Source organism: Sander vitreus, chromosome 1 (genome assembly GCF_031162955.1).
Source record: "Sander vitreus isolate 19-12246 chromosome 1, sanVit1, whole genome shotgun sequence".
In the NCBI taxonomy this organism is placed as follows: Eukaryota; Metazoa; Chordata; class Actinopteri; order Perciformes; family Percidae; genus Sander; species Sander vitreus.
Window position 1 is genome coordinate 12,785,013 of NC_135855.1, and position 58,351 is coordinate 12,843,363.

General features: G+C 38.8%; 2 protein-coding genes across 4 annotated transcripts; both read left to right on the top strand.

Annotated features, from left to right (window-relative positions):
- Positions 1-20,024: 20,024 nt before the first annotated feature.
- Positions 20,025-30,937, top strand: LOC144529536 (RNA-binding protein, mRNA-processing factor 2a). 2 transcript variants are annotated; one of them, XM_078268697.1, is made up of 8 exons: positions 20,025-20,434; positions 23,301-23,378; positions 24,726-24,764; positions 25,045-25,107; positions 26,071-26,221; positions 27,209-27,372; positions 28,890-28,962; positions 29,904-30,937. In XM_078268697.1, the coding sequence occupies exons 1-7, from the start codon at positions 20,171-20,173 to the stop codon at positions 28,953-28,955; spliced, it is 825 nt and encodes a 274-aa protein (XP_078124823.1). In that variant the 5' UTR covers positions 20,025-20,170; the 3' UTR covers positions 28,956-28,962; positions 29,904-30,937. The 2 variants fall into 2 exon arrangements, with proteins under 2 accessions (XP_078124823.1, XP_078124907.1); XM_078268781.1 differs by having other exon boundaries at positions 27,209-27,357.
- Positions 30,938-38,497: 7,560 nt separating this feature from the next.
- cpeb1b (cytoplasmic polyadenylation element binding protein 1b) lies at positions 38,498-50,573 on the top strand. 2 transcript variants are annotated; one of them, XM_078268907.1, is made up of 11 exons: positions 38,498-38,779; positions 39,002-39,223; positions 40,656-40,885; positions 41,753-42,005; positions 42,124-42,237; positions 44,669-44,773; positions 45,330-45,466; positions 46,588-46,786; positions 47,089-47,183; positions 48,128-48,208; positions 49,129-50,573. In XM_078268907.1, the coding sequence occupies exons 1-11, from the start codon at positions 38,749-38,751 to the stop codon at positions 49,237-49,239; spliced, it is 1,578 nt and encodes a 525-aa protein (XP_078125033.1). In that variant the 5' UTR covers positions 38,498-38,748; the 3' UTR covers positions 49,240-50,573. The 2 variants fall into 2 exon arrangements, with proteins under 2 accessions (XP_078125033.1, XP_078125113.1); XM_078268987.1 differs by having other exon boundaries at positions 44,669-44,758.
- Positions 50,574-58,351: the final 7,778 nt, after the last annotated feature.

The following is a 58,351-nucleotide window of genomic DNA, read 5'->3' on the forward strand; positions in this document are numbered from 1 at the left end:
CTCAGATAGTCTCAGCAGGTGTTCAGCGTCTCTCTTAAATATCTTTCTTCTCCTCATGACCTCAGTCACCTTGACCTGCCTGACTGCAGCTGGCCACGCAGTTACCTTCAATGGGCCTTTTGTTTCTTTTTGTCAACTCCACTGAAACAATACACTGATTTATTAAATATGCTTTACTTTGATCATCCCTGATATACTAGACACACATGCTCTGACACATCATTTCATATTTAGACGTTCAAAGATATCTTAGGGAGAATGTTTAATCTGCCAAAGTAACTCTAGTAGAGAACAAGCGAGAAGAGCAACCAAAAACGCTCCTTTTTCAACCAGAAAACACTGTCAACATCAGTGCAGGCTTGACTTGAAATGAGATTCTCTCGTTAGTCCTCTTAAATTACTCTGAACATTTTTTTTTTTAAATATGCAGAGCATGTGTCTGTTCTTTATCTGCTCTGTGTCGAGGTGTAGGTCCTGTATACATGTGGGCAGTCAGCTATACACGATGCTGACGTCAGTCACCATGTTTCAGAAAAGTTTCGAGAGAAAAAGTTGGGGAAGTTTTACGTCCATTGTCTCAACTGGAACATCTTCCATTGCCGCCTTTAGATAAAACTCCCCTAGAAACTCAGTCTGTTACATTTTTGATAAGAGATGAGCCTTAAAAACAGCGGGCGGCATCTAAATTATGCAACCGTTCGCATCCTCTTAGGGGAAAAAGAGTTGGGCTGAGTTGTCGAAGGGAACAAGCCATGACAGGCCTGTGCATGGAGGGGTGGTGACCATGCATTATGAATGGTGCTAAGTACACCTCAGCTGGAGGAGCTGAGTGGAGGCGATGGGATAGAGCCAACCTATTGGCCGCCCGCGGGTAATGCACTTCACTTTACCCCCCAAAAAACATTCTCTCTCCTTCAGTTCCCCCATTACTGCCCCTGCCTTTCAACACAGCACCTGCCACGGCCCTAAAATGTCCACCTGAAGTACAGAACCTTCACTTTCTCAAATAAAATCCATGCAGTCGCTTTGCAGAGGATGACTAATAGACTGGAATAGACCGCACTTTCTGGGAGTGAGGTGGATTTTCCAAATGATTCAGATGGGCTGTTTAGATAACTTTCACTTAAGATGTTCTTTTAGCCGGTCTGTTTTTGTTTAAATGCTTAAAACTTTCATCATATCCATATATTTTAGGCATTGAGGCATTTTTGAAACTCATCGAGAATGTCTCACAAAAAAAATAAAAATAAAAAGCTGAAAGCACTCAGCTTAAGTTCCTTTTCTCCGTCGACATGAAGAAATACAGAACCAGTCTAAATACTCTGAGGTATTTCAGCGTTTTGGCATCTGCAGGAAGTTTCTCTTGAAAGCAGAATATAAAAAACTGATTGCACTTGGTTTTTCCTAATTTCTTTTCTTAGCATTGATGGTGATGATTGTATTTCAGTTTGAGTAGACAGTCAATAGCTGTTAATCTTTAACGGATAACTTTTACTTTTACAAGATTCTTTTTATTGGCCTCTTACATTGACATATTCTGTTTATTTTCTATTTTTGTAATTCCACTAATGATAAAGCACAAAAATGGGAGTAGCAGGTCGAAGAGACATTTTATATTTCAGTGTATTCCGACTTCGTATGAGCTTTGTATGAGTGTACGTACAGTATCTGCTCATGATTCACATTCATTCTGGTTTACATTCAACTGAAATGAGACTGTGTGTCACTTCCTCTCTTAATATTTAGATGTATTGGATTGATGACAAGTGCTTGAGAAATATTGTCATTACAGGATATGGACCTTTTTTAAATACACAGAGATAGAAGTCACCTTACGACCTCTTTTCGCTAACATGCAGCTCTGTGTTCAGACAATATTGACCGACTGATAGTAAAGACAAAGACAAAGATTACAGCTTTATTGAAAGTATTTACTTATTCAAGCACATTTCGTCATTTCTTTCACAATTTTCTGTTGAAAGATTTTTTTTTTTTTTTTTTAAATTGCAGAAATGTGATTTATTATTCAAATTGTACTTTTTATTTGTTGCGGTTGCAGTCATGTTATATTTTTCAGCACATATACACTGTCCCGCATGCTTCATAATACATTCTCCTCCAATCCACTGTGTTTGGCAGATAATGCATTTTATTTACCTGGCAAGTTAACTCACTGTAGATTTGAGTAGACACTAGAACATGTGTCAAACTTATGGCCCGAGGGCCAAATCCGGCTCCTTGCCGATTTTGATCCGGCCCGCATTTCAATATAGGTTCACAATAAAATTTTGGCCCGTTTTTGGCACTTTTTTTATGTTTTTGCCCCTTTTTCCAACGTTTGTGGCACTTTTTTAGACAATGTTGGCGCTTTTTTCTGTGATGGCTAAGCAACTTTTTTTTCCAACTTTTTGGGGGCTTTATGTGGACCAAACTCTAAGTGAGAAAGCTACAGTATATGAGACATGCAATAATACAGTCAAAATATTTAACTTTTTCTCTTCAATAAAAGCATGTCAATAAACTGTCTGGCCCTTAATGTGATTCTCATTTTCCAGTCTGGCCCTTAGTGAAATTGAGTTTGACACCCCTGCACTAGAACAGTGATGTAGTGTTTTCATGCTGTTTGTTGTCTTTTATAATTCTTATTATTCTGTTCCTGCTTATCGTAGGCTCTGCACACAAAAATCCACAAGTCACCAGGCCTAACCTTGTGTTGTCATGCTGTTGTTGATTCTGTGTGAAGAGAGACATACAAGCTGTCTCTCCAACTCTCGTGTCTATGTAGCACAGGGTCTGTGTGTGTGTGTGTGTGTGTGTGTGTGTGTGTGTGTGTGTGTGTGTGTGTATATCTGTATCTGCTTTTTATTTAAACTGCTTTTATCGTTGTTTGTATTTTCATTGCTTTCATTCTTAAAGGTTCAGTAGCCTACGTTACTTTTATAAAAAAAACTTTTTATCATATTTGCTCATACTGTCGCTATATACTGACAGAAGCACATGAGACAGATTATCTGTGGGGGGAAAAAAAATGACGTTCCTCTGCCTCCTTAGGTGCTCTATGGCATTTGCAAGTGTCCACCGCGCCCGAAAACCCCCCCCAAAAAACCCACTAAGAGCCGAGGAGTCTGGATGCAGTGTCAATGACTGCTCGTGAACTGCGGTCAAACTGTCAACTAGGCAGCGCTGATCAAATATCAATCATGATTCTGTTACTGTATTGCCTATTTCTTGCTTCAGATGCTGTAAGAAACATATTATAGTGTACTGTTTAGCTTCAAAATGAGAAAGTTTGTTACCAAGTCAAGCTAAAAGCAAGCACCGCCCACAGACCCAAGCACATTTTCTCTCAAGATTTTCTTAAGATTCTTTTCCAGTCAGTAAAGCACAAAAGATAGAAGGCCATGGGATCAAAAAGCTCCTAAAAAATAAGCTAAAGTGAATTTTGACTTTAGAATATTTTATCACATATATTCAAAACATCTGTTTCTTTAGTTGGGGGCGAACAGCTTTAAAAGTGGGGTTTCTCTACCAGTGTGGTGAAGCAACAGACCAGATGTGTTATTTTCTCACAATACTTTGTATAAATAATTGTTTTCAAAATGGCTACCAACCATGTCCACTTCTTGAGCAAAATGTCCCATGATCCTCTAGCTCTCCTCATGCAGCCAGACTGCAGGGAAATCCCACTGGAGCCCTGCGCTGCTCAGCTGAGTCTCCTAACCAAGTTTTAATATTTGATGAAATTAGTTCTGCTCACTGCTTCTGCACTCTTTACTTCTGCTGAATGCCTCACAGTCCTAAACTGCAACCTGGATTTCCTTTTTTGATTAACGTTTGGTGTGTTTCACTTGTAATGAGTGACAATTTAAAGCTGTTTGCAAAGACAGTTCTACCTTTTAGAAAATACTGATTTTAGCAGAAGCAGCCTCAGTGTTGTGTCATTCGTTTGCAGTTATTTTGGAACATATTTAACGTACTACTTTCTTCAACCTGTGAAAATATACTAAATGCTATACTACTAAATACTAAATGTTTTCTGAAATAGCAAATGTGTGTTTAAATAGTCTAAACTTGTTAGACCAGAGATCTTCAACAGGGGGTCCGTGACCCCTAGGGGGTCTTCAGAGTTACTGCAGGGGGGGCCGCCAAATTATTGTTGGATACATTACAGATACAGTTTTTTATTTTTTTATTTTTTTTAATTTAATGAACACAATATTGAAGATAGGCTTAATATAGGTAAGGTACCCACTGGTAGCCATCCAGATACATTTAAGCTTAATGATTCACTGTGCCTTCCACATGTATGTTTAACATTAATTAAAATGTCATTAACATAACTTAACATTAAAAAACATTGACAATATATGTAGTAGGGGGTCCCTGCTCCGTCTCTCTTTCAGCTAAGTGGTCCTTAGCTTAAAAAACGTTGAAGACCCCTGTGTTAGACAGATAGTTCAGATATATTTGACAACACATGGAGCCAGTGTATAGTTTTAATTTTATACCACAACACAGCACTTAAATGAGTTTTAACCTTCTACAACACAATAAAGAATCTTTAGTGAACTACTGATGCTTAATCCTTTTCTCATAATGTCCTATGTGATTGTACTTTTGACCAAACCAAATAGTTACATTAGTGTCCACTGTCTCTGGAATAAACTCTTAAGTGCCTCACAGATTAAAGATGTGCCTAAAAATATCCTGCACTTTCTAGAGATAATAAATTATCATTGATTTCAAGTAACAAAAAGCTCTAACAAAGGCTAGAGTTTTCCTAAGGCAAAAAAGTTTAGTGACCTTAGTCACTGTTAGTACTGAACTGTGGTGTAGATGAACACTATCTACACTCACAACATACGTAGATGATTTATACCATATCAGTCTTTAGGGCTGGATTAACCCACTCCCCCGTGGGTTCGACTCTGACCTGTGGCCCTTTGCTGCATGTCATTCCCCTTACATGTCTTCATCTGTCCTGTGGAATTAAAGGCCTAAAATGCCCCCAAAAAATATAAAGAAAACTATGCAGGTGGCACTACATTTCTCTTAAACCCTTACTTCTGTTGCAAATTAGTAGTATATACATGTTTTTAGAAGACATGGTTGATGATACAAACCAGGCATGCCTGATAACTTCAGGTTGTCTTGTGTGTTTGTTGGCCCAGAATGTCTAATTATTATATTGAAGTGCATTTCAAAAAGTTCAATAACTTGTGCAAAATTTGATTTTGACTGTCTGTGTGAAATGTGTCTTTTTTTTGTTTATAAAAGAGAACAATCTGGATTCCTGAAATAGCGCCTCTTAAAAGCAAGAAGGAATATTTAGATTTCACAGCTCAGACAGACGATAAATGATGAGCAGCAGAAATATGAGGATGAGCGAAGCTGTTTTACCAAACTCATCTGTTTCTCACTAGATTGTAATAAATTAGAAATGTCACACACCTAACTCAGGTTTCAGGTTGAGCAAGTGGTGTAAAAGCCTGATGTTTATTTGAGACAAATTGATTTAGTGTCTCTGAGTGGGAATGAACTACGTCCTGCTGCTCTTTACTGCCTTGTTATTGTCCATTAGATGAGAGCCATGCCTCGGATCTGTAGAGCGCAGAGGGAACAACGTGCGTTTAACATGTGTTTGGATTGGAGTCCAGTGATTGATGCTCTGTGAGATTTACCTACCAACACTTACAAAGGTCTCGCTGCACTGAAGACTCCACTGCAGGACATGGTGAATGTTACTTGGAAGAGAGGAAATGAGTGTGCAAAAAAAAAACAAGCAATGTTTGAGAAGATGTGAGGTTGTTGCAGGGTCTTTGATGAAAAGCTGTGACTTCCCTGACAAAAGTCCAGTTAATCTTTTACCATTATGTTATGTGAAATAATATCTACGTACAGAAAGTCTACAGTATGTTTTAATTCAGTATGTTTTGTGTTTTTACTTGCCAGCACTATGACTTTGCAGTACTCTTTATGTATTTTTGTACACATCGATCTATCTATCTATCTATCTATCTATCTATCTATCTATCTATCTATCTATCTATCTATCTATCTATCCATCCATCTATCTATCTATCTATCTATCTACCTATCCATCCATCTAGCTATCTATCTATCTATCTATCTATCCATCCATCTAGTTATCATCCATCTATCTATCTATCTATCTATCTATCTATCTATCTATCTATCTATCTATCTATCTATCTATCTATCTATCTACCTATCTATCTATCTATCTCTATCTATCTATCTATCTATCTATCTATCTATCTATCTATCTATCTATCTATCTATCTATCCATCCATCTAGCTATCATCCATCTATCTATCTATCTATCTATCTATCTACCTATCCATCCATCTAGCTATCATCCATCTATCCATCCATCCATCTAGCTATCATCCATCTATCTATCTATCTATCTCATCTCATCTATCTATCTATCTATCTATCTATCTATCTATCTATCTATCTATCTATCCATCCATCTAGCTATCATCCATCTATCTATCTATCTATCTATCTATCTATCTATCTATCTATCTATCTATCTATCCATCCATCTAGCTATCATCCATCTATCTATCTATCTATCTATCTATCCATCCATCTAGCTATCATCCATCTATCTATCTATCTATCTATCTATCTACCTATCCATCCATCTAGCTATCATCCATCTATCCATCCATCCATCTATCTATTTATCTATCTATCTGAGCTCATGAGTCAAGATCTCATCTCTCAGAATCTGATGTTTCTTATAATGAACACCATTGATAGTAAAAATAAAACAAATATTTGATGCACATCTACAGCTAGGCTAGCAGCTCTGTGAGGCTCTACTTAGGCCTAGTGGTATTTTGAGCTAAATGCTAATGTCAGCTATCAATGATTATGCTAACATGCTGATGTTTTTAGCACGTATTGTGTTTACCATGTTCATCGTCTTAGTTTAGCACATTAGCATGCTAATATGTGTCATAATTAGCACAAAGTACAGCTGAGGCAGATGGGAATTGCATTAGCTTTGCAGGTATTTGGTGATAAACCAAAGTATTGGACATATAGACCTTTTTCACGACGAACATGTTGACATGTCATAGTAGGAAAAGCACAGGTGTATTCAAAACCATTAATGATGGCTGCATTCCACTTAGGAGAGGCCCTGGTATTGTGCATGCTGACTCACTGAAATAGCTTACTGGGACACTTGATGGAACTGAGCCATCTTTAAGGTTATCAACTTCAGCTGTGTTTTTCCTACTATGACAAGTAAAAAATGTCTGCTGTGAAAAAGGTCCATTGGGGTTTTTGCGCGATGATGGAGCTGAGAGGAAAATTCAAAAGGATCACCAGTATAATATAATTAATCCAGAAGGGAGATTTATGAATGTATGGACCATAATTCATGGCAATCCATTCAAATAGCTATTTCCCTCAGTTGTTGCTTCATTTAGTCGGGAGGACGTTAGTCAGTATGAGCAGGTTTTTAACTCTGTGATATTAGATGGAGCTACATGTTCATATTTAGTAAATTAATACACCAAAGAGCAAAATGTGCATTTGACTTTCTCTGTTTTTAGCTAATATTTGAATTATGGTGTTTACATATACATGTATACATTTAATTGAACCAGAATAGACATGTTGAAAACGGTAAACAGTTACAGCACAGGTTGAAGTCCACCATGAAATGCTAAAACTTTAATATCCTCTCGACTGTTGCCTCGGTCCACACACAACAAAAATAGCACGCTGCAGCTCTCAGCTCTGGTGGTAGACAGAAGCACGTCGGGCTGTCATCACAGGGCTCTTTAAGCCTCTATAGTCAGTCTGCATACAATCTCTGTAAAAGAAGAAAAAAAAGAACTCATAGTGGCCAGGTTGGTTCAGTGGTAGAGCAGGCGCACATATACTGACAGGTTTATGCCTCGACACAGAGGTCCAGGGTTCAAATCCAACCTGTGACAAATTTCCTGAATGTCATTCCCCTCTTTCTCACCTAGCTGTCCTGTCAAATATTTAAGGTGGAAAAGCCCAAAAAAAATATCTAAGAAAAAAAAATGTATAATGATGTATTTGTGGTTTAAAGGGATATTTTAGGTCCTGACCACATTTGCATTTTCTATCAACAATCTGTAATCAAAATCTGTCAGCTCAATTCACTTCCATTCTTTATCAAACAGGATACGTTTAATAACCACAGAAAGTTGCAGAAAGTTTTGTTTGTTTGGTTTTAATCACTGTGAGGTGTTGTCAGAAATATGCAAAACATGTGGTGTCTAAGAATTTGTCCAAACCACACCGATGAAGAATACATAGGAAAAATGTGCCAAGAAAAGATGAACTAGTTGAGTCCAGTGGCTACAGTCTGCAGTACGACACACGTCATCTTCATCTAAACATAATAAAACACACATCTGCCTCAAAGCGATGACCTCAAACACAATGTTTGTGTTGATAAAACTAACACAAGTACACACGCACACACTGCTAATCTAAGAAGTGGAAGTGGCCACGATTCAATAAAAGAACAATTCCCCATGAGAAATAATATTCAGCTGCAATGATTGTTATTGGTCAGTCTAGGGCTGCAACTTGCGGTTATTTTCTTAAATAATCAATTCATTCTTTGGTCTAAAAATGATATTCAGTTTACTGTCAGAAAGGAGTGAGGAAACTAGAAAATATTCACAATGACGAAGCTGGGAATCATTCATAAAAAAGAACTCAAACCGATGAATCGATTATAGCTGGCGATTAAATAAAAACTAAACTAATCGATTAATCTTTGCAGCTCTGGTTGAGTCTAAATCATGTATAGTTCAATTAGATTTATTAGGCAAGTGATGATGTAATGATGTGAAAATGGAGCTCTCCACCGTATTTCATTAGCTGTGTTTTTGAGGGGGTAGTGGGGAGTTTACATTCCAGAGATGCTGCCCAAAACCAGAACATGACCGCGTCTCACAGCTGAGCTCAAAGTGTCCAAATATTGTTTAGATTTGCTGCAGGAGATCGTCTGCTCTGTTTGGGTGTCGCAGAAAGTGCCTGCAGACGGAGGGCGTTACAGGCACTGGTGGGTCTGATTGTTATCAAAAGGCCTTCCTGTCTTTGAAATCCCATGCGATGGTTGAATATCTACGCGCTGCTACACACTATCCTCATAATGGGTCTAGGTATTACAGCTACATGAAAACACAATAACATCGAGCGCTCACAGTAAAAGCATCCAGAAAAGAGAAATCAGCCAGTTTTTCCTCCAATTTTGTCTTGATTTCAGTTTTAACAAGTGCATCTACTTTATTTACAGGGCCAGGAATCCTGGATTGAGGAAGCAACAAAGAGGTTGAGTTAAACATGTCTTTCCTCTGTCTGCAGGTTCAGCACTGAGGTCTACTTTTCACGTCATTTGTTTGCATTCACTTATCTCCACTAAAGGTCTCATTTGTTTTCCCACTTATCCGAACATCTCAAAACGGCTCAAAAACGTGTTTACAGATTGTAGAAAGAGTTAGGCAATGGGACAAGAAACAAGTGGTTTTAGTTTTTTGGTGCAGATCTGGATAGGTTAGAATTACGTTACAAGATGAGGTTGTGAGACACTTTTTTGAGAAAAATGTTGCTGTTTTCTATTTGCAATTTCTCAAACGAAAGAAATCACACTTGCTCCATGTTTGCCTTTGAAACACTTCAATAAATAACATAAATTTAGAGGATTGCTCAGCCTCGGCCGAGTACTTTTTCAGATTAGTCTATGTATTTAAAGATTTGACAATTTGGGGAAATACGCTTGGACTACTTTCTGAGAATAAGATGAGAAGATTAATACCGATCTTATGTTTGTGTGTTAAGTATGGACCAGGCGATTAGCTAGCTTAGCTAAGTGAAACAATATGCCTCTAAAGCACATAAACTAACATGCTGTTCATCAATTGTTTAATCTGTTCTAGAAACTGAAATGACAACTTGTGTTGGCAGGGGAAGTTATGTGCTGCCAGATACAGCCAGTGAGCACACGTTTTGGTTTTGTTGTCTATTAGAGCATGATGGCACCAAACCTGGAAACCTCAGTGTAAAATCTGAAAAGTTGATCTTATTGAAAAAAATGTAGGAAACCGATTGCCTTGGAAAAAGATAAGTAAATATAACTATTAGTCTAATGTTATGTCTACTTTACTTTCTACTTTCAGTAGTAACATTCAGTTGTATTTACCTAATTTGTGAAGTTGTTCCAACTTAAAAAAGGCAAGTGAAATGACCTTGTTCTTTCTAAGTGTGTGCTGAAAAAACTGTGCACAGTAACTGCGCCTGGTTGTTGATCGCAACAAAATAGATGCACTATTTAACTCCCCAATTATTTTTTTTATTTATTTATGTAGAACCAACCATTTTTACCCTTCTGTTTGTTGATGGATTCAAAAAGCAAGACACAACAGTTAATGAGAGGTGTTATAGGCACTTTATTTTGCCTGAACAGAGCCAGGCTAGCTGTTTCCCTCTGCTTCAGTCTTTATGCTAAGCTAAGCTAACCACATGCTGACTCCTGGCGGTAGTAGCCGGAAACCGAAGGGTCGCCGGTTGAAGTCCCTGTACAGACAAAGTACGGAGTGTGGACTGGTAGCTGGAGAGGTGCCAGTTCACCTCTGGTCCGGGTCACGGTATTCCCGTGGGAGTCCCGCGGTACAGGAGTCAGTTTCACTGTTGGTAACGTGATAGGGACGGAATAGAGCAAAGAAATCAACGGGAGCGGGACGGAGCCGGAGATTAAATTTAAAAATGACGCTGCAATGCGGTGAGTGCGACCAAAGATTGCGAGGCATTTCGTTTTAGAAAAGAGAACCACTTACAACTCACAATACGTTTGTTGATTGGCTACTGCTAGCCGCAGAGTAGCCTATCAGAGCAAGACAAAGCAGCTTCCCTGTTCACAAGCCAATCAATCAGCGTCAGCGACTACACCGAGAGTCGGCAAAATGGATTCTGGAAAGAAGCTGTTGAAAGTGTCATTGAAGGACCCCTCAATCCATTTTCAGGAGCTGTGAGAAGACCTCCGTTAGGAATTACGTAATGAAATCGCCTAGGCCTGCAGGTAATGCATGTATAGTGTAGCCTAAATTTCCGAGGCAACCTCAGTGATTTGACCGTGATTAACCAAACATGCTATATGGGGGCAACAGAGTCTGATAACTTTAGACAACATAGGGAACGAAACGGGAGCGGGACCACATTCGGGAGTCTCTCGGGATTTTGCAGGAAAGGATTTTTTTTTTTCACATGGGGGGATATGACGGGAGTTTTTTCGTGGGCTTGGGATGGGATGGGAGCGACAATTGCTTCCCGTGTCACCCTCTTGTGTATTTCAGGCCTGTGTGTGTGTGTGTAATGTGTATAATATTATATAACTATGATGTGGCCTGCATGTGTGCAAACATCTTAATCTAAAGTTGTAAAGATCTGATATCATGCTGTCTTCTACCTCACAGTTGCATGACCCACATCCTCAACCACCCCTGTTTAATTATCCTCTGCATCCTCGTTTGCAGTATTATCTTGTTTGCTTCCTGCCTTTTCCCACCCATTTCACGTCCCCTTGAGAAGCTGGCAGCAGACTTTCAGATCCCACTAGCCTCTGCTAGCTGGGAATCTGCTGCCCTTTGGTTTAAATAGCATAACCCTCTGTGTCCCATATTCCATACACAAACAGGAAGTGAATACCTTATTGCCGAGAGAGGATGTTGTGAAAGTGTTTATTTTTCACCAAGTTCACAGTTGTTTTTATGTTTCAAACGACACCACCTCTGAAATGTGAAGAAATCAGCTGGTTTGTTGTGTTCTTTTAGTTCTTAGCCACTTAAAATGTCTTTAAACAAATACATTTTTATTTCGCATGAATAGCGCTTTAGGATTGTGATTCAGACAGGCTTTCCCCCCCACGTTTTTGTCCCATTTTGAGATAAATCTCAGTGGAGTTTCTTTTTTATCTGCCAGTTTCACTTCATGAGAAAATTACTATTTAAATGGTCCCAGTGGGTTGTTTCTGCAGCATTTCCTCTTGTGAGGAATGCTCAGAGTGGGAGTGTTTCAGTGTAATAGGAAACACTTTGATATTAAGTTAGTTTCAACATAAGCTCAAGAACAAGATCATCTCTGTCGCTTTTTCAAGATCCCCCAAAAAGATGTGTGTGAGAAAAACAGCGAGACGACCAGAAAACAAGATTTGTTTTCATATCTGAACAATATGTAACACGCAATCTCACAGTAGTTGATCTGGCAAATCTTTCGGAACATTTTTGGGCCCATAGTTTTGTTTTATGCTTTGTGCGAAACAATAAACACAGTTGCTGGAGGCACTGACTTTGTTGTCATTGTAGAAAACATAACAGTCCTGAGATCCAGGAGAGGTGGAGGCAATGAACTGGGGTTACTGTGTTCAACAAATGTTAGGACGGCGAACGGCAGACTGAATATATTTTTGTTGTGTTGTAGCCTTGAAGTTTTTTCTTCTTACAAATGAGTAATGCTGACGTGCAAAACACAAACACAGCCTGCTTCGATGCATTGGATGGTTTACATCACCAGCGTCAGTGAGGAAACCTTCACTTAAAGGCCTCTGCAGGAAAGCTGTGAACAATTTCTCATTGTCTTTTTCTCATAGTGAGGCCTGGTAGATGTGGTCACTGGTGCACTGAGAAAGGTGATGAAACTGAGGTGATTGAGAAAGAGAATAGTTTGCTCCAGCTGCTGTGCAGAGGTTATGAATGCCAGTTCAGATAATTAAGGATTAGATCATTGTAGTTTCTTTGGTATCTAAAGCTAAAAATGAGAACAACATTGTGTTCATGGAAGTTTTGTAAAGTTTACATTCTTCCGTTACTCTATTGGATTTGTAATTTTCAAAGCAGGTATTTTGACGTGTCAGAGCAGGAAATGCACAGGTTTAACTAATAAGATTTTAGGGACAGTTCACCCCAAAATAAAAAAATAAATTTGTCCACTTAGCTGTACTGCTATTTATCAATCAAGATTGTTTTGGTGTGAGTTGCCCAGTGTTGGAGATATCTGTCGTAGAGAGGTCTGCCTTCTCTCCAATATAATGAAACTAGATGTGGCACTCGGCTTGTGGTGCTCAAAGCGCCAAAAAATACATTTGAAAAACTCAACAGCAATGTCTCTTTTTAGAATTCATGACCTGGTTACTCAAGATAATCTTCACAGACCTGGTTGTGAGCAGTTTCATGGTGGAACTATTTTCTTTCTACCAAACTACACCTGCTAACCGTATCACCGTGCAAAAGGAAGCATACTCATGGACGGAAGGCTCATGCTCGTGACAGTGAGAGAATTAAACATCCATGGCATCTTCTTTGGCTGAGCTATAACATTAGCTAGCTTAGATGAGCGAGCAGTATTGGTTAGCCACAGGTAAAGCTCAGATGAGAAGGATGAGCCTTTTGTCCGGCCGAGTGCCACATCTAGTTTCATTATATTCGAGAGAAGGCAGACATCTCTACAACAGATATGTCCAACACTGGGTAACTTACACCATGCAAACTAGACTGATAAATCTACAGCTCAAGGCCCTGACACACCAACCCAATAATCGTCCGTCGGGACAGTCCGGCGAGGTCAATGACTCAAGTCTGTTCGGTGTGTTCCGTGTCGTCGTCCGTCGGAGGGGCCGTCGGCCTTCATTTTGGCTGACCTGACTTGCTGGGTCGGAGGGCGGGCAGTCGGACTCAATGACCAATCTGATTGGTGGAGTTCTAGCCCTTGACTAGCGAATCAGTGCACTTATGTTAGCGTGACGAACGGCTCTCAAAATCGGACCAAAATCTTTTAAAATGACCTTTGTCGATCTGAAATGAAGACAGATCCAGCAACTGCATGGCCTATTTCTCACCTAAAATGTTTTCAGAAACATGTTTCAGTGAACTATCTTCGTAAAATATGAGATCGTATTCTGAATGAGCTGCAATTATGCTCGGTTGTAAAATCCGGGAGCAGCCAGACCCACATTACGCGTTCGTCCAATCAGCTGCTGCTTTATATTTTTTGGGCGACAATACAGATTAGCGCCGCCTGCTGTTATGGAGACGTATTACGTCTCGCGCAGAACGTACGCTCAAGTCGGCGTCGTTTCGGTGTGTTCCGAGGCACTTTCAGGACCAACTCGGGGAGGCTGATCAGTCCGACTGCCTTTCCTCCTGACAGTCGGCTGTCGGGTTGGTGTGTCAGGGCCTGTAGAGGGAAAATATGTTTTGGGGTGAACTGTCCCTTTAAAGTAATGGTGCAATGAGTTTGCTTGTTGAGAATCGTATCTAGCTGCTAATGAAACAACTTGTTCTTCAACGTCCTCCACAATCATCTATTAAAAATATGCCTCCTGTGAAAATTCCTTCCTAATAACTTCGCCTACAAGAAAGAGCTGATGAAAAATGGCAGCTGTGAAACTGCTTTAGAGTGCAGCTGTGACAAATGAAAGCAAAGCATTAAAGTGTTATCAATGTCGTCTGCTGGAACAACTGTCGCCACTCTGCAATTCCACTAAACTCCCTTTGGTGGAAATTCACTTACTGCTGTGACACAAATGACATCACCTTAGCATTTGAATATACCTTCTACCATTAAAACAAACAGGCGTATGTTTGATGCATGCCTCAGCGGTGCAGTATATGAAGGGTGGATTGATTTCCAGCAGACGTGGAAGCTTCTCAGCCCTCCTTCTGTCCTTGTTGGCTCTCGCAGCATGTGTGACAATGTCTGACAAGTGTTAGAAAAAAAAGGGCAACAGATAAAACGTGGCAACCACATGGACAACTGGTGCTATCACTCGCTAATAGGCTATTACAAATATTATTGGGTTAGACTCTACCAATAAAATCCTTCAGTTGATGGAAACAAATTTCATACCCATCATTCTGTTTGGGCTGCAACTACATTCATGGCCGTGATTAGCTTTAATGTATTCGTGAAGAGGGCTTATTTATTTGACAAAGTATTCACGAAACGTCACAAATGCACCCCGCGCCTCCCTCGCTCACTGTGCAGACGGAAAAGCTTCAAAGTTTCCTAGGACCTCCAAATGGATGTTTGGCTGAACCACAGAGGACACGCAGAACACAAGCTAAGTGCTTTAGCAGCGGGTGATGCTAACGCAGTAGGACAGGCTCAGCGTGGCGTGAAGCAGAAGAGTGCTGTGCGAGGTGACTTATGGGACAATGGGGCCGCTTTTCGCAAATAAAACATGAGGGCTTATCCAGAGCCTCTGAGCTGTGCAGTCTCGGTTTCTGTCAGGTGTTTGAGGGTAGAAAGGGGGGGAAATCTGATTTAATGCTCCTGAACTGTTTGGATTATCTAGTGGATACAATGAAGGGTAATTCGGTGAAACATATTGTTTTTTTGGTAATGCTCAGAATCCTATTAACTCCTTAACATCCAGTTTTCCACTTTAATGTCCTCTTGAGTAGCTTTGATGCTATTCAAATCCTCTTATTCTAAATTCTAAATGAAACCCAAGACTTCATATTTTTATAGCTGCACCGTTTTCAGCAAATGGAAATTTTCTATATTATGTATCGTGCATCATTTCCCACCAAATTTAGTTTAACATATTTATATCTTTGGAAATTCTGAGATCTGCACTAGAATTTGATATAATGTTTTGTGGTTTGAACAGCAGCCCACCAGCGAGAGAGTAGCGTTTAAGGGGTTACATTCTTCTTCTGTCTGGTAAAATGTCGAAAGAACTTGTTTATATTTTGTTGAATTTATAAAAGCATGTAAAAGTATAAAAGATACCAATGCAGGATGGCTTAAATGAGTAGATCACTGGATAGGACATTGCTTTTTGCAGATTAATAGGTATTATCTGATCATTTAGAGAAGAATCATACATTACAACATATGTAGTAGTGGTAGTTGGGACACCTTCAAGGGCTCACAAGATGAATCTAAGTGGTTACAAAAAAAAGGAAACAAAAAGCAACATTCATGATGTTGATTTTTTTTTAACTTTCTTCTCATATTTGGCTTTTGCTTCATTTTCTTTTGAAATGATAGATTAGTTTCACTTGTTTGTGCCTGAAGGACAAAATCATTGTTTGGTTCAGATCATGGACATACTCAGTGATATTTTTGTCGATTGAAAGAGAGCCTGGAAAAGAATATTTCTCATGCAATTTTATGGACATGACAGTTTCCTGAACTGACACTGTTTAGTTTGAGACATGTGGGACTAGTTGTGATATAAAACCAGAAGACAGTCTTCTCCCTCTTCTTCAATTAATGAGATTTGCGGCCCCCAAGGTTCTGAAGCAATTTATGTAGTTTAAAAAAAATAAACACCTCTTGATAAGTTTAACTATAAAAGTCTTAGCCCTAAATTATGTAAAGCCTCAACACTTAGATGGAAGAGGTCTGTGAGTTTAGCTCCAAACTACGTCAAGCATTCCTTTAAATCCAACCGAAGAAACACATAAATAAGACATTGTTTGCGCAGTACATCTACACAAAGCTATCTTTGGCAGTGAAGATGGCAGTGACATCTTTGGGCATAAAAGGTTCAGAGCTTCAGTGACTCTTATTTTGCTTGTTAACCCATTGTTTGCCAGTGGTCCAGGTTTTCCAATCCGTGATTATTTTTTTAGGAATCATTTTTGGACAGCTGCATTAAAGAGTTGTGGGATAAAATACACAGAGAGAGAGAGCGAGAGAGAGAGAGAGAGAGAGAGAGAGAGAGAGAGAGAGAGAGAGAGAGAGAGAGAGAGAGAGAGAGAGAGAGAGAGAGGACATGACACAAAACAAAGCCATAAAAAAAATTTAAAAAAAAGGCTGCTGGAGAATATGCTTTAAATGACAGTTTTGGTGATTCAATAAATAGTCTCAATTATCAGAAATAAGAGATGATATAAAAACATAATTTTTTTACATGTATCTTTATTTTTTATTTTTTACCATGAATCATCTGCCTTTGTATCAAGCAAATCCTTCATGAAAGGTTTCTCATCATGTAGCAAAAAGGTCTAGACAAAATGATCCCAAAATTAATAACAATATATATATATATATATATATATATATATATATATATATATATATATATATTTAAAAAATGGCAAATGTACACAATTATTAAATAATAAAACTGATATTTAAAGCAATGATCTATGTTTTACTGTTATACATGACACGACATTAAACTATTTATGTGCATAAGCAAAAAGGCACAAAGAACTATCCATTTGAACAACAGGATTTTAGATATGATGATAAGATCATATCGTCACAATAAAGATAATATTGAATTATGGGCCACCCCTGCAAAACTGAGAAGGATGCAGCTTTATGACCGTACCATGTGCATAAATGTGTCTTCTTTTTTGTAAATTGTAAGGAGTGTGGATGAGGTTTGACGTTATATGTCCTGAATCTGTTGACGAGGTGCATAATGATGGTGGCCTCTTGTGCATTAAAGCCTCATGGTACACACTGTACCAAGTGTTTGTGCTGAATAAATGAATGAACACTCAGCGGCACAGTCAATATTTCATAGGCAGTGAGTGTTACTACAATGGCAAACAGAGCGTAATATATGTTGATTCCTTAACATTCTCAAAACTAAACAGCTGCTGACCGAAGCGGTATATATAGGTGCCACATCTAGGGCATGTCTACTGTATTCTGGTTGATTGTACATAACACGCACAGACTTGAACATACAACATACAAAAATCATATAAAACAATATGTAAAACTTGCTAAAAAACAAAAAAAACAAAACACCACACACGCTCATATAAAACAATGTAAATGACAACATAAAACAGCACACTGGCTCCTAAAAGAGGCCTTCGGTTTCACCCTACCATTCAGCATACAAACGAATCAGTCATACAAAGCTCATTTTTAATTCAAATCTAGTGATAATTTCCCACATTCAAGGAGATTTTGTCTTATTAAATCATTCAGAATTGTGTTTCATTCTCAAATGTGTTCAATTATTTAGCAAAGAGTTGCTATTTTCCCTTGAATTAACATAGGGCTTCAATTAATGATTGTTTTAATTATTGATGAATCAGCCGATCATTTTCTCCATTAATCGATTAACTGGTTGTTCTATAAAATGATGTTGTTGTAAAAACTGTCTTATTTTGGCCGACCAACAGTCCAAATCCCAAAGATATTCAGGTTATGATTTAAAACAGAGAAAAGCAAATATGTTCATTTAAGAAGCTGGAACCAGCTGAATGTTTGGCATTTTATTTCTTGAAAGATGTTTAATATGTTTGTTTATGTATACGCACCAACCACCAAGGCATATTCCTTGTAAGTGTTACTTACTTGGCAATAAATCCTTTTCGGATTCCGATTCTGAATGATTATCGTTTAATCAACCATCGTTTCAGCTCAACTGTTTATACATGTAATCAGTGCCTTCTCATAATGTAGGCTACATGTTACTGCTGCATTGAAATACAATTACAGGTAACTTATTGGTCATACAACAATGAGATAAATACATACTTTTTTTCACTACTTTCTTGTCTTACCTGTCTCCGAAACTTTGTTATACATCTGTCTGTGTTTCCTCTCACATATATAGACTATGTATATATTTACCACTTGGGTTCAGTGGGTAGAGAAGCACACTGAAAAATCAGCAGAGCTCCACTATTTTTAGATCACACCAGTGAAGAAGTACAGTGAGACTACGTCCGTCCACTCGGCCGCCCCCCCTCCTCGCCCTGCAGGCCTGATTGTGTTCCTATACAAAGTCAGGAAACTCTGTGGCCTTTGAGAGCTGTTTTGTTGTGAGGAAACGCACTGCATGCTGGGCTCACATCCAGGGCCAAGCCTCGATACACAACACATGCCGTTTATCCACCCACGCCACTCTTACATCATCCTGGATCCAAATCATTAAAACACACACAGCCATTGTCATTGTCATTATTATTGTTGTTGAATGTATTGGTTTAGATTTGTAATGGCACAAATAAAGATGCTATATCTCTGTAAACAAGGCTTATCCATGTCGATTATCAATGTGTAGAGCTTCTCAAAACAAAATCAAACAGCTGTACAATATATTGAACTACTAACACATAAAATGTCTGTTTTATTTTACTTTGATATATGACAATAATGCAGCCATAATGTAAATTTGTTAGACATAACTACATTTAATTATAACCCTTTCATCAACAGTAATCTGTGTTGCTTTAATGTAAAGCTCATTTACCTGTAATGAAATGTGTACCATTAAATTGCCCTTTAACTAAGCCTATAGCCTTTATATGTTTGGTTATTAAGTGGGTGTTCATAAATGTTTTGCCACAGAATATAGCCTAGAAGATAAAAAAAAAAATATTGAAATAAATTGAACATGTTATGTCAACTATATATATATATATATATATATATATATATATATATATATATATATATATATATGAAGCCATAGTGTCACAAAATAGTAGAGGATCCAGTATTATAGGCACATTATTTCTAGTTTAATTCTGTGGTAAGACACTTTTCTTTTTGTATTGTTTCCCCATTTTTATTTTTTGGGGGTTGAAGGAAGTCAGAGGTCAGATACAGACATACAAAAAAAAAAAAAAAACACTATTTTTTTTTTTATTATTATTATTATTATTATTATTGGCTAATATATAGCCTACGTTGGAGAGGTTTGGGGAAATTACCATTGGCTCTCCGGGTCCCATAGTAACGGTGATGCAGCGGCGGAGGGGCCGGGTCTTCCTGCAACAGCTGAGGCGGATCAGCAGCTTGATTACGGCTCACAGCGGACTCCAACATAATTGATGACCTAATTGAAAAGCAGGAGGAGGATGAGAGAGAGAGAGAGCGAGGGAGGAAGGGGGGGGCATACTCACGGACAGGAGGAGAGAGAGAGAGAGAGAGAGAGAGAGAGAGAGAGAGAGACGCTCCAATGAGAAAAGTTTACTTGTTCTTCCTCCGCACAATCCCACAGCTGAGGGCATTGATGTGAGCGCAGAGGCTTTCTGTTTTTTACGCGCACTTCTTTCCCCCTGTCTTTCACCACCACACACGGAGCACAAATCCACCTTCTCACCTTTAGTTTGGCGCGTGTCTGCATTTCTTTTCTTTCATTTTGTCCTCCCTTTTTAATGAATGATTCTCTCTCGCAACACTTCTACTACTAAGATATCTTCGGATACGCCGCCGTCCTCGTCTGCACGACCTCACCTCGGCACATCTCTGAAGTTCAAACGCCACCAAGACTTTCACTGCAGCTTCAGACGCACTTGGGGGAAATATCACACGGCGAAGAAAAACTTGATATTTTGTGCAGCAGCAGCCGCCGCAGAAGCGACCGCCAACATGAGCCTGAAAGCGGACGCGGAGCCGAGTAACAACGTTTCCATCGAAGAGGAGGTGAGTTCAGCTCAGTAAAAGTTTTATTTCTCTGCTGCTCTGGACTTTGACCCGGGTGTTCATGTTCAATGACAGCCGAAAAAAAAATGTGTTTCCGGCCACAAATGGGGCTACAGACCTTTTGCAAGTTGCAAGCTGAAATTCCTTTAGTTCATAGTGGCTTAAAGTAAGGAAAGCGCAATTTAAAGGGGAAAAACAAGTCCAGTGAAAGTTGGCGTAGTTTAGGAATATCATCCAAAATATGATTTCAAAATGTCTACAAATGTTTTTACAGATTAAAATGTATCACCAGCTGTTGAATCCTAATTACTGCAAAAATCACTTAAATGAGCCAATTAAGCTGTAAACTAACCATGTAGTTTTTTATTTTTTATTTAATGGGCTATTTTAGGCCTATAGAAGACCCAGTTGTCTATTTAAGCCTACTTCATATTTCTTTATGACCTACTACAGAAAATGGTCTTGAGGCTTTCGCTTAGCCTACCTTTTTTAAATGTGGGTTGAAAAAAAAACTGTAGGCCTCCTATTTAATAAAAAAATAAAATGGTTTTATATCAAACACGCTTTAAATGAGTACACTCAGCAAGCCATGAAATTAAATGGATTCTCCTAATTTTCCAAATATCAATTTACTTTTCCTCTCTCTTCCTCAGCACCCAGTGTGTTGCGGGGACATTTTGTTTGCCTTCAGGTGACAAATAAAATCAGATGCGTCACACAAACGCTGCAGGTTTAACATCTCAGTATTTTGATTTGTAAAGAGGTTTCAAGTCACCATAAAAACTGAAATAAATGTCAACTTGTTAATATGAAATCCTTATTTGCAATTTGGAACTCTAAATATATCATTTAAATCAGAATAATTTTCAAATAAACTTGATTAATTAAATGACCTCCCCAAATGATCCGTGTTTGACTTTTTCCAGCTGTGACTCTTCAGTTCTGTGTGGCCAGCTATAGTTCCTCTTTAATGACTCCTTATGGAGGCGCACTGAGGGGAGCGCTGGGCCTTTTGTTGGCCCTCCTTTGTTCCCATTATCTTACAACAAAGCCATATGTGGCCACTTGACTTTTCTTAGCCTGATTTCCTTTTTGTATGTTTACCCCCTTGGAATTGAGAGCAAAGATTAAACAAACTGACGAGAAATTTATTTAGAAGCCCCAAAACGTCTGTTTAGAGGTGTTGAATCATCAAGCTACAGAAGCTTGTCAGTCATGTCACATTGTCTTGTCACAATAGTTTTACTTAAAATAAATCACCTGAATACGTAACTGATGCATTTAAGATTTTATTAAAAGCTATAATGGAGCGCTTCAGGTTCATGCACTTAGTCAACGAGAAGCCGGTGGACACATTAAAACATCTCCATTTGAGTTTGTGTCCAGCTGAGCCGGTCGCTCTATGTGCTGACTTGTAAAGGGCTGAGAAGTGCTGCTGTGCGGCACCTGAAAAATGCCGGAGGGTTGGGGCTGAGGGTCAGAGGAAGGAAATGGTACCACGCTGTGCACTGTTGTCCAGTGCTGTTCGTCTGGCAGCCCCATTGTAGTATTGAGGGCCCCGCCACTGGCTGGAAACTAATGGGCCTCGCACTGCACTGGTTATTTCCCCGGCCCACACTGGACTGTACACAGCATCGGCTCTCAATGTCTGGTCAGGGCAAGTCCAGGGGTCCTTGAACAGGAGCCTCAGCACAATGAAGACCATCTCAATTCAAATCAATTTTATTTCTAGTATCAAATCAGAACAAGAGTTATCTCAAGACACTTTACAGATAGAGTAGGTCTAGACCACACTGTAACATACGTAATATAAGGACCCAACAATTGTAATTTCCCCAAGACCAAGCATTTAGTTTGACAGTGGCGAGGAAAGACTCCCTTTTAGTCTCTCGTAACATGTTGGGAGGATCACAGGTTTCATTCATAGACCATTGTTCAGATTTGTTAATGAGCCAAATATTAAGGGATTGTTTGGGTCTTGACAGGGGCTTTTAAAAGGGCTTTACGGGTGGTTCAGATCCAGCCAACGGGTCACTTGATAAATCTGAGGGGTCGCAAGATGGTTAAAAGAATAGTAAAACTGGCGAAAGAAAATGTATATGTGCAAATTTAGGTTTATTTTCCAGACTTTTTCTTCTAATCTTGGCTTTGTTAATGACTGGATAATGTTGCCTCTTTTCAGGCCTCTTAACTTTAAATAAAACTAGAAGGCACTCAGAGCGCAGACCTTTGCCATGGCCATCCCTTATCTCGGCAATGTTAATGAAAGTGAAAACATTTTTTCTGTATATTTACCCTGTGATTCGGATCCTCCAGAATTTAATGGGTTCTTCCATGGCCCATGCTACACCCTTCCAAGTGTCATGAAAATCAGGCCAGTCGTTTTTCTGTAATCCTGCTGACAAGACAAACTCAGCTGAAAACATAACCTCCTTGGCGGAGGTAACAATCTTGGAGGGAATAATCACTCTTTTGTTGGAAGTGCTCACAACCTGTGCAAACTGATGAGGGGTCGCAAGAAGATGTGGTGTTTTTTAAGGGGTCACAGGCCACAAAGGTTGGGAACCAGAGGCTTAAAGGGTTGAATCTCCAGCAACACTTGTAGTATGAAGAACAACTTTGCACCTGACCAATGGGACCATTGACTCATGTCATTTTGTACGTCAATTCATACATCAAAATATCCATCCATATGTGTGTTGGTTGGTAAGGAGGAATGAGAGGTGTTGGACCATGGCCAAACGTGTAGATCTATTTGTGCGACCCAGTTATTATCGCACATGCTGCTCTTTCTAGGGAATGAAGACGCATAATATTAAGATGTCACCTCCTGCTGGCCAAATAAAGGTTTGCTTTTTGTTTGCAGGTACGAACACTGTTCGTCAGTGGCCTACCAGTTGATATCAAACCACGGGAACTTTACCTTCTCTTCAGACCTTTTAAGGTAAGTTACGACATGAGTTTTATTTTTCTTTTTTTTAAGGAAAGAGGGCGATGCATGTTGTACAGATGTTAAATCCCTGTGATTTGGGGTATATAAATGCAATACACTTCTCACCTAAGAGCTGATTGTGTGCCAGGTGCTGAAAAAGAGTTTCTAAAATGATTATCTGCACACTCAAGAACGAGGAGTTTAAGTATTAAGGAAGCAACTGTAATCCAGTGTGCAATTATTATTCTTTTTAAACCATTTTTCATGATGCGGTAATATTCCTGCCTGTAGCTCACACAGCAGAATGTTTTATCAGAGCTCCTCTTTAGTTGAATCAAACAATCCCTTCTGTTGAGTGATTTGCATATATGGAAATGAGGCCACAGCATTGTTTGTCCATTGCTCCATTTTTGACTGGACTTCAGTTCCATAAACACCCCTCCCACCCGTGTCCTAACGAACTAAATTGGAAGTGGTATCCCTCGCACATGGATGATCTTCTGGAATGTGTAAATGAGTAGCCCTCGCGATTGGCCAACCAGCCCTCTCTGACCCAGCTCGCCCACCGTGTAGGGAAATGTTTTATTCCTCTCGTAACATTCAGACATTGTGAAACCACTGAAATGTTTTGTTCCCTCAAATTGTAACGCTTTACTTTTTGCTTCTGCAGTACATGTGTGCAACTAGGGTTCAATCTGATTCATTGAAGGTTTTCATTTGATCCAAATTTAAAAACCTTTTTTTTCCCAAGGTTTTTAATATTGACGGCTTTCTCCCACTTGTTTTCCTCCTGTGAATTACTCAAGCTAAGTCTGGTTTGGATTGTTGCTAAGGATTTATGACAGCTGGTGAAAGTTGTTTAAATTTCCATGGCTGTAAATCAGGATCAGAAGGGATCCCATCTATCAATACTCTGGTCAGGCAAAAATCCCCTGCATTTCTCAGGAATTTGCTCCTGCTTTAACCAACCCTTGTGCTATTTTTAACCTGGTTTAAAAGCAGTGACTTTATTTGGAAGTCATGCTCAATCTTTGCTTAATCTCGTGCGTAAGAGAACCCTTGCATGTGCTTGCTCCCTTTTTTAAACTAAACATGGTCTTCATTTTCTTTTTAGCTTTGAGGTTATCTGTAGTCAAATCAGTAAGTGGTGCTTTTGTTGAAAATGTGCATGTTTCGCCTTTTATTTCACCACAACAAATGGAAGTACAACACTGTCACAGAAGGGACCCGTGAAGGCTTGCTCTCGAGCTCAAACTGAAGGTGCATGCAAGCAGGTTTCTCTTTATAGCAAGAAGCGTTCATGCCTGACTTCCTGCATGTGACTCCAGGGGGATAATTGGCTATCTTTCTTCCCCGCAGGGTTATGAAGGGTCACTGATTAAGTTAACATCAAAACAGGTGAGATGCCTTCCATCATAAAAAGAACCGCTTTAATGCTGTACTAAAATACTAAACGAATGTCCAGGCAGTCTCTTTGTAACTTTATCTTTGGACTTACGGACTTATATTGTCCTCTTGCTGATTTGTTTTGATACACTTTTTTTTATTTTTTTATTTTTTATTATTATAAGATAACATTTAATAATCAATATTTGACAAATGCAGGTTCTTGCGTATTAACATGGTCCCTCCGTTAGTGTCTGTTGTCACAGTGTGTTTCTTCCCTTTTGCCTTCCAGCCTGTTGGGTTTGTAACCTTTGACAGTCGTACTGGAGCTGAAGCTGCAAAAAATGCTCTAAATGTAAGCATTGCCTTATTTTTATTATTTCCTTTTGTCTTTTGCTGTTTAGATTTTCCCCTTTTTTAAATCTTTAAATGTTGCTTTGTATTTCTTAAAATTTGTTCTAACTTTGCTTAAACCTAAAAAAAAAAAAAAAAAAAAAAAAAATAAAAAAAGGGAGCTTTAAACTTTTTTTTTTCCCCCCATAAGAATCTCTCAAAGTCTACCCATTGTGTCTTCTACAATTCAATGGCAGGGCCATTTTTGGAAAGGGGCCAGAATCCCGTAGCCTTACGGTAGTTTACTTTGACCTTGATACACAACCCTTCTTAGTCTGGTATAGCTTTCCCAATTTTGCATATCACTGCTTATTGTAATACTTGTTCTGTAGCCACATGTGTAGTGTTATTTGGACACATCTGAAGTAGTGTAACCTCTAATTTTGTCACCAAGTAGCCCACGTATCTGGCAGTATCTAACACTTTGCTCTCATACCCTAGCCTTCTTCATGAGCATCACCTCTTAGACACAGCAGACACACACACACACACACCAAAGTACTACTCACCTGCATGTGGGCACAACGCTTAGGGCACAAGAACACAAGCAGGGTTCAGCCACCCAAAAGGAATTGGACTCAAAAGTCTTGCCATTGGCCCTTTTCCTCATCTCCCTCTCCTCCTGACACCTTTAGCCGCATATGCTCTTGATTTCGTCATGAGGAAAAAGAGATGCAAGCATGTTGAAATATTTCAGGAGTGTATCCTTCAGTCTGCCCTTTATTTTGAAGACGTGACCTTTTTATGAACATTTTAAGACCAGTGTTCAGCTCAAGGGAAGCTTGAAGGATACATCGCGAGTATTTGAACACAGCTTTAGGAAAGGAGGCCATGTGAGACTACTGAGCTACAGCCCCTCAAACTCAGCCCACCTCCCTTACGATACTATGTCCCCCCCCTCCCCCCTCCTCCGTCTCTCCCCCAGGGTATCCGTTTTGACCCCGAAAGTCCCCAGACCCTGCGCTTAGAGTTTGCTAAAGCCAACACGAAGATGGCAAAGAGTAAGCTGATGGCCACACCGAACCCCACAAATATCCACCCTGCTCTAGGAGCACACTTCATTGCACGGGACCCATGTAAGTTGTACGGCTGCACCACTCTAGGCTCTCTCATCCACTCTCACTTTGGCAATGCCAGTACTCAAGTGCCCAAAAAAAAAAAAAAAAACTGTCTCAGGATATTGAGGTATTAAAGACAAATGAGCAGTGGTTAAAAACAGTATCTAACAAATTAAAGACTAACTCACCTCCACATGCATGTGATCTCGACTCTTTAAGACAGCCGCTTTGCTTCTGTACAGCTAGGAAATTCCACTCTCACAGGGTTTAGTCAGAAGTTGTCTCATCTCTTTCTCAAAACACCTGCTTGATTCAGTAGTTTGACAGGTGATGGATAATAGTTTTAAACTGCATTCAGACCAGATTTCATGGGCAGAATTTACTCGTGGGTTGTGACAAAAAGCAAGAGGGGACATGAAACCATGTGGGTAGAGTTGTAAACAAGATGTGGGAAAATCGCAGTTCATAAAAGGTACTATATACTATACTAGGTCCTTGCACTCACTGCAGCCAAACAGCGTCCTTTTTTCTCTGCCGCTTGTATTTCACCGTGCAGTAATAAAACAAGACTATAACGAATATATTGCGATCGGCTCCACCTACTCTCAAACTGACTAGATATTTGGAAAGCCTCACAATTACGCGAGTCCAGTCCGATTTTGAACTGTGGGAAGGGAAAAAGGCAGTCAATTCTCAACTAGAAGCGAATGTGTCCCGGCCCATTCAACATAGAAATGAATGGGGAGTGAAATCAGGTCTGACTGCATCTTTTTAGGGTTGTAAAAGTTTTTATATTTTAGTGACCGTTCAAGCTATTACTACAGTAAGATTTGTCAGCAGTAAACCTAAAAGCCACATCATGACACAACAAACCCCTTTTTGCAGCATGTTTTGATGACACGTGTTCTTATTTAGCCTCTGTACTTATTTGCTTACATGATAAAAGTCTGTATGTTGAAGGGTAGGTCAGTCAGCTGTGTTTCATCCCGCCCTGTGCTTCCCCAGATGATCTGACAGGGGCAGCACTGATCCCAGCATCTCCGGATGCCTGGACTCCTTACCCGCTGTACACCACGGAGCTGACCCCAGGTCTCCCTCACGCAGCCTTCACTTACCCGGCGGCTGCTGCCGCTGCTGCAGCCCTCCACGCCCAGGTGAGGGACCAACCGGTGTGTGTTTCTCCTATTTTCCTGAGTATTGTCTAGTACACACTCAGCATAATACAGGGAACCTTTTTGTAGAGACGCAGAATGAATGCCTCCAACCAGGTGCATTCCTAATCCTAAAACGTAAACATAAAATGAGATGATTAAGGATGCACCACTGCAATTGGTAGTGCAACATGGTGCACTTTCAAAGCAGAGGTTGAGTCTTGAAACCATCCCAGTGGTCCTCAGAGGTATTACAATAACATCACAAAGACTTGTGTTGCTGAAGCCAGCCCAGATGTCAAGTCTGCAAGTCACTGTTGGCTGCACAACTTGTGCCCAGTCTTTATATTATAAAATGGAAGTTAAAATCATGAGTTATATTGTAATGTCATTTTGAAATGGAAAAACCTAAGTGATGTGTGCGTTCTGTAGTGTAGCATCACAATACCACGCACTTACCCTAAATCTAAGTGTTTTTGAATAATCTGAAAAAACAACTTTGAGCCTTAAGATGACGTTTGATCCCAACTAAGACTGTTTGCATTTAGACAGTAAATCAATTTAAAACATTTAGTCAATCTTTGGATCTGGTTTGAAAATATTCATTTTAAACTTAATAAAAGTTCTATCATGTCTGCTGAAAATTGGAATTAACAAAATGGGGGACAAATGGGTTTGCAAAGTGTTTACGTTGCAACTAATTGTGGTCTAAATGCTACAGCAATTGTGTAGCTCACTAGTGGGCAGGCCTTTTTTTTTTTTTTGTAACAATAGCAATGGAAAATATTTCCCTTGTTGGGTCATTTAAAGTTCATTGTGATCTAACTTCCTCCTGCAATGTAAGGGCACAGGGGAGTGCTACACTGCAAAGTAGACAGCTATTACATAGACCATTTGGTCGGGCATAAGAGGAATGTGAGGTATTTGCTTGAAAAAATTGTCAGACCTGATGCCCTTCTCTGGAGGTGCCAACTTACTGTCCACGTTCCTGTTCGAACATAAGATGACTGTGTAGCCACAAAAAGGGAGGGGAAGCCTTTTTAATTACAATCTGATGAAAGATCCCTTAAATGCCCCGAGTTGTCTTCCCACTGACTCTTGGCCTTGTTAGTTTTGAATGTATGACACAGAAGTGTAACGTCAAGTGTTTGTTGATAACCTCCTGAGTATATTAAGCTGTTATGGCCTCTGTCCTTGTTTTTATTCAGTGTCTAAAAAATGTGGGGCCTCATTCTGCTACAGGTTTAAGTCACAGGTATGGAAAGATACCAGCTCTTACCCTGTGGAAATGTTTGACACACAGAGAGGTTCAACTCTCCACATTTCCATGCCTGTTAATTACTCGAGGACTATTGTCCTCAATGAGCAACTACGTGACCCACATTCCCCTGGCTTCAGTGACTAGGTCTTAAAGGGACAGTCCTTCTAAACCTGCTTGTCAAAAGTAAATTTCAAAGTGTTAACTGATTGGCAGGATTGAAGCACTAGAGCCTGGTGTTGGTCTACTGTACATGACTATTTTTGTGTTTCTTCAGATGCGCTGGTACCCTACTCCCTCTGAGACTTCCCAGCCTGGATGGAAGTCCCGGCAGTTTTGTTAGATATTTAGTGAGTAACCTTTGGTACAACAGTTTTTTTTTTTTTTTTTAATATGGTGGTTTTTATTTGCAAACCCCTATACACGATCTTCTACCTGCTATCCTTGATGCCATGCAAACTGAAACCTTGTTTGACTGAAAACTGCAGAATGTAAATGAAAATGGCTTAAACTTGATTTAGTGTTAACAGATGAGTTTTTAACAAATCCCATGAAAAGTTTAAAACCTTAAAACCAACAGTCCAACCGGTCTGTGGCACTCGGCCCAAAGACCACTTGTTGACATACATCTTTGAAAATGGGTCATGAATACAGTTAATTTTTTATGCTAAATCCTTAGTTTTTATTTTTTTATCAAACATTAACTCAAGCAGGAGTAAAATGCTTGTTGGACTATTTACAGCTGCGGATTAATAGACATTTGAATTGACTCACAATAAATGAGTGCCTATGTTCATTGTAATAAATGAACATGTCCGCCAATGCAACAGTGTGGCTTAATATGTAATTGTTTTTTGACACTGGAAGAGGAATAAGCTGTGAGGCATGTTCCTTCATTAGAACATGAAGCGGGGCGCTATAGTTTTCCACATTCACCATCCTGTTGCCACGAAACGCTTACAAGCACACCAAATTGTGTAATTAATCTGCAGCTGAAAAGTCACCGAAAAACACATTTACTTTGAGTGTTTGTTCAAAACTACACTGCCCAGCTGTTTCAGGAAATTTCTTTTTCTTTTTTTTTAATGGATTAACATTTGTGGCTTGTTTAATTATTTACATATTTATTAGGAACAAATTGGCTTTGGGCTGAGAGCTGCTGATTTGTTGACTGACACATTGTTTTTGGCCTTTTCATTGGTTATTTTGACAGTAAGAATACTATAGAAATGCTTAGTGAATGCTTTATTGGCTTGTTTACACTAACTCTTGTTTTCCCTGTTTTCTCTAGGCCTCTGGAAACCACACCTTTGTCCAGCTGAAGTGAGGTTTGCCAAGCTCTTCATTAATTTAATCAGGTTTATTTAATGGACAAATGTGCATTATTATAAACAAACCGTATTTATATCTCCTCTCGATGTCTCTGGGGGGAGTCTGAGTTGAAACCATCTTGCTGTCGACAATCTGAGCTTATCCTTGGCAACTATTGCGGTACCATCTTAGCCCAGTCAAAACTCCATGGATCATAATTGCTGAGGAAAACTGACGCATTGAAGTTACTGTTAAGCTAGTCCTTCCATGGTTTACCGCAGCTCCTGGGAGCTTTAGAGGCATTAAGAGTCCTTGCATGTTAGTCTTTTTGGCATGAATTTAGAACTGAGTTCTGTGTATCCTAATTTTCTTAGTGTTTGTGTTGCCTCTTTGCCTTTTGGCCTAGACAGCGAAATGTTTTGTTTTCCAGTAGAACCTTGGTCTTACCTCTGTGAAAGTTAGGCTGTTGTGTAAATGGCTAATCTCGCATGGACCTTGTGAATGCATCCCTACGTTCTATGACAATCCCAGTCCTTATGATCATATCAATGTCTGTCATTATTTGAGCAAAGGAAAGTACTAATTTTGTACTTTTTTGCGTAATGTATATTTATGCATTTTTGTGCAACTAAAATAATGAACCTGTGTATAAGTTGGATGTTTAGTCATCTTTTTGGTGTTACTTTTTGATCCTATAATCCTGTTGACGTAGTTTTAAAGAAAAAAAAAGTGCAATTTGTTTAGGGGGAAATGGGTATCTGTCAAAAAATGGAAGTGTTCTGAACGTGGCTTGTGCCATTCTGCTAAAATGAGATTGCTGTAAAACGATCTTTCAGAATGTGAAACTGGACTACAAACTTAAAAGGTTGATTTTTCTGGGGGGCCATTTTGAAATGGGATTAGAGTGATGGAGGAATTTAGTTTGTGGTTTAGAAACATGTTTGTCTTTGTATCTGCTGTGCATAAGTTGTAAAAAATATTCCCATCTTATGAATAATAAAAGAAGTGAATGCATTTCCTTTTCGGCATCTGTCGTTTATCACTGCGGTTAGTCAGCAGCCAATCGTAGGTATCAAACGCTCTCACACTGTATGAACTCTCAAGAATTGAACTCTGTGGACATCAGATGTTGACATCAATAATTCATGCGAACTTTTCATTTGTAATGCACCATTGCATTAGTGTCACTTTGAATCATGCTGACCTACACACTCAGCCCTTATAAGCTGGTAAGATGCTCTGCTCAACCAACCGTGACGGCTCCTGGAGAGACTCTTAAGTGACTGTTCTCAGTACGACCAGCTGCCTAATTGTAGTGCTGGTGGTTAACCGTAAATATTTGTCCATATTGTGCCAATTAAGTTATGATATATACAGGACCCAGCAATAGTCATCTGTCACATAGACTTTTTAAATTAGCGTGCACTGAGTTAAAAGACAGCATGCAATACTATGAGTTTATACTGTAGCGTTAGCATTGAGGTTATTTTGAATTGAAATGTATTGATTTCTGTTTTTTTTTGTTTACAAATTCGGTGAACAAAGGGGACAAGGTCCAACTGCTGGGGTAACTACACTGAAAAAATTATAAACTCAACACTTGTTTTTGCCCCCCATTTTTTTCATGAGCTGAACTCAAAGGTCCGAAAACCAGTCCGTATCTGGCGTGACCACCATTTGCCTCACGCAGTGCAACACATCTCTTTTGCATAGAGTTGATCAGGTTGTTGATTGTGGCCTGTGGAATGTTGGTCCACTCCTCTTCAATGGCTGTGCGAAGTTGCTGGATATTGGCAGGACCTGGAACATGCTGTCGTATATGCAGATCCAGAGCATCCCAAACATGCTCAATGGGTGACATGTCCGGTGAGTATGCTGGCCATGCACAAACTGGGATGTTTTCGGCTTCCAGAAATTGTGTACAGATCCTTGCAACACGGGGCCGTGCATCATCATGCTGCAACATGAGGTGATGGTCGTGGATGAATGGCACAACAATGGGCCTCAGGATCTCGTCACGGTATCTCTGTGCATTTAAAATGCCACCAGTAAGATGCACCAGTGTTCGTTGTCCGTAACATACGCCTGCCCATACCATAACCCCACCGCCTCCATGGGCCACTCGATCCACAACGTTATCAGCAAACCGCTCACCCACACGACGGCTGTCTGCCATCTGCCCTGTACAGTGAAAACCGGGATTCATCCGTAAAGAGAACACCTCTCCAAAGTGCCAGACGCCATCGAATGTGAGCATTTGGACAATCAAGTCGGTTACGACAACGAACTGCAGTCAGGTTGAGACCCCAATGAGGACGACGAGCAGGCAGATGAGCTTCCCTGAGACGGTTTCTGACAGTTTGTGCAGAAATTCTTTGGTTATGCAAATTGATTGTTGCAACAGCTGTCCGGGTGGCTGGTCTCAGACGATCTTGGAGGTGAAGATGCTCGATGTGGAGGTCCTGGGCTGGTGTGGTTACACGTGGCCTGCGGTTGTGAGGCCGGTTGGATGTACTGCCAAATTCTCTGAAACGCCTTTGGAGACGACTTATGGTAGAGAAATTAACATTCAATTCACGGGCAACAGCTCTGGTGGACATTCCTGCAGTCAGCATGCCAATTGCCCACTCCCTCAAAACTTGTGACATCTGTGGCATTGTGCTGTGTGATAAAACTGCACATTTTATTGTGGCCAGTCTAAAGCACACCTGTGCAATAATCATGCTGTCTCATCAGCATCTTGATATGCCACACGTGTGAGGTGGATGGATTTTCTCGGCAAAGAAGTGCTCACCAACACAGATTTAGACAGATTTGTGAACAATATTTGAGAGAAATAAGCCTTTTGTGTACATAGAAAAAGTCTTAGATCTTTGAGTTCAGCTCATGAAAAATGGGGGCATAAACAAAAGTGTTGTGTTTACAATTTTGTTCAGTATAGTTACATGTAATGGTGTGTAATTACAAATGACATCTGAATGCTTTTCGGTAAAATGTATGTAGAATATCACTTTCAACACATTCTGTTGCTTTGCATCTTTTCGCCTTTCAGAAATGCCGCCTTTTAGCGTATTTCCAGTGAACGCGGGTCAGCAAAGCCGTTTGGGACAAATTTGAGTGAAACACCATCAAGAGTAGGATTACAAGGAGCGGTCCCCACGTTCTGACTGGCTCCATTCATTTAGCAGTATATGCTCAAATTTAGGTTTTTAAGACTTCAGCTTTATTGCCCAGTTTAAAACATGTATTCAAAGTATTAAAATGTTATAACATTACGTTGAACATTTTTAACAGGGAGCTAGTAATCCGTAACCTGTACTCTCTTACATTTCAAAAGTAACCTTACGAAACTGAGTGCACAAACCATCAATTGACAGACATGAAATAAACCAATTTTGATAAAGTTAACAAGTGAAACTGTCAACATTTTGCTGTTTCTGAAATGTGAGGATTTGCTGCTTTTTTGTTTATACCATTGTATACTGAATATATTTAGGTTTTAAACGGACAAAACGAGACACTTAAAGACCCCACCCTGAGCTGAGAAACTAATGGACATTTTCACTATTTTTGGACATTTTCTACACTAAACAATCAGAAAAACCAACCACAGATTAATTGAAAATGACAATTGCAGCCCTAAAGGATCTAATGGAGAATTGATCATTTAAATGTAGAGGGTTAAAACCTGAACGGGCTGTTCAGAAGAAGCAAATAATTCTCTCAAGGAATGGCTATTTGCCCTTTATGGAAAAAAAATGGGTCAGTTAACATCACTTTCACACAGAATATTTGAATTGACATGAAATCAATACAGAGTGGAAAGATGGGGATGCTACAACATTTCCTTTTCTCTACGGTTTTCATCTGTAGACACAAGCTGTATGCCAGGATCAGACATAAACCTAAACATACACTAGCCCTACTGTGAATATTTAAGATGAACTCGGAATTGATATATATATATATATGCATGCCATGTTCTGTATAAAACACATTTTCCAATATTGTTATACTTGTGTATTTATGCTAGTCTTTATTTACAGCTGGCTGCAGTGGATCAACATGAAGGCAATCCCATTGAGTAAATCAACAATTTAACTGACAAATGTTGCTATTTATGTAGCCTAATGAATACTATATGTTGGCATTTCTGTGTTTCTCTGTCATTTCTGTAAATGGATGAAGCCCTCCGTCTCTTAAAAACATCAGTGCTCACAACCAATATCTTCTAAGAAGAGGGTCCTGGTGTAATGTGCAATACAATCTTAAGCATTCATATTTTGTAGAATGAAAATACAGTTGTGATTATTGTGTGCCCTTACTGTAGATTTCAGAGAGATGTGTATGGGGAAAGAAGCATTTATTAGCACTTATTTCAAAAACATAATTCTGTCAGATACACATTTATTTACAGTATATGTACATAGATGTACATAACTGCTTCTCGTGTAAACAATACATTTTGAACTATTTGCAATTGTGCTTCATGTCATTGTTATAATTTGAAAAAGAACCGTATCTGTGTCGAAATAAAAATGTTATAATAATTATGCAAAGTTGATGTGTTTGAATAAGGTTGAAAGAAAGAAGAAAAAGATCTTTTGATCAGAAATAAAGCAAGGAGGCCTGGAGATTTTTTAATGCAGGACTTTGTCGCCCTCTTCTGATCTAACGTCAACATGACCGAGGAGGAGGAAGAGGAAGTAGAGGAGGAGGATGAGGAGGAGGTGGTGGTTTGGGGCCTTGCTGAGGGGTACCTTGGCAGTGCCCAGGAGGTTAACTGGCACCTCTCCAGCTTCTAGCACTTTGGTGGAGGAAATTCAGACCCTTTAGTAAATGTATTAGTGCAACACTGTAAAATACGCTGCTACAAGTAAGAGTCCTGCATTGAAAACGTTAAGTCAAGTCATGACAGAAGGTATCTCGTTTTCATGTAGCACAGGTCTAGACTATAGTGTAGGCTACTCTTTTATTTATAGAGACCCAACATTCCCCCATGAGCAAGTATTTGGCGACTGCGGCAAGGAAAAACTCCCCTATAACGTGAAGAAACCTAAACAACAAAAAAAAAACGGGCTCATATTTGGGCAGCCATCTGTCTTGACCGGTCGGTCTAAATTTCAACAAGGGAAGACATTTACTACATGAGCTCCTAGGTTTGTATATATTTTTTCATTTTAAATTGAGAAGAACACAGTAAAAAATTGGACAACTTAAAGACAAGATCAAGGACATTACAGGGAAGTCAAACTGGACAAGAGAAAAAAACAAGAAAATTCCCCAAAGAAAGAACGAGACCAATCAAGAGGAAAATCAAGATTCGTGATCAAGACTTTAGGAGACGTGGATGAGGTGGTGACTAAGTGGCTGTGCTATTGAGGTTGCAATGAGTGCAATGGGCTTATTGTTTAAACAACAGATACTCAAAAGGGACACAGTAGTAGTAGCAAGCATTTTGTTTTTTGAACTCTTATTAAAAAAAAACCTGACCAATGATTCAAAACAGCAGCCAACCCTCCCTCACTCCCCGAGCAGAGCATAAGTGGCATCAACAACATACATTACACTACCCACCAGACATGAAAACTGACAGAGGAAGAAGCACATTCAAATGGGAGCTTCTTAAAGGACAGCCAGAAACCCCTTTTTGATGATCTTTTTAGAAGTGGAGAAAGTAGTTATCTCATCTTCTACACTAACAGACCCGAAACATGGCACAGAGCCGTGATCAACCATCACCGTTCAATGGCAGTACCTTCGTAAATCCAAGCGAGATATCTCCATAGTCAAGTGATCTTAGTCATAGTAAAATAAATCTCAGCTTTCAGTAAAGATTATGTAAAAAAGCATGTTGTAGGCCCTAAATACACCTCCATATTACCTGGATTGCAATTAATCAATTAGAAATTACAACAGTAAGATTAAACTAACCTGGTTTCAGACCTCTGAATCGAACGAACACGTCTTAGTTTTGTTCATTGATTTAAATAAATGAATGAAGTGTATTAAATGGAAATTCAGCCTGATTATTGAAGGGAAAAGCTTTTATTAGCAGGTGTCATAAGATGCAAATATGACTTTTAAAATATTTATTAATATACTTTTATATTTTTAATATAATGGTATATCATAGCATTTGTTATAAATACTGGGACACATCCCAAAATACATTGGGTAGAACATATTTGGATACTTGGAGTATTTTTTTTTTTTTTTTCATAATAACCTGCTGAACTGCAGGTCCATTCAGAAAACATTAATAATAAAATCCAAAACATCCATAATCATCTCTTTTCAAATTATAATCTATATTGGCCATGATATTGACACGTGATTTTTATTTTGTCCAGGGTGCTCTTTGATGTTTGTCACGTGACCAGACTGCGAGGCCCTCGAGGCAGTGGGTTCAGGTTCAGTTCATTCGCCGAGCGCACGTTCACTAAATTTAGACTAATTAGCTGGCGAGCAGACTTCATAAATATGACATTTTGTTGTTGCCAGCGATTATTATTGTGACATTTCTTATATGCTATCAGTCCATATCATGGCGTTTTCCCTGGTGAGTTAAAAACTAAATTAAATTGGCGAATTAAACGTTAACATTTGACCTTTTGTGTAACATTAAACTACCACCGACATCTCTTTTAGGCGTACATTTTAATTCCTACCCAAAATAACTCACTAGAGCTGTTTTAGTAACGGTCGAAAAACAGTTTTCAGTCCGCCACATGTGTCCTAACCTTGAGCTTAACTTTTAGCATGGATGCAGAGATTAATGTACCCCCGCTCCTGTTTTCCCTCCTGCAGAGAAATGATCCCCGCAGGCCGGACAGCCCGGACTCCGAGTCCCCGGCCCTGTCCACCTGCAGCAACGCAGACATCTTCCGCAGGATGAACACCATGCTGGGCAACGCTCTGGATTTCAGCGGTGTGTGCACCACACCTAACACCAAGGAAAAGCCAGACCTGCTGTGTGGTAAAGTCTGTTTAGTATATTCCACTCTGCAGCAGGTCGACTTGGCTGCAAAAAGCAAGGAAAGATTCATTCTTGGTACACTGAAGTGAATCCAACTCCATCCACTGAACCTTACGCCTCCTGAACGAAGTTTCAGCGGACATAATAAAAAATAGTTTTATAAAGGTTTTTTTATTTTATTTTTGTATTTTATTTAGTCATTTAATTGAGAGTTGTTTTCTGCTGTTTCAAAGCCAGGAATACATTTTTGATTGGAGAACACTAAATGAAGTCCTTCACTTGTTTTACTCTCGGTCCAAAGGTAATCAACTATATTTAATGGATTAATCATTTAGCCTATAAAATGTCACAATTTATCAGAAGACCCAGGTGACCTCTACTCAAGTTTCTGGATTGTCAGACCAGCAGTCAAAAACCAGAATGAATTTACAACGATAATGACCATTTGAGAAACTGAAAATGGAGAACGTTTGGCGTTTCTTCTTAAAGTAATTGTCAGTAGATTGACATCGATTAATTGGCTAAACGTTTCAGCTCTAGTAACCGGTGCTACATCTTTATATTTTTCACATTCTAAAAATGCTTGAATCAGCCTGAAAATACCTACATGTGTAAGTTTTTTAAATTGTATGTAAATTCTTTCCAGTTTCCTAAGAACTTTAAACCGAGCACACAACCTCGGTGTCTTCAGTAGGAGCTACTGAATCTGATGTTGGATTTTCCTGCTGCTTTTTTTTTTGTTATTTGCATGTGACCATTTTAGACTAGAAACCCATAAGATTATCTTAAATGGAAGTTAAAATACCACTACTTATATATTTTTTTTCCCCGTTAAAAAGTTGCAGCCCCACCAAAGAATAAGCTACTTTACTTTGTCAACCAGAATTGCCATCTTCACCTCGTCATTATCATTTGGGTGCCAACAGCTGATTCATGCTGCATGATGGTCTGCAGCATTGCAGTACTTTGAAGTGTTTTTTTTTTTTTTTAGCTCAAGCGTGAGATTTGCCAAGATTTAAGCTCAGCACAGTTTCCTTGAATTGTTAATTTGCTTAAGGCATTTTAGCAGTCTTGTTACAGATAAAATGGGTTTCACTCAGCTTGACACAAGCTGCAGTACAACACTTATGTTCTGTAGATTTTTAGTGATACGAAAGTGACTTGTATCTTGATGCAAACTGAGCTAAACTTCTGCTGCTGACTGCCCCAGCTTGGTGTTGCTGAATCAGGGCTGCAGCTGGATGCTTTCCAGGCCTGGAGAGGGGAAGGGAGGAGCTGGAGGTGCAAATCGCTCTGTCCTCATCTGATAAGTGAGCTGCTACAGAGTGGCTCTGCATGCAGTGTTTTGTTCACTGTTTTGTGTGCAAAAGAAATGGAAGAAAACACCAAATTAGTGTGTGCGATTTAAGTTAATTAAATCGTTTTCTGATAGCTTGTTGAGCATCCTCAACCCTGTTTGTTTTTAAATCCAGTCTGCTGAGTCATTCGCTCCCATCTCGCATGCTGCCTCCCACAATGCCGCTGTAGCTCGGCCCCTTGCCTCCCCCTCTCTCTCTCTCCCTCCCGCCTCTGTCAGCTCAGGATACAAGGCTAGACAGAGTAAGCAGCAGCAACGGTGGCAGCAGCAGCTATCCTTTTCTAATGATTCGAGACGTGCTGTGCCTACCAGAGAGGGGAGTACTTCAATCAACAAGCCAATAGCTCCGACAGGAATTTCTCATTACACAGTTGTTAGGCAAGGAAGCAGGAAGGTGGGGGAAAGCTGATGTCATTAGCAGGGGTGTGCGAGTGCATCAGCAGCCATGTCACATGCTGCTAGATGGGTCAGTGATGCGGACGGAGATGCATGGCAGTTGCACCGGGCACAGAGGCAGCAGGTTAGCTCCCCTGTCAACCAGGGTAGAGGGAGATGTGGTGGTGATAATCAGGGAAGTTTGTTTTTAAATGAGCTTTCTCTTTGCAGTTTTGTGACGAGTCTCTCCCTGCCCTGTTCTATGTAACGCAGGCTGATAACAGTCCTTTTTTTTTTTTTTAGCTGTCTTAACACTTACTCTCCCTTCTCTCTTCTAAATCCCTGAACTGGATCTTGGATCGGAAAGAGTCGGAGCTGGCTGCAGTGGGCAGCAGGAGGATGCTCTTCCCCAACTGTGGTGGCATACCCAGCTCCCAGGAGATGCCTTCATCCAGGGGCCCACCGGGTGTCACAGACCTGGGCCTGGGCCTCCAGTCTCTCCGGCTGTCCGCCTGGGACAGACCTTGGAGCAGCCAGGAGACAGACAACCACACCTCTCCCTCCAAAGTTCAGACCAGCTCACCCTCCAGTAAGTACCAAATCTTTTGTTTACCTGAATGTATTTAGGAAGAACTACAAAACCTGCAGCTCTATATTCTGTTTTATACCACATAATGTCCCAGAGTGTGGCTGATGATGGTTGTTTTTCCCATGAGTTTATTCGCTCTCTCATGACCCCTTTTATTTGAGGAGGATATTGTAACCTTTGAGGTTGTGTGCCTTGGCCATTTGTGTCGCCCTCATTTTGTATTGAAATATGTGGTGGTTGGTTATTAACAGCTGTCTGTGTGCGAACATTGTCTGTAGCGTCACTAGGGAGGATGATGTGGCAGTTTTGCTTTGCTGCATCTCTAGCAATACAGCAGGCACAAACAATCCAGTGAAGCTACTTTTCTTTTCACCCACACCTATAGCATGTACGATTTATTTTACGAGTCATTTTCTAAATATTTAAGTACCTGTTGATCAAACTGACAAGAGATTTTTCAGGCTGAGTGCATAGATTTAGCTAGGATACAAACCAGACTAACAGTGCCAGTTAGCAGCTTAACATGCGTGAACATAGATGATGTAAATACTGACATTTAAGCTGTCACAGTTCTGAGAGGAGTGTCTTTGGAGAGGTGTCTCAGGTCATAACTTGTCCTGACCCATTTGTAGTACTATAGTTCCAAACCAACCAGGCATAACTTCATTTAGAGCTCTCTAAACTGGGCCCATAAAGTGGTACAGAGCTTTGAATGTGGCCTACAGCTGAATAATCCCCTCAGAGCCTCCATGTTCACGGTTACAGGCCACGCAGTACAGTCTGTCAGATGCCACCTGACTCACTTTCGTTATCAAGAGAAAGGAAGCTGCTGGCAATTACTTAAGCAATTGCTGCTAAACAGTCCCTATACTTTGTTTGGCAAAGGTGTCGGCTGAATTGGCCTCCAGTTTGCTAAAGGGAAAGGCGTTAAGCTTATGTGACAAGATTGTGTTTCAGGTTAGTTGCAGCCAAGTTACAAATAATTGAAAGTAAAATTTAGAAAATGCTTCAAGCATCGACTTAAGCATTTCATCTTCCTGTTGGCAGCTAGCTAGCTTGCCCATAAAGTATCCTCTTCTACATGCAAATTTGGGAGTGTTCTCTCAAACCAATGTGGTTCTGTAGATTCAGCACACAAACCCAATCTTCTTTACTTTGCTGTTTTTATGGGAACCTGTTTAGCAACTGAATGAGCAAAGAAAGATTAGACATTTCTAGATATTTGCAATGCCTGTGTGCCTGCTGACAAATCGATATGGCTCGATTCAGCACACACATCCCAGCTTCAGTTTGCTCATCCACTTACAAAACAGACATCAAACAAGCTAAGGGGTAATATCACCATGGCTACTTGGACAGATCACTCTGAAATGGCTGAATCATCTCACTAACACTGTAAATATTTTTTTTTTTTTTTTTTTTTTCTCTCCAGTGCTTGGTATACTGAACAGCCCCTTCAGTAGCATCCTTGGGAAGCCCCCAGGCTACATGCCCCCTGAGTCCATGAGCATGACTGCTGACTTCCTGGAGAAGTTCCCCAGCATGGCTCGCATCTCGAACCGTCTGGACTCAAGTTCCTTTTTGGATTCTCGCTCCAGCAGTCCTGAGGACTCCGAGACCAGTGGTTTCAGCTCTGGCTCAGACCACCTCTGTGACATGCTGGTAAGGCTTATGATACTTGCATGAGTTTTATGTTTAAGGTTGTTAGGTGGGGGGAGATCAGTCAGGTGGGAGGTATTTGCCTCAAACCTAGATAGGCTTTACTGTTAAAAAACAAATATTGAGGCAATATTGATTGGACAGCCAGGTCACAATATGCTAACCTGTAGATGCCATAAATGATCAAATAGTGTCTTGGGCCTTTTTTATTTAAAACAGGCTTTTATTTATAGATGGCCCTCTATTCCTAATTTTTCCCTGTAAGTATATTTTAGTCAACCATCTTGCTCTTTTCTGATCCAATCTAAATGCAATTCTGTGTTTACCGGTTTTCTTGATAAATTTAGGATAATGCACATTTCCACAGCACTAACTCATCACTACAATACATATACTACATACTGTCATGCTATAATCACCACTGTGTTGGTCTGAGTTGCTTACAGAAATATTGTTAAAACTTTCATTGATTCTATTTTTTTTAAGCTTCTGTCAATGAAACACAACACTTCCTACTCAGATTTCATTTAACAGCGTCCTTTAAAGTGGCTATAAGGGCTAGACTTTTAATGTGAGGAAGTCTTGAGTCTCGCTGACCGTAGCTTACAATGGTCTACAAAAAACCTGCAAAAGACAATGGAATTTCAGTCACCTAGCTGATGTAGACTGGGTTATGTGACTGTAGAATATTTGGTGTCCACGCTTAGACCTTATTGTTCCCCCTTAAGAAAACGCTAAGCTCAGGCTCTTAAGGAAAGCTAGACTCTGAGCCTGCAGGTTGATGCTGGGTAGGAGGTGGGGCTTTATGAAATCATTTGATATGCCTAAACCATATTAAGGTCAATTGTCTGGACATGTCTTTTTGTCCAGTCAACTTTGCGGATTTCCCCTCCCCTGCCTTATCTGGCGTCAAACATGCAGAAGGATCTGCTGCGACTGGGCTCCCGTCTGGACCCCCAGGACTCCAGCTCTCCTCTGACCCCACCATCCAGTGCCAGCCCCGCCTCAGCCATTTCCCGCCGCTGGCGTACCGGCTCTCCCTGGCCTGGTGCAGAGCTGCTCGACCAGTCGGATGATACGTTCAGTATTGAGAGGGAGGCCCGCTTGCACAGACAGGCTGCCGGTAAATCTAAAATTGATTCACCTATAGCTCAGGTTTTAATGGTATACATGGTTGTGGTGGCTTTGTGGATAGAGGTGACCTCTGAATTTTGGCTAACCCTGTTTTCTGGACTCATCAGCTGTGAATGAGGCCACGTTCACCTGGAGCGGTCAGCTGCCTCCCAGAAATAACAAGGATCCTCTGTACTCCTGCAAGGTCTTTCTTGGTGGCGTGCCCTGGGACATCACAGAAGGTAACTGCTGCTTTCATTTTAATTTTAGTGCTGGACATCTTTCTTTTTTCTTTTTTTTAAATAAAATGCTTACATTGCAACAAGTGAGCAGCCCTTAATGTGCTTAAATCCATATCTCCATAATTCTGGTTTGGGTGTAATGTTGCAGCTGGATGTAACGCAAGCAGTCACTGCTTATGTGTCAAGTCGCAGTGCATCTTTGTTAGGGCTGTCTAAATTGGCCAAAAATAACACTTGAAAAAATTTGAACCGTAGACTTTATTTTTTCTTACGTAGCATAAGTGGCGTCACTCATTGTTTGTGGACTGCTATTTTGAAGCCAGTTTGCATTTTTGCCATCATCCTGGTATTTTGTAATCTGAAGTGTCCCTATTTAGAAAAGGACGGAGATGGGGAAGATAACGTGTCTAAGCCAGTGTGGTAAATGGATTCAGTGGCACCAAGCTAAGATGGAAGGTTGCCGGTTGTTTTTTTTTTTTTTTTCTCCAACTGCCACACGCAATCCAGTGGATTTTAATGTACACCGTGCCAGGGTTAGCATTGCCAAGCCTCTGCCATGTTTGACAGGTTGGTGTGTATCCACGCCCTAGAGCATGCCCTGCTTTATGTTCAATTAAAAACAAATGGGACCATCAAAATTAATCAGTGGAGTCGACCCCTGCTGGAAGTCGTAAAGAATGGCGGTTTAATGCACTTCTGGATTGGATCGGTTTTTGCGCATTGTCTATAAGAGGACAAACAAGAGACGTAACTATAGCTATATTTAAACATAAACCTCTTTTTTAAAGTGATTAAACTGATTTTCTACCGGCTCTGTCACTGCAGCACAGGCAGTACATGCCAATGAACACCCAGGCTTACATGACAGCGTGATGTATAATAGATTTGAATTTAGAATATTCGTCTATAGTCCTAATTCTTGTATCGGAACAAATTCAGCAAGGCCAAGATGGGCCTTCACATTGACAACCGATTGTTGTGAGCCAAATTTGCTTCAGTCAGGTTTTCAGATCCCTCTTAATTTAGCAGAACTTTTTAATGTCCACCAGTAGTTTACAGGAAGTATTTTTTTTTTTTTTGTGACTTGACAGAATTTATTTCTCAATAGTCAATAGTTTTTTTAGCTTTAACCAGTACCTAGTAGAGTTTAGATTCTCTGCCCGAGCTTGCCGATATTTTCTGCCATTATTCTCGGGCTGGGCCCTTGATCAAGCATTTGTGGGTTTTTTAATCGTTACTTTATTAGCATAATTGGGTGGGGAGAAAGCTATGACTCTCCAGCTTCTCCCATAGCTCTGGGTGGTGCAGCCAGTGCATTGACATGCAGACCGTGGCGAAAGACGGTATTAATTGGGTGATCGAGACAAAGTCTCCTACATGGTTCCAGTGCTTTATGTTGTTGCTTTGGGGCCCGTTCTAAGCTAGTACCTAATTGATGGATTCAGCAAATCTAGCCATAAATTACAACCAGTGTAAAGTTCCTATCAAAAAAGGAACCATGATATAAACATTAGGGCTGTCAATCGATTAAAAAATGTAATCTAATTACATACTCTGTGATTAATTAATCACATACATAATTAACCGTGTCTGAACCGATACTTTTTAAGAGGGGGGAAAAGGGTACTAAACAAGTTGGTGACATTAAAGAACGGCTTGTTTATTGCTAAGGCCATATGGTCAAAATGAAATGATTTAATAACCATAACTAATTTCAGTAGTAAATTGCTGTTGAACCATCAGATGGGAAGAGGACATTTACAATAACTTCAAATGCACCACGAGGCTGTAGTTTACCAGTTTCATTGAACGCACAGTCTGTTTCTCCAACGGCAGCTGCAGATTGTTACATCCCGGTGTTGAATCCTCTACAGTAAAAACACAGTCACACTTTACACCGTTTAGCGTTAGCTGTCAGCATTTTAACCGTGTTTAATCCAGCTACTAGCTAGCGGTAGGCTAACATTAGCTGCTGTCGAGTATAGTGTTAACTAGCGTCATGTGCAGCGGTGTTTGTTACCTGTATCGTCTGTTTCAGAGAGAAGCGCAGACATATCAGTGGTACCAGATTTCAGTAGCCAGGATTGGCAGTAAGGTTTTTACAAGTAAATGTTCCAATTAATAATCCAGGCAGAACATTCTCGTCTCCGTCCTTCATTTTACAGTCCAATGGTGGCTAGAATGGCTCCGGGTCAATATGGAATGGATTAATCTGCGTTATTTTTTTTTTAACGTTATTTTTTTTCTCAGATTAATTAATTGAAATTAACGCATTATTTTGACCACCCTAAAACATACATTTTTCACCCATTCAAACTAGAAATGTAACCACTTTATGGACACAAGACTCATTGAAATACTGGTTCGATTCCCTATATCTATAATCCACTTTTAAGACATGTAAAGTGGATTATCACTCATCTTTTTTCAGCTGGCCTGATCAACACCTTCAGTGGCTACGGCCCTCTGACTGTGGAGTGGCCTGGTAAGGATGGAAAGCACCCTCGCTGTCCTCCTAAAGGTAATGTTGCTAAAGGTAACAACAAGCTGGTAGGCAAAACATTTTTTCCTTCCCCCTTCAGGGTGGCACAGTGGTGAGCAAATGGCATGCTGGTGAGTTTGGCGGTTGGTTTTTAGGGCTACTTTGGATGGTGATGCTGGGGCTGAAGTGTAGCATAAAACATGGTGGTAGATGCAAGGTGTAGACAAAACAAGAGATGCTTCATAATGCATTAGATCTGTGGTTAATGTTTAGTTTTGAAAGCTTATAATTGTAGGGTTTCTGCAATGGTTGTGTTTTTTGTTTTGTTTTTTCTCCAGAGGTATTGACTCACTCACTGGCCACTTTTAGGCAGTTGGACTGAACAAAAGTTTGTGGGTCTACTTGTGACTGCTGTATTCTATCGGATGCTGTTTAAAACTCATTGTCGTGCCTTTTAAAGCTGATTGCAAATTACAATAACTGTTGTAGTATTATAATTTTTGTTTTAACAGTAGTTGCTGCCTAGTCATCGCCTCAAAGTCTGAATTCTCACAATACTCTGGGGGGGGGGCACGTTTCTATATCCTAAAAGTATTCTGTACGTTTTTAGGCTACGTTTATCTGGTGTTCGAGAACGAAAAGTCTGTGCGGGCATTGCTCCATGCCTGCTCCCAAGACCCGTTTCACCCAGAGGACAACCGAGAGTACTACTTTAAGATGTCCAGCCGCAGAATGCGATGCAAGGATGTGAGTAGAACATGCAAGGCACAATCATGCTCTCGGCAATCAGTGGAATGTAACTAAGAACATTTACTGTACTTGAGTAAAAAATGAGATGCAAGTCATTTTCATGCTACTTTTACCACTACATTCATCTGACATCTTTACAAATTAAGATTTTTTTGCATACAGAAACATGAAAAGCTTGTTATAAATTAAACGGTATATGAAAGTACATCTGAAATGATGACAATTATTGGCAATAACTTTGTAGCCAAACATTTCATGGTTCCGTCTTAACTGAGGATTTGACTTAACATTTATTTTTTACGATTTTGAGGTTTGGACTTTTTTTTTTTTTTACTTTTTCCACAGTTTAAGTTCAATAATTGCAACATCATTCCAGAAGTCAACCAGTAATTGTGTTAAATTATCGTGACTTCAATATTGATAGAAATAATCGTGATATTTTTTTCCATAATCGAGCAGCCCAAGCTGATGTATTACTGTAGATGGGTGTACCGAACATACTGGCAACTTGGTGTGAATGTCTAACATCTGAGGTTTACTGTAGTTGCAAAAACACAAACCCGTTCAAACTGTACTGCATCTAAATTTAACCTGAAGGTTTCAGCGTTTTGACTGAATTGCTTCAGTTTGTCACATGTGGGTTGCTCCCTGATTCTCCATACAGTAGAGCTAGTTATGGTCGTTAAATGCTTCTTTCAGACAGCCCGAAATGTGTCTGAACTATAGCACCAAGAATCAAGCTGTCAAGGACTGAAAGCTGATCAGATTTGTAATCTTGTTTCCTTATTCTCTAATCCCATTAGAGCTGAAATCATTTCTGGCATAATTTATAATCCATTTAATTCAAGTCATACCAAACCTTCACTGGTCCCTGCATCTCAAGTGACAGCATTTTCTGCCTTTCTATTTTGTCATTGTAAATTGAATATTATTGAAAAATCTTTTATTTATATATTTTTTTAAATAATTGTCATGTTAATCATTTGTTGCTGCCATAAAGGTGATGGTGGTTTTAAAAAATGTAAACCTTGGCAGATTTAGACTATTTATCAGGTAAGGTTTTGTCTGAGTAATATATTAAGTAGCTCCTGTGACGTATGTCCCCTTTCTGGTTTCAGGTGCAGGTGATCCCCTGGGTGATCTCCGACAGCAACTACGTGCGCTGCCCCGCCCAGCGTCTGGACCCCAGTAAGACGGTGTTTGTTGGTGCGCTGCATGGCATGCTGAACGCTGAGGCCCTGGCCAGCATCATGAATGACCTTTTTGGAGGGGTCATGTACGCTGGCATAGACACGGACAAGCACAAGTACCCCATCGGTGAGACCACGGGTGTTGAGTCGTGTTTTTTTTTCATTCTTTTAAGTGAAACGTGTACATGCAGTTTGTGGATATCTTGTAAGCTACTAAGGGCATACTAATGGCAACATTGTTTTCAAAATGAATGGCGTTGCCATGATCAGTGTATACCCTGTACTCATGAATACAAAATGTGTAGCTTTGAACTCTAACATTAGGGTTTTAGCCATCATTTACAGTGCTGACCATTGAGGAAGCTATCTGTTTTATAAAAAGCTACTGTGAATAATATTTTTGCCATGTGCGACCTGACTTGTTTGCAGGCTCTGGACGTGTCACTTTTAACAATCAGCGCAGTTACCTGAAGGCTGTGTGTGCAGCATTTGTGGAGATCAAAACCCCAAAGTTTACAAAGAAGGTAAGAATTTACTCCGTACTAAATTACTTTTCACCACTCTTAATTATAGAAAGGACAAGAATAAGTGCATTTACTCATGTACTGTATGGAGTACAATTTTGAGGTACTTGAGTATTTCTATTTTATGCTACATTATACTTTTACTGCACCAAATTTCAGAGGGAAATGCTCCACTGCATTTATTATAAAACTTCAGTCACTTGTTACTTTGCATATTTTTATTAGCATTTAATTAAAATTAAATGTATTATAGATTAAACTACCTGGCAGTAATGTATAAAGTAGTTCAAAATAGCCCCACTTCCATCAGATGCAAACATTAAAACTGCAGAGGAAAAATTTTAAAACAAAATGAGGTAGTGAGACCTCGTCCTGCAGCTCTCCCCACTGTCAGCCCCTCCCATCAGACGAGCATGGGCATGCACCGGCTTCATACAGTAACATTTACGAGTACTAGTCTTTCCTTTTATCCCAAATGTCGTCATAGCAGAGTGTGATCATACTGTTTTGCTTTGTAAGGTCTGATGCGTACTGTGATTAAAGGCTCGAGCTAGCTACCAAAACATGAATTGGCTACTGCCGTGACCCTTCTGGCTACAGTTGGCGGAAGGCTAAAGTACCAGCTTGTCTGCTGCATTTACATTTCCCCTCACACCGCCTTGACGTCTCATTCGGATGGCAGTAGGTGGTGCTGCGGGTTCAGCCTCTGGTCCTCGTAGCAGGCTAATGCTGCCATCCCAACAGGGGGAGAAGCTGTGTGAGGAAATGTAAACGCGACCAATGCGCCGACTCATCCCTGTTGTGGAGCCTTGGAGTGACATTTGATAAAACTTACAAATCTGCTTGTAAAAATACCTTCAAGTTCTCACTAACAGTAGCTTCTACTTTTACACTTACTGTGACTGCTGTGCACTTTGTAAGATGGCTTTGGCTTCTCCCCTCAGGTGCAGATTGACCCGTACCTGGAAGACTCCATGTGTCAAATTTGCCTTCGCCAACCTGGGCCTTTTTTCTGCAGAGACCAGGTCAGTGGAAACTGGCGCTTCAACAAATCTCCGCCCTGCTAGCAGCTGGTTGTGGCTAGTCCAGCGCTTTGGCCAGTAGTTTCTAAATTTCTGGCTCTTAGATTCCCTTTAAGTTTGGTATTTATGGTCCAGAGTATAACATGTTTGACTCCCTGAGTGTATCTAAACCAAAGAAGTAGTAATAGCTTTTCATAAGGCATGGAAATGGATAAAAATTATAAATCAGTTACCACGTAAATGACATTATATAAAATTTTCAAATGTCTGGTTTAGTACACTTTAAATGTAGTAAAACTTTTGATATTGCAATAAACACAATGCTGAAAATGATGGTTCATGAAAGGATAGTTCTGGTTTATTATAACATTTATCTTTGTAGTACATAGTGTCCGAGTAATAAAGTAATACTAAGTAAACTGTACCAAGTTAATGGCGGAGATCTGGGAACAAATATAATTGCAAGAAACCTAAGCAGTTGGACAATTCTCCAGGTTAGCAAAATGTTTTTGCGAGCTTAAACAGATGCAGTTAAATGGACAGTAACATTTCAATCTCTTGACAGACTTTCTGCTTTAACTGACTAACATGTCATATCTGCAGTTCTTGTACAATGAGGGACTATTACTGACACTACTGTACACATTTTTTGCTTTTACTGTAATAGTGGATTAGATCTTGTTTAGGCTTTAGTATTGTTTACAACCTGAAGTGACCATGAAGACTCTGTTGGACTTTAGTGAAGCGAGAACTAAATTTCAGCAACTAACTTGCTAAGTTGGTTATAACTGACACAATGGCCAAAGCTACGAAACCAGACCAACTTGTATTAACCTTTTTTTTTTTTATAATTTTAAGCCATTGTGCATGAATTCATTTTAAAATGGATCCCCTGAAAATGTTTTCCAACTGTCGACACACAGGCCTGCTTTAAGTACTACTGCCGCTCTTGCTGGCACTGGCAGCACTCCATGGACATCTTGAGCAACCACCGGCCCCTCATGCGCAACCAGAAGAACAGAGACTCCAGCTAAAGCAGATGGATCCAAACACTCTGAAGGGCCAGAGGAAGAGCCCCTCTCGAAGGGGCGAGGCTGCCCGCCAAGGAGAGCACGTGTGCCAGATGTCCCTCGGTATGAGGGCACCATGGCACTCCACCAGGCACTGGGGATATCACTGTAGAAAATGTTCACTTTTGCACTTGCTACATTTTTGCTGTTCACAGTGGCACTATGCACAGTGACCTTGTTGGGAAAGACAAGGGGCCCTTCACACTTATGCATTTTCACAGACTTGCAGACAGACAGATGCAAGTCAGCCTAAGGTTAAAAAGTGGATGAAAAGGCCAATTCTTTTTTTCTTTTTGTTTACTTGTGTTGCATAGTGAAGAGCAATCACGCAAGTCTCATTGCCGTTCATTGGCAAATGCCATACAGTGCCTTTAAATTTTTATTTTCCTCCCCCTGCTCCCTCCCTCCCCTACCCCCAGTTGGCATCTGTTTTTCCTGTGCAAGCCAACTGGTGTTTCTTACTTTTGGGAGTTGAATGTTGGGCTTCATTTAACCAGTCGCATTTCAGACATTTTTACGCAGTTTTTTACTAATTTGTACACAAACGGTTTTAAGTCATAACATGAAAATTTTGAACAGAACTACCAGGCGGCTGTTTATGGGAAAACACCTCCCCTTTTTTATTTTTTCATTTTCTTTTTTTTTCCTCATACTTTTTTTTTTTTTTTGTGGCTTTTCTTTTTAATTTGCCCTTCCAAATTTCAGCTAAATGGGCACAAAATGTTGGAAGTACTACTTTAACTTGCTTTGTTGGTCCAGTTGTATTAAATGTGTGTAACAATTGTACGCTTCAACTGGGCAATCCATCGTTTCTCAAGCACCTGATGGATCCTGTTGAGAGAGTGAATGAACATTTGATTGTACTAGTTTGATTTTTGCACTTTTTAATTTGCACGTGTGGAGAGGTGGCAGTGGTTTTTAATCACTTTTGTACATCAGCACGGGGACACGCCTATGTTAGAACAGCTGCTTGTTTCCTGTTGAATGTAAGAACTTCCACTTAGCTGACGATAAACTTAATCTATCCAGAGCTTGAGTAGACCCCGGTAAATGATTCCACGCTTTCTTAATCCCATTTTGCCTTCCTGTTCCAGTTGGACATAAACTCATAAGCTGTGTGCCAAAGACCAAGTGTCTTTTCTTTATCCATTACGTTTGTCATGCTGAGCTTGTTGTCCCTTAGCCCAGCTGCTTTTTAGAGTTTTGAAAGTCTACCTCATTGTGGTCTGCCAAGTTTGCTGCTACTTGCAGTTGTGGAATATGTTCAGATTGGGCACAATAAAGGTGTTTAAGCATTACTTGACATGTCTGGACTCTTCATTAATTTAGGGGTGGTACTTTGGAGTGCCACCCTAACGATGTTATTTGTAAGTGAAGTTTTCAAATCGCATCGGCCACAAATTCCAGTCATTTCCTCAACGTAGACCGACACGGGACTGCAAATTAACTTTTGTGCTTAAGAGGAATTTTTACATGTCAGTGAGTCATGATTACTAGTGTGGTACTTTCTGTACCAGTACTTGCCAGTTCACTACTCATTGGGTTGTGTGTGTATAAGCTGTGCATTTCCGGTCTCAAAAGGTGCTGTATCGACAAATCCCTTCCATATCTCAGTTTAAAGGTTGTGTTAATGAAGTGAGGATATCTCAAGCTGACTCGATTATGGGTCAAGCTCAAAACCTACTTCTCATCATGCAACTCTATAGTATCTTAGATCTGTGGTAGACCTTCCCTGGCTCTTTCAAACTCCAGGCTTTCATTTTCATTTGGGCTTCAAAATGAGTAAATACAAATCACTAAGTTATTTGGACAAATGGTATACAACCCAATGATCAGTGAACTGACTGGCATGTAAAAGAGCTGTGGAGCCCTTTTGAGGCTAAACTGTTATTAGCTCCCAGGTGGGACAAAGATGATCTTTTCAAATGATTTTGGGAAATGGGGCCCTGTAATATATTCAATTTATTCATGAGTTTCACACGAATAACCATGGTTAGTTCCTTTTAAACATGGTGTCTGACTTCATCCTTAAAGGTTTTTTAATACAACCATTAAGTGTATCGTAGCAGCCAGATTGTTGATGCAATTTAACTGGAATATTCCTTAAACCATTCAGCTTCTAACTAAAGCAGTACGTACTGATTTGGCCAAGTGTCGCATGCAGTATACAAACAAAAGTAATTACCCGGATGCCTTACTGATTCGCACAAAATCTCCAGTATGCATCGGGCCAATCTATCCATCCATGACTCATGGATGTATGAGAACTACCCTGCCTACTGTGTCCCACAATGCAAAGCGTTAACTTACGCTTGCCAAAACCAGAAACCAGCTAAGCCTGGCCTAGCATACTGCAAAACAAATTGATTTAACAGTTTCATACAGAGTGAGCATACTACCGATGTATGCAGACAGTCGTTACTATGCAGAGGGCGGTTTTGAGTGTACATACAGTTTTAGTCGTGAATCTACAAAGATGACAGCGTACATTCTTTTTTTATGGCATTCTATGACTTTATTCTTTGAGCTTTTTTGACTATATGACATTTTATGACTTATTTGTGACATATGACGTTACGAAATACTATGACTTTTTTATGACTTTTTTGACAAACTATAATATGACATTAAATGGCATACTATGACTTTTTTACGAGTTTTTTATGGCATACTATACTATGACTTTTTTACAACTTTTACGACTTTATATAGTTTTTTTTTTTGGCATACTATACTACGACATTTTTACGGCACAATACTATGACTTTTTATAACATACTATACTATGACTTTTTTATGGCATACTATATACTTTTTTATGACATACTATAACCTTTTGATGGCATACTATACTATGACTTTTTTATGACATATACTGTAACTTCGCAGCCGAGTGTGAAGTGGCTGGGATGAGGATCAGCACCTCTAAATCTGAGGCCATGGTTCTCAGCAGGAAACCGATGGAGTGCCTATAAAGTCATAGTATAGTATGTTAAAAAAAACATAGTATGTCAAAAAAAGTCAGTCTAGAATGTTGAAAAAAGTAAAAAAAAAAGTCATAGTATGTTAAAAGGTCATAGTATAATATGTCGAAAAAGTCATCTTATAGTAGTTGAAAAAAGTCATAGTGTAATATGTTAGAAAAAGTGATAAAGAAGCTATAGTATAGTATGTCGTAAAAAAGTAATAAAAAAAGTCATAGTAAAGGAAAACATGCTCTGCTTCTTGAGCCACATCAGCCCAATACTTATAGCATAACATGTATGGGCTTTATGATTTCATAGTATTGTATGTAGAAAATTGTCATAGTATAGTAAGTCAGAAACAAGTAATAGGATATATGTGACAAAAATCATAAAAAGTCATAGTATAGGATGTTGAAAAAGTCATAAAAAAGTCATAGTATAGTATGTTGAAAAAAGTCATAAAAACTCATAGTGTAGTATGTCGAAAAAGTCATGGTATAGTATGTTGAAAAAGTCCGAAAGGTTATTGTATAGTATGTGCAAAAAGGCATATAAAAGCCATAGTATGATAAAAAATGGGATATATATGTTCATAATTGGTGCTTCTACATTTCTCAGAGGTGTTCAGTGTCTTGCTGAAGGACACTTTATCATGCAGACAGGAGGAGGTGGGGATTGAACTGTCAACCTTTGTTGTTAAAGGAAAACATGCTTCTTGAGCTATTTAGCCCAATGTTTAACCACTGTACTAACAACATAACTGGTCAACTATGATTTCATAGTATTATATGTAGAAAATAGTCATAGTAAAGTAATGCAGAAATAAGTAATAGTATGTCGGAAAAGTCATTAAAAAGTCATAGTATAGTATGTCGAAAAAAACATACATATGAAAAAAGTCATAAAAGTTATAGTATATTATGTGCAAAAAGGCTTATAAAAGCCATAATATGACAAAAAATGGGATATATATATTCATAATTGGTGCTTTTACGTTTCTCAGAGGTGTTCAGTGTCTTGCTGAAGGACACTTTATCATGCAGACAGGAGGAGGTCTCCCACCTTTCCTGTCTATCCACTATCACTCTGAAATAAAGGGAAAAAGCCCCCCAAATAAATCAAAAATATATAGTATATAGTATGTTAAAAAAAATCAGAAAAAAGTCATAGTATAGTATGTCGAAAAAAGGTCATAGTATAGTATGTTGCTAATAGTCATGATATAGTATGTTGAAAAAAGTAATAAAAAAAGTCATAGTATAGTATGTTGAAAAAAGTCATAAAAGTTATGTGCCATAAAAAAAACAAAACATAAAATAACAAAAAATGGGATATACATGTTCATAATTGGTGCTTTTACGTTTCTCAGAAGTGTTCAGTGTCTTGCTGAAGGACACTTTATCATGGAATATATATGTTTGTAATTGGTGCTCAGGGCTGGACTGGCCATCTGGCATACCGGGCATTTTCCCGGTGGGCCGCGCCGGCCCATAAGGAACGCACAGTGGCACATTGATTAATTTTCTTTATTGGCACTGGCCTGACCCAATCAAATCCAGGAACCGCCTTCCCACTCCGGTCCGCAAATTTACGAATCCCACTATGGCCACGCCTCCCGGCCCTGAAACACAAGCTGTAATAGTTATGCTGGAAGTTTAGCATCCACGTTAAAATGGACAAACGACCACCAAAGCGCAAGGGAGGTGCCGAGAAATTACGGGAGAAAAAGATTAAGAATCTACAGGCGGATTCCTCAAAATGTGCCAACATGTCGGACATGTTTGGGGCTGTAGTAGCTGCTTCAACATCAGCATTACCTGAAGTAGAGGAGGAGGAGAGGTGGCTCGCTATGCAGAGAAGCAGAAACAACATCATGACAGGGAAGAAGCCGAGGAAGAGAGTGACCATGACAGGAATGTCAGGTAACCTAACTGCTTAAGCTTACATTGAAAATTCTAGCGGTTATCCTGTTGGGTAGCTGAAAAGTCTGTGTGGTCTATAAAATCAGTAAAAGCATCAGTGTTCCTTGAATTGCTTAATTAGCTTCTCTTGTATTGGTGCTCTTTTCCAGGGCATATACTACTCTCAGCTTTATTGTAGCTTTTGGGAAGGGTTATGGTTATTGTATTTAGCAGACACTTTTTAAAGTTGCTAAGCCAATATTAAGCAAATTAGTAATAATACCAATGATGGCAATACAATATCAAATATGAATAATAAAAAATAATAAAAATACCATAAATGGTGATAGTGATAAAAAAGCCATAGTATATATAGTATGTTGAAAAAGTCTGAAGAGTTATAGTAATTGCAAAAAGGCATATACAAGCCATAGTATGGCAAAAAATGAGATATATATGTTCATAATTGGTGCTTTTATGTTTTTCAGAAGGGCTCAGTGTCTTGCTGAAGGATGAAAAAAGTGATAAAAAACGCCTTAGTATAGTATGTCGAAGAAAGTGATAAAAAGCCATAGTATAGTATGTCGAAAATAGTGATAAAAAAAGCCATAGTATAGTATGTCGAAAATATTGATTAAAAAAAGCCATAGTATGGTATGTCGAAAATATTGATAAAAAAGCCATAGTATAGTATGTCGAAGAACGTTATAAAAAGCCATAGTATAATATGTCGAAAATAGTGATAAAAAAGCCATAGTATAGTATGTCGAAGAAAGTGATAAAAAAGCCATAGTATAGTATGTCGAAAATAGTGATAAAAAAGCCATAGTATAGTATGTCGAAAAAAGTGATAAAAAAGCCATAGTATAGTATGTCGAAAATAGTGATAAAAAAGCCATAGTATAGTATGTTGAAAAAAGTGATAAAAAAGCCATAGTATAGTATGTCGAAGGAAGTGATAAAAAAGCCATAGTATAGTATGTCGAAAATATTGATTAAAAAAAAGCCATAGTATGGTATGTCGAAAAAATTGATAAAAAAAAGCCATAGTATAGTATGTTGAAAAAAGTGATAAAAAAAGCCATAGTATAGTATGTCGAAGAACGTTATAAAAAGCCATAGTATAGTATGTCGAAAAAAGTGATTAAAAAAAGCCATAGTATAGTATGTCGAAAATAGTGATAAAAAAATAAAGCCATAGTATTGTATGTCGAAAAAAGTGATGAAAAAGCCATAGTATATTATGTTTATAAAAAAGCCACAGTATAGTATGTTGAAATAAGTGATTTAAAAAAAGCTATAGCATAGTATGTCGAAGAAAGTGATAAAAAAGCCATAGTATAGTATGTCGAAAATAGTGATGAAAAAGCCATAGTATAGTATGTCGAAAATAGTGATAAAAAGCCATAGTATAGTATGTCGAAAATAGTGATAAAAAAGCCATAGTATAGTATGTCGAAAATAGTGATAAAAAAGCCATAGTATAGTATGTCGAAGAAAGTGATAAAAGCCATAGTATAATATGTCGAAGAAAGTGATAAAAAGCCATAGTATAATATGTCGAAGAAAGTGATAAAAGCCATAGTATAGTATGTCGAAAATATTGATTAAATAAAAGCCGTAGTATGTCGAAAAAAGTGATAAAAAAAGCCATAGTATGTCGAAAAAGTGATAAAAAAGCCATAGTATAATATGTTGAAAAAAGTGATAAAAAAGCCATAGTATAGTATGTCGAAAATATTGATTAAAAATAAAGCCATAGTATAGTATGTTGAAAAAAGAGATTTAAAAAAAGCCATAGTATTGTATGTCGAAGAAAGTCATAAAAAGCCATAGTATAGTATGTTGAAAATAGTGATAAAAAAAGCCATAGTATATTATGTCGAAGAAAGTGATAAAAAAGCCATAGTATAGTATGTCGAAAGAAAAGTGATAAAAAAAGCCATAGTATAGTATGTCGAAAAAAGTGATAAAAAGCCATAGTATAGTATGTCAAAAATGTTGATTAAAAAAAAGCCATAGCATAGTAAGTTGAAAAAAGTGATAAAAAAGCCATAGTATAGTATGTCAAAAAGTTGATTTAAAATAAGCCACAGCATAGTAAGTTGAAAAAAGTGATAAAAAAGCCATAGTATAGTATGTTGAAAAAAGTGATAAAAAAAAGCCATAGTATAGTATGTCGAAAAATAGTGATAAAAAAGCCATAGTATATGTCGAAAAAAGTGATAAAAAAGCCATAGTATGTCGAAGAAAGTGATAAAAAAGCCAGTATAGTATGTCGAAAATATTGATTAAAAAAAGCCATAGTATGTCGAAAATAGTGATGAGAAAGCCATAGTATAGTATGTCGAAAAAAGTGATAAAAATGCCATAGTATAGTATGTCGAAGAAAGTGATAAAAAAGCCATAGTATAGTATGTCGAAAAATAGTGATAAAAAAGCCATAGTATAGTATGTCGAAAAAAGTGATAAAAAAGCCATAGTATAGTATGTCGAAAAATAGTGATAAAAAAAAGCCATAGTATAGTATGTCGAAAAAAGTGATAAAAAAGCCATAGTATAGTATGTCGAAAAATAGTGATTAAAAAAAAGCCATAGTATAGTATGTCGAAAAAAAGTGATAAAAAAAAGCCATAGTATAGTATGTCGAAAAAAGTGATAAAAAAGCCATAGTATAGTATGTCGAAAAAAGTGATAAAAAAAGCCATAGTATAGTATGTCGAAGAAAGTGATAAAAAAGCCATAGTATAGTATGTCGAAAAAAGTGATAAAAATGCCATAGTATAGTATGTCGAAAATAGTGATAAAAAAAAGCCATAGTATAGTATGTCGAAAAAAGTGATAAAAAAAGCCATAGTATAGTATGTCGAAAAAAGTGATAAAAAAAGCCATAGTATAGTATGTCGAAAATAGTGATAAAAAAGCCATAGTATAGTATGTCGAAAAAAAGTGATAAAAAAAGCCATAGTATAGTATGTCGAAAAATAGTGATAAAAAAAAAGCCATAGTATAGTATGTCGAAAAAAAAAGTGATAAAAAAGCCATAGTATAGTATGTCGAAAAAAGTGATAAAAAAAGCCATAGTATAGTATGTCGAAAAAAAGTGATAAAAAAAGCCATAGTATAGTATGTCGAAAAAAGTGATAAAAAAAGCCATAGTATAGTATGTCGAAAAAAGTGATAAAAAAGCCATAGTATAGTATGTCGAAAATAGTGATAAAAAAAGCCATAGTATAGTATGTCGAAAAATAGTGATAAAAAAAGCCATAGTATAGTATGTCGAAAAAAGTGATAAAAAAGCCATAGTATAGTATGTCGAAAAAAGTGATAAAAAAGCCATAGTATAGTATGTCGAAAAATAGTGATAAAAAAAAGCCATAGTATAGTATGTCGAAAAAAGTGATAAAAAAGCCATAGTATAGTATGTCGAAAAAAGTGATAAAAAAGCCATAGTATAGTATGTCGAAAGAAAAGTGATAAAAAAAGCCATAGTATAGTATGTCGAAAAATAGTGATAAAAAAGCCATAGTATAGTATGTCGAAAAAAAAGTGATAAAAAAAGCCATAGTATAGTATGTCGAAAAATAGTGATTAAAAAAAAGCCATAGTATAGTATGTCGAAAAAAGTGATAAAAAAAAAGCCATAGTATAGTATGTCGAAAAAAAGTGATAAAAAAGCCATAGTATAGTATGTCGAAAAAAAGTGATAAAAAAAAGCCATAGTATAGTATGTCGAAAAAAGTGATAAAAAAAAAGCCATAGTATAGTATGTCGAAAAAAAGTGATAAAAAAAAAGCCATAGTATAGTATGTCGAAAAATAGTGATAAAAAAAGCCATAGTATAGTATGTCGAAAAAAGTGATAAAAAAAGCCATAGTATAGTATGTCGAAGAAAGTGATAAAAAAGCCATAGTATAGTATGTCGAAAAAATTGATTAAAAAAAAGCCATAGTATGTCGAAAAAAAGTGATAAAAAAAGCCATAGTATAGTATGTCGAAAAAAAGTGATAAAAAAGCCATAGTATAGTATGTCGAAAAAAGTGATACAAAAAAGCCATAGTATAGTATGTCGAAAAATAGTGATAAAAAAGCCATAGTATAGTATGTCGAAAAAAAGTGATTTAAAAAAAGCCATAGTATAGTATGTCGAAAAAAGTGATAAAAAAAGCCATAGTATAGTATGTCGAAAAAAGTGATAAAAAAAGCCAT

What these genes read in the sequence shown, in the direction of transcription:
- LOC144529536 (XM_078268697.1), top strand. Translation starts at nt 20,171, where the DNA reads ATGATTCTCTCTCGCAACACTTCTACTACTAAGATATCTTCGGATACG. An exon ending in ACGTTTCCATCGAAGAGGAG is followed by an intron (nt 20,435 to 23,300) that starts GTGAGTTCAGCT and finishes TTTTGTTTGCAG; the next exon opens with GTACGAACACTGTTCGTCAG. An exon ending in CTTCATTGCACGGGACCCAT is followed by an intron (nt 26,222 to 27,208) that starts GTAAGTTGTACG and finishes GTGCTTCCCCAG; the next exon opens with ATGATCTGACAGGGGCAGCA.
- cpeb1b (XM_078268907.1), top strand. Translation starts at nt 38,749, where the DNA reads ATGGCAGTTGCACCGGGCACAGAGGCAGCAG. An exon ending in GCCCTGGGACATCACAGAAG is followed by an intron (nt 42,238 to 44,668) that starts GTAACTGCTGCT and finishes ATCTTTTTTCAG; the next exon opens with CTGGCCTGATCAACACCTTC. An exon ending in GCAGAATGCGATGCAAGGAT is followed by an intron (nt 45,467 to 46,587) that starts GTGAGTAGAACA and finishes TTCTGGTTTCAG; the next exon opens with GTGCAGGTGATCCCCTGGGT.